The sequence below is a fragment of the Cannabis sativa genome, chromosome 5 (assembly GCF_029168945.1).
Source record: "Cannabis sativa cultivar Pink pepper isolate KNU-18-1 chromosome 5, ASM2916894v1, whole genome shotgun sequence".
NCBI lineage: Eukaryota > Viridiplantae > Streptophyta > Magnoliopsida > Rosales > Cannabaceae > Cannabis > Cannabis sativa.
In genome coordinates this window covers 36073777-36145865 of record NC_083605.1, presented here as the reverse complement: position 1 = coordinate 36145865, position 72089 = coordinate 36073777, and the positions used below count along the sequence as shown (strand labels likewise).

The 72089-nt window shown below is 34.1% G+C and overlaps 6 protein-coding genes and 1 pseudogene across 7 annotated transcripts in view; 4 read left to right on the top strand and 3 right to left on the bottom strand.

Annotated features, from left to right (window-relative positions):
* LOC133037888 (uncharacterized) overlaps window positions 1-1689 on the bottom strand; it is a 2581-nt gene extending 892 nt beyond the window's left edge. The window contains exons 1-2 of the mRNA XM_061115643.1: window positions 1613-1689; window positions 1-339 (exon numbers count right to left, since the gene is read on the bottom strand). The exon at window positions 1-339 is cut by the window's left edge and continues 317 nt beyond it. The gene's annotated coding sequence lies outside the window, so the exon portion shown is untranslated. The remainder of the gene's footprint in view (window positions 340-1612) is intronic.
* Window positions 1690-12348: 10659 nt separating this feature from the next.
* LOC115713660 (protein FAR-RED IMPAIRED RESPONSE 1-like) lies at window positions 12349-18380 on the top strand (annotated as a pseudogene).
* Window positions 18381-24605: 6225 nt separating this feature from the next.
* On the top strand, window positions 24606-25691 carry LOC133038305 (uncharacterized). The gene has a single exon (XM_061116405.1). It carries the CDS (start codon window positions 24606-24608, stop codon window positions 25689-25691), a length of 1086 nt encoding a protein of 361 aa, XP_060972388.1.
* A 3652-nt stretch (window positions 25692-29343) lies between these two features.
* Window positions 29344-32283, bottom strand: LOC115696388 (uncharacterized). The gene is made up of 4 exons (XM_061115642.1): window positions 32206-32283; window positions 30765-30926; window positions 30271-30641; window positions 29344-30178 (listed from the first exon to the last, which is right to left on the bottom strand). The coding sequence occupies exons 3-4, from the start codon at window positions 30631-30633 to the stop codon at window positions 29702-29704; spliced, it is 840 nt and encodes a 279-aa protein (XP_060971625.1). The 5' UTR covers window positions 30634-30641; window positions 30765-30926; window positions 32206-32283; the 3' UTR covers window positions 29344-29701.
* A 9022-nt stretch (window positions 32284-41305) lies between these two features.
* Window positions 41306-42436, top strand: LOC133038303 (uncharacterized). The gene has a single exon (XM_061116404.1). It carries the CDS (start codon window positions 41306-41308, stop codon window positions 42434-42436), a length of 1131 nt encoding a protein of 376 aa, XP_060972387.1.
* Window positions 42437-42633: 197 nt separating this feature from the next.
* Window positions 42634-44680, top strand: LOC133038302 (uncharacterized). Its single transcript, XM_061116403.1, has 4 exons — window positions 42634-42841; window positions 43284-43630; window positions 43702-44245; window positions 44301-44680. Exons 1-4 carry the CDS (start codon window positions 42634-42636, stop codon window positions 44678-44680), a joined length of 1479 nt encoding a protein of 492 aa, XP_060972386.1.
* A 1317-nt stretch (window positions 44681-45997) lies between these two features.
* Window positions 45998-48914, bottom strand: LOC133037887 (uncharacterized). Of its 2 annotated transcripts, none has more exons than XM_061115639.1 (3): window positions 48855-48914; window positions 46925-47580; window positions 45998-46832 (listed from the first exon to the last, which is right to left on the bottom strand). In XM_061115639.1, exons 2-3 carry the CDS (start codon window positions 47285-47287, stop codon window positions 46356-46358), a joined length of 840 nt encoding a protein of 279 aa, XP_060971622.1. In that variant the 5' UTR covers window positions 47288-47580; window positions 48855-48914; the 3' UTR covers window positions 45998-46355. The 2 variants fall into 2 exon arrangements, with proteins under 2 accessions (XP_060971622.1, XP_060971623.1); XM_061115640.1 differs by lacking the exon at window positions 48855-48914 and having other exon boundaries at window positions 46925-47295; window positions 47419-47791.
* Window positions 48915-72089: the final 23175 nt, after the last annotated feature.

Below are 72089 nucleotides of genomic sequence, written 5' to 3'. Positions count from 1 at the left end.
TAGCACCGTCACCAGCCAGAGGAAGAGTGAAAGAAGATTGGGCCATGAATTGATCTGCAAAATCTCGTCCGTCTGATGTCAATTCAGGTAGAAATAAAGGTTCGCATCCCAAAATCTCCAAACTTCTTTGGAGTATAGTAACTTGAGACTTAGCACGATTCTTAGGATGAGATATACCTTCGGGTTGACGGGGAACGTGATCCCACAAAGTGCTGTCTCGAAGAGAAGAATCAGACAATAGAACGTTCCAATAGCGCTCCTCCTCCGCAATTCGAAGAACTTGATCAACTCTCCCTGGCGCCTGCCCACACACCCAACTAAATGGAAGGCCAATCCTACCTACAAAGAAGACAAATCAACCAGTTAGGCATGCATCAATAAACCATAACAAATAAGGGCGTAATTCAACACCAAAACTATGACACTCACTAGCAGGAGACCACGAATGGGGAATCCCACGATCAACCGATAATCCTAGAGCATCAAAAGGAACAAAGAAAAAATCCTCCTTCCATCGCTTAGCTTCTTTAATGCCAAGAATAAAATGGTCACTACCGTTTCTAACGGTAAGTTGGTACCTACCTTTATCATGTGGATGCTCTTTCAAGTAGACGTACAAGACTTCAGCAACCGTAAATGTAATGTTATGCCTTTCGGTCAACACTTCTATGGCCATAAGAACACGCCAAGCATTTGGCATTAGCTGACTGGGAGAGATACCATGATAGGAGCATAGTTCAGACATCAATCTAGGGAGAGGAAATCTGAAACCATACTTAAATGGAAGCTTGTACAAACATGTCCAACCCGGTATCTTCCAAGCCCTGTTCCCCGCTAGCCGGAGCATACAAACTAATGTGTATGGGAATATTATAACGACGACGAATTTTTGGCAAGTCATTCAAGGTTATTACTGACCTAGGATTAACACCCGAAAGTATATCGCCCGACTCAGTATCACTCCTAGGGCGATCAGTATCTACTCCAACCCCAGACGCATAGCAATAGACATCTGTATCCTCACACCCGTCATCCAACACATAACCTACCACCCCAGTAGGAATATTCGAAGGATCATCAGACGAACTGGTCGTCTTATTAGACGAAGTGGCACAACTACCATGGTTGCTCATAGACATAGCAAAAAACCCACCTAGAACAAAGATACTGGACTAAGAGCGAGTTCACCAAAAATATAATCATATACAAAGCAAAACACCGGCTAGACAGAATAAAAAGATATGTATATATACATATATCAAAGCTCAAGTGGCAAAAAAAAAAATAACTAGACATAAAAATGGACGCCATAATAATGCTCACCAACTGGACATACGTGTTCTAAATAGACCACCAGTTATGGTCATTTAATTAACTAAAGGAAGACAATATTCCAGCTAGCCCATACCATTATTCAAATCACACTTACTACTATGTAAAGACAAACAGTAAAAATGTAGATTTTTACTACCCATGAAGATCAAACACAAACACAAATATACAACAAGTAAAATATATTTACTCATCTACATCACAAAAATAAATATGAACATGTACAAGAACATGAAGAACATAACAAGAACATTCAAGGGAGAAGGTTTAGAAAACTTACCTCTTGAAAGCCTCCTTCTAAAACTCCAAGTCTCACTTCACCAAGAGCTCCAACAAATGTGAGCAAGAGTGAAAGTAACTCTCTATATTTATAACCAAAGAGGAGCATTGGATGAGTGACAAGTGTCTCCCATCCCATCTGATCATCACATAAAAAATATATATATTGGAGTATATACGGACATCACAAATACTACTCATATATGCATATGTCTATCTCCCTTGTAAACTGTAGAGGTATCATCAAATAAGACGGACAAGTTGTCTACTCATCTGTGAAATAGACATATGATACACAAGAGTAATATATCATGGAGATAGACATGATAATAATCTACTACAATGATAATATAGGTTTGGTACTTTTCAGTGGACAAGTATGCAATAAGGAGTACTATATACATATGCCTATCTCACAAAGCTGTCAATCTATCAATCTCGTAAAACAAGAACCATCAATATACGTTAGCACATATATATATATTACCATTAATATATGTCACCGCATGTCAATCTTGACATCTCACAAAGCTATAACCATCAATATATGTCAGTACATATATATGTATATTACTATCAATATATGTCAGCACATATATATATATATATATTACCATCAATATATGTCAACACATTTCTATCTCATAAAGCTATGAATTGGCTATCTCACATTGGTATTAATAAGTACCAGTTAGGCGTGTATCAAAAGAGCTCGTGGGTACCGCTGATCCTCACTTAATGTCCATCTCCTCACAACACTTAATGTATGTCTGTCTACCCCCTTCTATTATTTATATATATGTCTACCTCCTCCCATTATCTACATACATGCCTATATATTATGTCCGTCTACCACCTTCTATTATTTATGTATATGTCTACTTCCTCCCATTATCTACATACATGCCTATATATTATGTCCGTCTACCTCCTTCCATTATTTATATACACGTCTATCTCCTCCCATTATCTACATACATGCCTATATATTATGTCTGTCTACCTCCTTCCATTATTTATATACATGTCTTTCTCCTCCCACTATCTACATACATGTCTATATATTATGTCTGTCTACCTCCTTCCATTATTTATATACATGTCTTTCTCCTCCCATTATCTACATACATGCCTATATATTATGTCTGTCTACCTCCTTCCATAATTTATATATATGTCTATCTCCTCCCATTATCTACATACATGCCTATATATTATGTCTGTCTACCTCCTCTCATTCATATATATATATATATATATATCCATCTCCCTACAATATATATGCATATAAATGTCTATTTACTTACACCTCATACACATGTACGTCTATCTACTCTCATCTCATATTTTGAGATAGACAGCCAAATATTTTTTATTTGACCCAACAAGACGACTTGGTCTAGTTAAGAATCTCTTTGAAGAACTAATTGATCACACAAAAATTATTGGCCAAGGTAGCCACATACACGCATGCGACAAGGACTACCCAACCACCATGCTCGAACCGTTCAGACTATTTTCTTGTCTCAAACAGCAAGACAAGCGTACAACGCTTACTTAGACAAAACTCTTGGCCAACACCTAATTCGGTATTAATAACTCTCCAGCTAAAATAAATTCTAGCTAGAGAGTGAGGGACAAACTGTAGAGGTAAAAATTTGCTTAATATTTATGATATTTTTGAGAAGTCCAATATGCAAGTCAGACGAGCCCATCAATAATGGATCCAACAATATTGGGCCCAATAAGACGATCGACGGACTCGCTAGGCCTTGAAATAGACTAACGAGTGAGCCTATGGGCCACAAGCCGGATCGTCCCGCAACCGGGTTTGAGCACCGCCGATCAGCCAAACGGGTGAAATCAAGTTAATATGGAACCAGTCAAGAAGACGGTTACTACTCCCTAATAATTAGGGAAGTAACCAATTTGAGCGAGTCCAACGGGTGACGTGGACAGAGGGCAACAGCACTGAGAACACACGATAAAAGGAACCATACGATAGACGCTGGAGAGAACACATTCGATACTCACACTACTCACTCACTAAAGCAGACAGTCGTTTTTTCTAAGCTTTTCTCTTAAGCCTCACCATCGGAGTTACTCTTTTAGTCCGTCTGTCCGCTTGTCCACTCATCCGTCCGGCTACCATTTATATTACATTTATTTTCCATTATTATAATTTTTTACTATAATCGTACTGACTTGAGCGTCGGAGTCCCTTTGGCTGACACCCCACCGGTGCTCCCAATTGAACTTTTGTCTCTCTCTTTGTTCTTGACGGAGTTCTTTGGTGCCCAAATTCCGTATTGTAGATTTCACCCTCTACATTATCTAATTCATAAAGTCTGAGATTATTATGTGTCAAGTACTTTTATTTATACTATCCTATTAATTGCTTTTGATACAATAATGATGTTTTTCTTGTAAACAGTAGTAAAATGCCTTATAAGAATTTGATTTTTTTAAGATTCAATTGTCATGACTTGATCTGTGATACTAAAATTATCAAAACAACTTGATTTAATGTATACTTGCCTTACAAAAATAAATGTATGTAAATTTGTAATCAGTGTTGCTGAGTTGAAGTGTAGCCAGGAGCAAGATTCAAGACTTGAGACTGAGAAGGAAGATACAGAATATCAACCCATGTTCAATATTAAGAAGGATGACATGAAAAAATTGCCTTTTGATTTACCAACAAATCTTCATAGATAATCAATGCTTCTTTTTGTTGCATTTAGGGTAATCATTTTATCATGGCACCAAATGTTTTTGCTCTGCAGCTTGTATGTTTTTCTACTAGCCTTATCTTATACAAGACTCAAGATATGAAGTTTACTTGTTTTGCATGTTCATATTAGGGTAGATTTTTATTTGATTTTTTTTTTGCTAAGTTGTGACTTGTATGCAGTCTTTCTCTCCCCCAACTCTTAGTACCCGAGGCAAGTCTTCTCTATAGTCGCTATTTGAATCTCAATGAGTTCTTTGTAGAAGATATTCTTTGGGTCGATGATGCTGAAGCTCTACACAATGCAACAAGCCACATTGAAGGATGTAAAGTTGTTGGTATTGATTATGAATGGAAACCGAATTATGTAAAAGGCAGCGAACCCAACAAGGTAACTATGTCAATTTTGTGCAATTCATGTTGTATCTCTTATTGCCTTTTGATTTACCAACAAATCTTCATAGATAATTAATGCTTCTTTTTGTTGCATTTAGGGAAATTATTATCTTTATATTCTACCTTTTGTATAGCCAAAGTGAGGACCAAGTAAAACTATCCTATTGTTCCTATGTTTTGTTCATATAATAAACTATTTTTCTTTATCTTATTTCAGGTTTCTATTATGCAAATTGCTTCTTATTTCAGGTCTTGCAAAAGAAAATTAAAACCCAACTATTAAGAGTATCCTTATTTTTCTTTTTTACAACTTTTACATGTGTTATCTTCACCTATCAACAATTTAATTTACAAATTAAATTTTAGTATTTTTTTTATTCAACTCAAATTTAAATTCTGTATGCTTTATTTTTTGAACATTGATTTTTGGTTTAGTTTTGGATTAACTTAAGATCAAATTGCAATTAGATTATCAAAATTTCTTAAACTTTCATATATTGTATTTAGTATTTACTTTTAATTATTAACAACATTATTTACATTAATTGAATATACATATTAATGATCTCAATTACAATAATTAATAATATTTTTTTAATTATTTATTGTATTATTTTTAAATAAAACAAGACACACCTAACATAAAACTTATATACAAGGCACGTAGCATTCTACTAGTATATATATATATATTTATTTATAATTTTGAAGTTTGTAAAAAAAAAAAATAACTACTGCCACTTTTTTTACATTTTATTTGTGGACATTCAAAAAAACTAGTTTTTGTTGTCAAGAAGTTAAGCAATAATATTTCCAATTTTTATTATTATGAGATCATTTATATTTTTCATTATGGATTGTTTGGGTCAAAAGTTATTGTTATTATTTTTCTGATCTCTTGATCTTCTTTTTTCTTTTTTTGGAGTTTTGCTGTCAATTTTGTATAAAATTTTGCTGCCTTGATTCTCTTGATTTCAAATTAAAGTATTTTATTGTATGATAAAATGTCTAACTAATTTATTTTTGTAGGTTAATTATATTATGTTGATTTATTGATAAATGGATGTATGTAATTGGTCAAAAGTTTGTTTATTATTGTCTTGTTCAGTTTAATTCTTAGACAATGATGTAGATACTACTAAACAAAACAAGTACCTGATTTTCATTTACTTACTTTATTTTTTCCTTTGGATATAGAGTAAATTAACAATGACCTCTATATATGGTACTCTTCTAGGTTAAGCATGTGGAAATTGCAGTGCAATAATGACAGATTGTGATATGAAATTATGTGATGAGCTTCTTGCATTCTTGATAAGGAAAGTCACATATATTTATACAATATTTGTGTACTTATTTTTTCTCAATGCTTAATGATAGTTTTGGTGGGACTTTTATCATGATCATTTTTGTTTTGACTATTCAATTTGGTGTGATGTTTCTATTACAGTTGAAGAATTATGGTGCAGGAAATGGTTCATGAGTTCAAAAAATATTCAGAGAGAAAGACTCAATAGACATACTAAATTAATTGAATTTTTTTACTGCTGAAACATTTTCTAAGCATGTTAGAACGACTATTTGAATGTAAAAATAAAAATTGAACAAATCAGCATATTTTATCACTTGTTAAATAAAATTGAATATATATGACTAAGAATACGTGCAATGCGCACGTAACTTTCGCCTAGTATGATATAAGTGTATGAATAAGAAAATATAAGATATTTATGTCACACATATTTTTATAATATATGGGGTAAATATGCATAAGTACTAAAAGTTTTAAGTTTGTAAGCGGCATAAACTTAATATTTATTTTTAGCGGTATAAGTACCTAAAGTTTGTAAAACTATAATTTTTCTCTAATTTTGTCAGTACTGACTCTGTTATTATTTTAAATAGGGCACACATAAGACCCGAATTCGAAATCATTGGGTCTAAATAGAAACATATAGTATCAGTTACTTCGAAATATTTTTTTTAATAAATTCAAAACGAAATCTGTACTTACGAAACTAGAAGAAAATTACAGTTTTAGAAAAATTGGGTATCTATGTCGCTAAAAATAAACATTGAGTTTATGCTGCTTGCAAACTTAAACTTTTGGGTACTTATGCCGCTATTAACCCTATATTATACTTATATTATATTATTAATCAAAAATAATATTTTATTTAATTACATGGTTATAATAAGAATTTAAAAATTGACCTAAATTAGATTTTGAGTAAGATTGATAAATCTTAGCTATATTCAAAATTAATTAGTCTATTATTTTAATTAAATAAATAATTAACTTAAAACTGAGAGCTTATATAAAAAAAAAATAAATGAACAAATATAGAATGTAGTTACATGTCTATTTAAAGAAAATAAGATTTGGGTCGGGTTGAGTACTTAGTGATATGTAAATCAAAAATTCAAAAGTTAAAGCCATTTATTCAGTTGTGTTTCCAATGTAAGAAAAATTCTAAATTTTTATATACTTATGTAATCATTTTAGAAATATATTTTAAGTTGCTAATTAATATAATGTAAAATAAGTTCCAATAGTAATTTTTACTACACTAGAAATCATAGTCGAGGTTACATATTCATAATACCACATAAAGCGTAGATAATTCTTGATCGAAATAATCCTCATCCTCATCATCATGCTCATCCTCCTTCTGGTCAACATGATTCAACACTTGATCATCATTATCATCACCATGCTCTTCCTCCTCCTTCTCATGATCATGATCAAGCACTTGATCATTATTACTTGTGGACGAAGATGGTGGCTGATGTACTTCAGGATCAACCTGACCGGGGAGAGAGGCGGTAACAGGTCTTCTGTTAAGTACTTGTTCCCATGCGTGAGCAATACGTAGATCAAGCAAACCGTTGTTAGGGATCATGATCCTGTTATCCACGGTCAAGGTCATAGAGACATCACGACGGTGACGAGAGCGGTGTATGTGAAGGAGAATACTGATGAGGGTGAGGGGCAACGAGACCATGGTGACCATGGTGTCGAAGCTTACCGCCATCTTTAACTGGGACATGTTAGGAAGGTTGGGGTTGCTCCAGTACATGTTAACCAAGGGGAAGGGGATCAGTTCGCCTGAAAACATGGAGGTAATGAGTGTGTTGATGGAAGGTGAGGTCTCTTGGAATAGGTGATCAATTTGGTGTTGGAATCGGTGAGTGGAGTTGTATGAGATGAAGGTGTCGCTGTGATCGGTATCTGAATAGTACATTTGGATCACTTTCAACTCCACCTTCATTAATGGTGATGGTGATGGATTATTTTCTTCAAAACCACTATTAAATTTTGCGTAAATAAAAACTTGAGAGAATGGTTGATTATCCATATTTACTACGTGTGTGTTATCTCTCGTAATATAGGTTTCTTAAATATTCGTTCTTAATTAGTGTATCCCTACCTATATATATATATATAGGGCAGATGATAGAATAATATTAATTCTAATTTCATTAGGAATATGATTATTCCAATTGATCCATATTATAATCGGAATATGTTTTATTAAAAAAAAGATATTATTTATTATATAAAATATAATTTTCAAACTTTTTTTAATGAGGTTGAGTAATTATCATATTAATTCCTAACCAAATTAGAATTATATATGACCAATTTAATAATGAATATATTCGTATAGATAAATAATCTTTATAATTAAGTACTCACACTACCCACCCATAGCTAGTCATAGCAGTTCTCGATCGGACGTAGGTACGTATAAGACTATAATCAATTAAAGTATGGGTACTAAACTAAACTCTAAAGTTTTGGTATACATGGAAATAACTGTGGAGGCAGACCCAGATGTGTATGATTATAATGATGATTTACTCACGATAGAGTTCAACACCATCCAGAAGTACCATTACCATAATAATCATCACACTGTCGTTAACCACAATTCCACTGTCCATTTTGTATACCCCATAGATGAATTATATGAATCAACAGAGGAGTCATTACTGGCACTAGTTTGCAAAATGTTCTCAACTGTGGAAATCCCATTCACCTTGGATAACATGTATTTTAAAAAACAAGATCAGCGCTGTCGACCCATGATAAAACGTGTTTGGTTTGACAAGATGGCGAGGATGGTCTCTGAGTCCATCAACAGTGTGGTTCAGACCAAGTTGAAGTACGGTGATGGACAGAGTCTCACTCTACGACTGGCTGTGGAGAAACTTGTCCATATCCCTAAGCTTCGTTTGGAAAATAAAAATCATGATCATCAGCAACATTTATTGGTTCAGAGCTCTTATTTGGAGCAACTCCACCGACGTATAAAGATGCTGAGTTCTATGAACAATGTTGGCGATGATCATAATAATGATGTCGTTCCTACTGTTGCGGATGATGTTGATACTAATGACGATGATTTGTTTAATAACGACTTAAAGACTTTTGCTGGAATCGACCTTGGCTTTCTAGAAGACTAATCATGATTTCTTCTTTATTTATTAAAACAACTTGGAAACTAATGGGGTTGTATTTTATCTAATAATAATTAAATTATAAAATTATTTAATATAATTTTAATTAATTAATCAAAACTATTTATAAACTTAATAAAATCAAATACACGGTATTTAATTATTAACCATTAAATTTGATCAAAGGAATGATATTTACTAATTAATTTTTTAAAATTAATATTTTTTATTTCAACTGATGATATAGAAGTCATCTTATATTTCAAATCTCATCTCATTCTTTGTATTCTTTTTTATTCCCGAATGAATGAAACTATTAAAAAAAATATTAATTTATAAATTAAACTGTTAAAAAAAGAGTTGACTGTAATTGTTGTTACCCTTACTTTTTCCAATTATAAATTTTTGATTGGCTCATGGAAATTTGGTGGAAATATATTAAACAACCAGCCTTTGGAAAAGCCTTTACGATTTGGGAATTCTTGTTTGGGATTCTTGTTATGGGGAGAGAAGTTTGTAGATAATATATCCAGTAATCAATTTTCTAATAGAGATATTGGTTATGACATCAGTGAAACAATTAGTTAAAACTTTGTAGTTTTAAAAGTTTAATGCAGAATTTATCATTGACAAGATCATAATTGTTTGCATTATCATTTTCTGGGTATCTCTCGTTCCTTGAATATGTTAGTGCATGAAGTTCTTTCAAATAAGGGAAAAAAATCCCCTCTCCTCAACTGTCTCTATCCTATCCCACCAATTAATTACAGTCACCTCATTAATTTAATTTAATTATTCAATAAAAAATTATGTTAATCTTAACAGTTAAACTAACAGAATTGGTATTCTCTCTCCACATTAATTGCTAACTTTTTTCTTTTCAAAAATATCAAAAGTTTTTTATTAATTAACCTCCCACGTTATAAAAATTCAAGTATATATATAAACCTACATTTTATAATATTAATTTATTAAATATCTTTCATAATCAAATATATTTTTTTGGTTTCTTCTTCAAAACATTCTTTCATTTTCTTTTGCAATTTTGGGGAGAAAATAAAAAAGGTAAGTATAATATGCTATAGATATTATAGATTGTATTGATATTTAGTAATTTCTACTAATTAAATAAAATATTCTATCAAAATAATTTTTTTATTATTTTTACTGTATAATAACAATACGATTTATCTTCTTCATTTGTTTTTCTATGCATTGAGTAATATAATTGGATTAGACATAGTTAAGGGCAGGAGCGGAGGGATGTTCTGTTGAACAGGGGCCATGGCTCCCTCATCTTTCTATGAAATATATACATATATACAATATGTTATAGCTCCCTGGTGTATATATGTATACTAGCAAAAATCTACGTGCAAGACACATATACTAAATTTTATGTCAGTTTTTTTCTATTTTAGTTGAAAGTGATACAATTAAAAAATTATAGAAAAAATATTATTAGTTATTAGGTGAGATTATTATTATATGTATCTAAATATTATAGTTTATTAAACAAAATCAGAGAGCAATATCATACAAAGAGGAATTATACAAGACAAACATTCTCAGTTTGTTAGAGCAAAAAAAGAACTTTCACCACATCAAAATAACATAAATTCATTTTGCATATATTAGTGGATGGACATATCTTTCTCTACAAAAGAAGATAGCTAAAAATATATAACTCAACAATACACAAACACATAGACACAGACACACACATATATAAAATTTATTTTTTTCTAACAATGCAACAGAGAGTAGAGTACAAAGACAAATACTACCTGAAATATCCAACAATGAGTTAAGAAGAGGAGAGCCTCAATATTCCAAGAGTGAAACTGAGAAACCAAGGATTAGAAGTAAAACTAAAACTATTACACATATTAAAACGACACTAATACATTGTTAAGCTATGAGAGGTCAAACTAGGAAACCATAAGTTTGTGCTAAAACCTATACCATACATTGATCACCAACATAAGAAAGCTTTGAACCCATTTTACAAAAGAAAAGAATCACATTCAAATATAAAAACATGAAAATTATATATAGTCTTTACAGGAAAGACAACATAAAGTAGCAGGAATCTTGAAGAATTGAAAAAAAAAAAAAATCATTAATCTATATAGTCAATCTCAATCTGGTCTAATCACCATTACTGAATATTAATACAAAAATTCATATTCTTATTGGTGCGATATCGTTAGTTTTCTCGGAGACATATGCATTGATTCTCGGCAAGTCACTATTGAAAAACAAAAAGATCTCTACCACACCTAATTTTTCCCATCATCAATCAACAAATTAATATCTAATTAATAATTTGAGGAGTGCTAGGGACACTCTCTCTTGCACTCTCTCTTGCACTCTCTCTTGCACTCTCTTTATAGTTAAATGACAAATGTCAAATTTTTAAATTAACTTATTTGTACCTATTAATTAACCATAATATTACTATCTTATTACAATTATGCCATCTTAATTAAATTAATACAATAATTATTATTCCACTAATTTGATTTTATATACAGATGAAAAGTTGCCTTTTAATCTTCTCATCTTCATAGATATTTTTTGGTATAAAAAACAAAGAATTCTTCTTCAATGAAATAAAATAGGTAATTACTACTCATTTCATCTTTTTTTTTTTCAATATATGTATTACCTCTTAAATATTATCTAATGCTAAGTTGCTAACTTCTTTTTATTATTTTACAGTTTAAGCTCAGTAAAAAAAGAAAGAAATCGTACAAAGTAGCAGAAGTAATTCAACTCCTCATGGAAAAAGTATGTTTTATTTATGTTAGTTGATTTGTAGAACTCTTCTCCTTTTTTTTTTTTTTTTATGTTTATTATATATAAATATATAAAAATACAATGTCATGAGTTTTAATATTTGAGTTTTTTTTTGTTTATTTTCTTTTGTTTGTTTCTAGCATATATATGTCAGATTATTAATTTAGAATACTTTATTTATAGATAAATGATTGGTATAGTTATATGTTCTTGTTGAATGGTTTATTTAGGATGCAATGAATTTAGAAAAAAATTCAGATATAAATTTGGATGAATGCAACAATGAAAATGTGGAAGGTTCACTCAATAAAAGTATGGATGAAGAAAAAACATATCTAGAACCTTGCAATGGTATGGAATTCAACTCACACGAAGAAGCATATGAATTTTATTTGAAATATGCTAAGATTATAGGATTTGGCATCTTAAGAAGATCTAGTCGTCGATCAAAGATTTCTAATGAGTTTATAGATGTTAAGTTTGTTTGTACAAGATCGGGGTCAAAACGAGAAAGTATTTCATGTAATCCACGTCCTTGCTTGAAGATAGATTGTAAAGCAACATTGCATCTTAAAAGGAGATTAGAAGGAAAGTGGTATGTTTATAATTTTATCAAAGAACATAATCATGAAGTTTATCCAGCTCAAGCTCATTATTTCCCATGTCATAGAAGCATCAAACCTTCAAACAAGGAGACCATTAACACTCTACATGCAGTTGGGGTAAGCACAACTAAAATTTTTGCTGCTATGGCAAAATCAAATAATGGATATGAAAACATGATGTTTGGAGAAAGACATAAGAAATCATTTGGACAAGGAAAAACGCTTGGCACTAGCTTCCGGGGATGCTAGTGCGATGCAAGAGCTTTTCATGCATATGCAAGAAGAAGATTCTAATTTCTTTTATGCAATTGACTTGGATGAAGAGCAACGCCTTAAAAATGTCTTAAAGTCGAGAAGATTATAAAGTTTTTGGAGATGTTATCTCATTTGACACTACATACATCACAAATAAATATAAAATGCCATTTGCTCCATTCATTGGTGTAAACAACCATTTTCAAACTTCATTGCTTGGTTGTGCATTACTTGCAGATGAGACTAAATCAACATTTGTTTGGCTAATGAAAACATGGCTTAGAGCTATGGGTGGGAAAGCTCCAATTTCTATATTGACAGATCAAGACAAAGCTATGAAAGCAGCCATTAGTGATGTTTTCCCAAATACAAGGCATCGCTTTTGTCTATGGCATATCTTAAGGAAGATTCCTGAAAAACTTGGTTCTGTGATAAAGACAAATGAACATTTTATGAGAGATTTCAACAGTTGTGTTTACAATTCATGGGTAGCTGGGGAATTTGAATATAAGTGGTCAACTATGATAGAGAAATTTGAACTCAACGAGAATGAGTGGCTTCAACTATTATTTGAAGATCGCAAATATTGGATACCCACTTACATGAGAAATTCCTTTTTCGCAGGTATGTCTACAACACGAAGGTCAGAAAGTATAAATTCTTTTTTTGATAAATATGTAGGTAAGAATACTTCTTTGAAAGAATTTGTTGAGCAATACAAAGTTGCTTTACAAGATAGACACGAAAAGGAAGTTCAGGCATGCTTTAATACACACCAAAAGAAACCAGCTTTGAAATCCCCATCGCCATTTGAGAAACAAATGTCAATGATATATACACATGAAGTTTTCAAAAAATTTCAAGTTGAGAATTTAGGAGTATCAGCGTGCTTCTCTCAAAAAGAAAAGGAAGATGGTCCTATCTCAAGCTTTATTGTTCAAGATTTTGAGAAGAAAATGAATTTCATGACTAGTTGGGATGAAAGAAAGCTGAATGTTAGTTGTCTATGCCGAATGTTTGAATACTATGGATTTCTTTGTAGGCATGCTATGTGTGTTCTTCAATCTTTTGGTATTTTCAATGTTCCACCACAGTATATATTGAAAAGATGGACTAAAGATGCAAAGATTTTATACTCAGCTAGTCATATTCCAAAAGTCCAATCCAAGAAACAATGGTATGATGAACTATATTGTAAAGCCATCAAACTAATTGAAGAAGGATCCTTATCTCAAAAGAGTTTTGATATTGCATGTTGTGCTTTGAATGATGCATTAAATAAGTGTGTCAAGGAGAATCATTCTATTAGTGAGAGTATTGCACTCTGTGATGGTCAAAAAGAAAGATCAATACATGATCCTGAAGTGTCAAAAACAAAAGGTGCACCGAAACGAATAAAGAGCGGACTTGAAAACTCACGCAAAAGAAAATCCAATGACAAGTCCAAAAAGGTACATCTTTTTATTAATCTATTATTTCTTATTAATTAATTTTTTAGATATAATGAAACTAATTGGTGATAAAATAATTTTATTTTATAAATAGGGACATGCAATTTCAAAGGATAAAAGTACTACTTGTACAGACACTCTACATCTAAACTTGGAAGAAATGGTATTAAATAATATTAACTTGTGTATTAATTAATAATTTTTAAATTTATTTTAGTAATTTTAATTATGTAACTTATTTAATTATATTTGTGCTTATGTTAACTATTTTTATTTTTGTAGCAACTTAAGCAAGATAGTAGGGAATATATTTTTCTCAATGATGATGAATGTATAAATGGAACGGTAAATATTTTATATATAATTTTATTAATTTTAATAAAAAATTATTCTTATTATATAAAAGTTAACATGTATATATTTTCAGGGAGAAAATGACGTATTAAAACATATTTCTACTCAATACTCACAATGTACAAGTTTTGGATCGTATATGAAAGATGGTATACATTTGAATATCTTATTATATATAATAAATAATAGTATGATGAATTTTATATATCTTTTCTAAAAGTGCTCTTTTGTCACAGGTATTGAATCATTTATGCACACTAACAAAGAACTACCTTCAAATAGAATGCAAGAATGATTACGAAGCACTTCTATATCACTACATGATATTTATGTCTTATGTATTTATCTTTTGATAATTTTATAATGTTATTTTGAATGAATTTAAATTGGCAAATAAATGTATGAATGTTATTTTGACTCCTAATTTTTTTAGTTTTGACTTCTATTTTATTCACTATACAAATTTATGTTGTGCTCATTATTTACAATCCCCATTATTCATTTTTAACAAGATTAATTCAGCTACAAATATATAATTAGTATATTAATTTTATTAAGATGGCATAATTGTAATAAGATAGTAAGATTATGGTTAATTAATAGGCACAAATAAATCAATCTAAAAATTTGACATTTGTCATTCAATTATGGAGAGAGTGCAAGAGAGAGTGCAAAAGAGAGTTTTCTTAGCACTCCTCTAATAATTTTGTGGACTCCACCCATTTTTATTATTAATCTTTTTTTTTTTTTTTACTAAATTTAACCGAGTCTTCACATAAATATTTTAAATAATTTGTTGCATAATTACGATATTGGTTAGAGCTTAGAAGGATCTTAAATTTGTCCACGCATATCAAAACTTCATTTAATTATATGAACTCGGTGATATTAAAATCATACCACTTAATTTACCAGTTATTTGTTAAGAAATTAAGTGATGATTATTATGCTTTGATGAAATATATTATATGTTTCAGGTGAAATTGAATATTGGAGAACAAGGCAACACAAGTAAAGAAATAATTGACCAGTAAAGAAAAAAATGATCATCAGGTGATTTGCATTTATAAGAAATTAAGTAATGATTATTATACTTTGATCATAATATATTATATAATTCAGGTGATAATTTTGCATAAATTTATAACTTATTTAGATAAATATGTTAAATTAAAGCCATATATATATATCTATTCTATATAAAGTGTGCCTATATAACTGAATTCTTGGTTTATGAGAAATTCATGTGTCACTTTTTATTTTTATTTAATAAAATAATAAAATATTATTTATATATAATAAAATAAAAATAAAACAAATCATATTAATATTTGAACTGATATTTGATACGAGTCACAACCCATTTAAAGTGAGGGAAACTAATTTTTTTTTTTATATATATAAAACAAGAGGGCAAAAATAAAGTTAAAAAGAAAACAACGGGGATTTGATACGGAGAGTGAAGCTTCTGAGTCCTCTGTTTGAGGAATTGAGGGACAACGATAAAGCCCTGGCCAAAGAAGAATTGAAACCACCGAAGCTCGACCTTTCTCTATTCTACGCCACCACACGAAGCCGTTCCTTAGCCTCCACCGTCACCTCCATTAGCAAGGTAAGATTTTAAATTTGATTTTAAGTTTTAGGTTCAATTCTTGATAAGTTTGAAGTCGATACGATTGAGCAGTTGATTGGTTCAATTCTTGATTCAGAATTGATCTGTTGTCGATTGGTCCTATTGAACATCAGAATGGTCTCGATGCTTAGAGCTTCACCGTTCTAGGTGAAATGTGATTAGTTTAAAGTCCATTCAATTGACCAGTTGATTGGTCTGATTCTTAATTCAGAATTGGGTTTTGATTGATTGGATTGTCGATTGGTCCTATTGAGTATCGGAGCCTCGTCGAGTAAGTATCCATTCATACTACGATTATTTCTATGGCCAAATTTTACACAATGTTGTTTTACAAATTTCTTTGTTAAAATAAATAATACAATCTGTATATATTTCAATTGAAATGGAAAATATCTACATCAGGGCTGCCATAGATGAATATTTCAGTTGGGGTAGCACAAGGATTGTAATATCTACATCAGGGTTGCCAAAGATGAATATTTCATAGAGATATTGAGGCCTCTAACATACTACTCACCCAAGATTACGAGGCTGAGGTACTTTCATTTCATTATCTCACCCATTCAAATCCAATCCAAAGCACAACCCTCTAAGTAAATTCATTTGTTTTTTTAAATTGATTTTGTTGTTGTATAGTAATAATTAATGCAGATTTTTTATTTTGGACTTCTAAATGTCTTACTGGAAAAATAGACTCACCATATTGTTTTCCCAATTGAAGGCACATTCGGGTTTGCAAACACTTTTTATTACTACCCTTTCTTTCTTCAATTAATTTGTTTTGTTCTATAAATTATTTAGTTTATGGATTTGTTCTTTTTTCAAATGGTTTTAAATATTTGGCACCAGGATACTTCATGCATGGAATTAAAGATGAGAAGTAAATGTCTTTGCTTATGGAGTTTTACTGCTCGAGCTCATAACTGGTCGTCAAGCAGTAGATTCAAGCCAACAAAGTTTTGTGATCTATGTAAGAATTTATGACTCTTATTATCTAATTCATAAAGTCTGAGATTATTATGTGTCAAGTACTTTTATTTATACTATCCTATTAATTGCTTTTGATACAATAATGATGTTTTTCTTATAAACAGTAGTAAAATGCCTTATAAGAATTTGATTTTTTTAAGATTCAATTGTCATGACTTGATCTGTGATACTAAAATTATCAAAACAACTTGATTTAATGTATACTTGCCTTACAAAAATAAATGTATGTAAATTTGTAATCAGTGTTGCTGAGTTGAAGTGTAGCCTGGAGCAAGATTCAAGACTTGAGACTGAGAAGGAAGATACAGAATATCAACCCATGTTCAATGTTAAGAAGGATGACATGAAAAAATTGCCTTTTGATTTACCAACAAATCTTCATAGATAATCAATGCTTCTTTTTTGTTGCATTTAGGGTAATCATTTTATCATGGCACCAAATGTTTTTGCTCTGCAGCTTGTATGTTTTTCTACTAGCCTTATCTTATACAAGACTCAAGATATGAAGTTTACTTGTTTTGCATGTTCATATTAGGGTAGATTTTTATTTGATTTTTTTTTTTTTTTGCTAAGTTGTGACTTGTATGCAGTCTTTCTCTCCCCCAACTCTTAGTACCCGAGGCAAGTCTTCTCTATAGTCGCTATTTGAATCTCAATGAGTTCTTTGTAGAAGATATTCTTTGGGTCGATGATGCTGAAGCTCTACACAATGCAACAAGCCACATTGAAGGATGTAAAGTTGTTGGTATTGATTATGAATGGAAACCGAATTATGTAAAAGGCAGCGAACCCAACAAGGTAACTATGTCAATTTTGTGCAATTCATGTTGTATCTCTTATTGCCTTTTGATTTACCAACAAATCTTCATAGATAATCAATGTTTCTTTTTGTTGCATTTAGGGAAATTATTTTATCTTTATATTCTACCTTTTGTATAGCCAAAGTGAGGACCAAGTAAAACTATCCTATTGTTCCTATGTTTTGTTCATATAATAAACTGTTTTTCTTTATCTTATTTCAGGTTTCTATTATGCGAATTGCTTCTTATTTCAGGTCTTGCAAAAGAAAATTAAAACCCAACTATTAAGAGTATCCTTATTTTTCTTTTTTACAACTTTTACATGTGTTATCTTCACCTATCAACAATTTAATTTACAAATTAAATTTTAGTATCTTTTTTATTCAACTCAAATTTAAATTGTGTATGCTTTATTTTTTGAACATTGATTTTTGGTTTAGTACAGTTTTGGATTAACTTAAGATCAAATTGCAATTAGATTATCAAAATTGCTTAAACTTTCATATATTGTATTTAGTATTTACTTTTAATTATTAACAACATTATTTACATTAATTGAATATACATATTAATGATCTCAATTACAATAATTAATAATATTTTTTTAATTATTTATTGTATTATTTTTAAATAAAACAAGACACACCTAGCATAAAACTTATATACGTGCCTTGCACGTAGCATTCTACTAGTATATATATATATCTAATTTTGAAGTTTGTAAAAAAAAAATAACTACTGCCACTTTTTTTACATTTTATTTGTGGACATTCAAAAAAACTAGTTTTTGTTGTCAAGAAGTTAAGCAATAATATTTCCAATTTTTATTATTATGAGATCATTTATATTTTTCATTATGGATTGTTTGGGTCAAAAGTTATTGTTATTATTTTTCTGATCTCTTGATCTTCTTTTTATTTTTTTTTTGGACTTTTGCTGTCAATTTTGTATAAAATTTTGCTGCCTTGATTCTCTTGATTTCAAATTAAAGTATTTTATTGTATGATAAAATGTCTAACTAATTTACTTTTGTAGGTTAATTATATTATGTTGATTTATTGATAAATGGATGTATGTAATTGGTCAAAAGTTTGTTTATTATTGTCTTGTTCAGTTTAATTCTTAGACAATGATGTAGATACTACTAAACAAAACAAGTACCTGATTTTCATTTACTTACTTTATTTTTTCCTTGGGATATAGAGTAAATTAACAATGACCTCTATATATGGTACTCTTCTAGGTTAAGCATGTGGAAATTGCAGTGCAATAATGATAGATTGTGATACGAAATTATGTGATGAGCTTCTTGCATTCTTGATAAGGAAAGTCACATATATTTATACAATATTTGTGTACTTATTTTTTCTCAATGCTTAATGATAGTTTTGGTGGGACTTTTATCATGATCATTTTTGTTTTGACTATTCAATTTGGTGTGATGTTTCTATTACAGTTGAAGAATTATGGTGCAGGAGATGGTTCATGAGTTCAAAAAATATTCAGAGAGAAAGGCTCAATAGACATACTAAATTAATTGAATTTTTTTACTGCTGAAACATTTTCTAAGCATGTTAGAACGACTATTTGAATGTAAAAATAAAAATTGAACAAATCAGCATATTTTATCACTTGTTAAATAAAATTGAATATATATGACTAAGAATACGTGCAATGCGCACGTAACTTTCGCCTAGTATGATATAAGTGTATGAATAAGAAAATATAAGATATTTATGTCACACATATTTTTATAATATATGGGGTAAATATGCATAAGTACTAAAAGTTTTAAGTTTGTAAGCGGCATAAACTTAATATTTATTTTTAGCGGTATAAATACCTAAAGTTTGTAAAACTATAATTTTTCTCTAATTTTGTCAGTACTGACTCTGTTATTATTTTAAATAGGGCACACATAAGACCCGAATTCGAAATCATTGGGTCTAAATAGAAACATATAGTATCAGTTACTTCGAAATATTTTTTTTAATAAATTCAAAACGAAATCTGTACTTACGAAACTAGAAGAAAATTACAGTTTTAGAAAAATTGGGTATCTATGTCGCTAAAAATAAACATTGAGTTTATGCTGCTTGCAAACTTAAACTTTTGGGTACTTATGCCGCTATTAACCCTATATTATACTTATATTATATTATTAATCAAAAATAATATTTTATTTAATTACATGGTTATAATAAGAATTTAAAAAGTGACCTAAATTAGATTTTGAGTAAGATTGATAAATCTTAGCTATATTCAAAATTAATTAGTCTATTATTTTAATTAAATAAATAATTAACTTAAAACTGAGAGCTTATATAAAAAAAAAAAAAAATGAACAAATATAGAATGTAATTACATGTCTATTTAAAGAAAATAAGATTTGGGTCGGGTTGAGTACTTAGTGATATGTAAATAAAAAATTCAAAAGTTAAAGCCATTTATTCAGTTGTGTTTCCAATGTAAGAAAAATTCTAAATTTTTATATACTTATGTAATCATTTTAGAAATATATTTTAAGTCGCTAATTAATATAATGTAAAATAAGTTCCAATAGTAATTTGTACTACACTAGAAATCATAGTCGAGGTTACATATTCATAATACCACATATAGCGTAGATAATTCTTGATCGAACTAATCCTCATCCTCATCATCATGCTCATCCTCCTTCTGGTCAACATGATTCAACACTTGATCATCATTATCATCACCATGCTCTTCCTCCTCCTTCTCATGATCATGATCAAGCACTTGATCATTATTACTTGTGGACGAAGATGGTGGCTGATGTACTTCAGGATCAACCTGACCGGGGAGAGAGGCAGTAAAAGGTCTTCTGTTAAGTACTTGTTCCCATGCGTGAGCAATACGTAGATCAAGCAAACCGTTGTTAGGGATCATGATCCTGTTATCCACGGTCAAGGTCATAGAGACATCACGACGGTGACGAGAGCGGTGTATGTGAAGGAGAATACTGATGAGGGTGAGGGGCAACGAGACCATGGTGACCATGGTGTCAAAGCTTACCGCCATCTTTAACTGGGACATGTTAGGAAGGTTGGGGTTGCTCCAGTACATGTTAACCAAGGGGAAGGGGATCAGTTCGCCTGAAAACATGGAGGTAATGAGTGTGTTGATGGAAGGTGAGGTCTTTTGGAATAGGTGATCAATTTGGTGTTGGAATCGGTGAGTGGAGTTGTATGAGATGAAGGTGTCGCTGTGATCGGTATCTGAATAGTACATTTGGATCACTTTCAACTCCACCTTCATTAATGGTGATGGTGATGGATTATTTTCTTCAAAACCACTATTAAATTTTGCGTAAATAAAAACTTGAGAGAATGGTTGATTATCCATATTTACTATGTGTGTTATCTCTCGTAATATAGGTTTCTTAAATATTCGTTCTTAATTAGTGTATCCCTACCTATATATATATAGGGCAGATGATAGAATAATATTAATTCTAATTTTATTAGGAATATGATTATTCCAATTGATCCATATTATAATCGGAATATGTTTGATTAAAAAAAAAGATATTATTTATTATATAAAATATAATTTTCAAACTTTTTTTAATGAGGTTGAGTAATTATCATATTAATTCCTAACCAAATTAGAATTATATATGAGCAATTTAATAATCTATATATTCGTATAGATAAATAATCTTTATAATTAAGTACTCACACTACCCACCCATAGCTAGTCATAGCAGTTCTCGATCGGACGTAGGTACGTATAAGACTATAATCAATTAAAGTATGGGTACTAAACTAAACTCTAAAGTTTTGGTATACATGGAAATAACTGTGGAGGCAGACCCAGATGTGTATGATTATAATGATGATTTACTCACGATAGAGTTCAACACCATCCAGAAGTACCATTACCATAATAATCATCACACTGTCGTTAACCACAATTCCACTGTCCATTTTGTATACCCCATAGATGAATTATATGAATCAACAGAGGAGTCATTACTGGCACTAGTTTGCAAAATGTTCTCAACTGTGGAAATCCCATTCACCTTGGATAACATGTATTTTAAAAAACAAGATCAGCGCTGTCGACCCATGATAAAACGTGTTTGGTTTGACAAGATGGCGAGGATGGTCTCTGAGTCCATCAACAGTGTGGTTCAGACCAAGTTGAAGTACGGTGATGGACAGAGTCTCACTCTACGACTGGCTGTGGAGAAACTTGTCCATATCCCTAAGCTTCGTTTGGAAAATAAAAATCATGATCATCAGCAACATTTATTGGTTCAGAGCTCTTATTTGGAGCAACTCCACCGACGTATAAAGATGCTGAGTTCTATGAACAATGTTGGCGATGATCATAATAATGATGTCGTTGCTACTGTTGCGGATGATGTTGATACTAATGACGATGATTTGTTTAATAACGACTTAAAGACTTTTGCTGGAATCGACCTTGGCTTTCTAGAAGACTAATCATGATTTCTTCTTTATTTATTAAAACAACTTGGAAACTAATGGGGTTGTATTTTAATATCTACATCAGGGTTGCCAAAGATGAATATTTCATAGAGATATTGAGGCCTCTAACATACTACTCACCCAAGATTACGAGGCTCAGGTACTTTCATTTCATTATCTCACCCATTCAAATCCAATCCAATGCAAAACCCTCTAAGTAAATTCATTTGTTTTTTTAAATTGATTTTGTTGTTGTATAGTAATAATTAATGCAGATTTTTTATTTTGGACTTCTAAATGTCTTACTGGAAAAATAGACTCACCATATTGTTTTCCCAATTGAAGGCACATTCGGGTTTGCAAACACTTTTTATTACTACCCTTTCTTTCTTCAATTAATTTGTTTTGTTCTATAAATTATTTAGTTTATGGATTTGTTCTTTTTTCAAATGGTTTTAAATATTTGGCACCAGGATACTTCATGCATGGAATTAAAGATGAGAAGTAAATGTCTTTGCTTATGGAGTTTTACTGCTCGAGCTCATAACTGGTCGTCAAGCAGTAGATTCAACCCAACAAAGTTTTGTGATCTATGTAAGAATTTATGACTCTTATTATCTGTAGAGGTAAAAATTTGCTTAATATTTATCATATTTTTGAGAAGTCCAATATGCAAGTCAGACGAGCCCATCAATAATGGATCCAACAATATTGGGCCCAATAAGACAGTCAGACGGACTCGCTAGGCCTTGAAATAGACTTACGAGTGAGCCTATGGGCCACAAGCCGGATCGTCCCGCAACCGGGTTTGAGCCGGCCGATCGGCCAAACGGGTGAAATCAAGTTAATATGGAACCGATCGAAGACGGTTACTTACTCCCTAATAATTAGGGAAGTAACCAATTTGAACGAGTCCAACGGGTGACGTGGACGGAGGGCAACGACGCGAGAACACACGATAAAAGGAACCATATGATAGACGCCGGAGAGAACACATTCGATACTCACACTACTCAACGACTCAAGCGGACGGTCGTTTTTTCTAAGCTTTTCTCTTAAGCCTCACCATCGGAGTTACTCTTTTAGTCCGTCTGTCCGCTTGTCCACTCATCCGTCCGGCTACCATTTATATTACATTTATTTTCCATTATTATAATTTTTTACTATAATCGTACTGACTTGAGCGTCGGAGTCCCTTTGGCTGACACCCCACCGGTGCTCCCAATTGAACTTTTGTCTCTCTCTTTGTTCTTGACAGGGTGCTGGTGCCCAAATTCCGTATTGTAGATTTCACCCTCTACAATTTGGCGCCGTCTGTGGGAACCTAGCAATCGTTCATTCGACAAAGACTCCAAAGGTTCACCTTGAACACCATGGCCGACGTAACTGAGACTCCAGACCTAGCTTCCCAGATCGCTATCCTCACTGCCGAGGCAGCCAAGGAGCGAGAGCAAGCAGCCAAAGATCGAGAGCAAGCGGCTAAAGACCGTGAGCAACTAGAAAAGCTGCAAGCTGAAAACGCAGACCTGTTGGTGAGGATGGAGACCTTGTCATCCCAGAACATGACCGACCCTCCGCCACCTCCATCCCGCTTTCGAGTTCCAATCAATCCGATGCACTCCTTGGGGAACCTCACTCCCAACTCCTCTATTGGCGGATCGAGTCAGATGGATCCGCCAGCCTTGGTAAGGAACCAACAAACTCCAACCATTGTCACTAATACACCAAACTCTTCTATTAATGCAGGTGGACAGGTAACCTTAACGACACCAGAAGCCCAGACAATTTCAGACAATGGGCAGACGGCTCGAGGGTTAACCTCCCCTCCTCCGGTGATGGTAGACAGCCCACCACCTTGGAGCAACAGGTTACAACAACTGAGGCAGCCCGCCAGACGGTTAGCGCATCCCCAATTGCAGATCCGGGTTTGGCCCGCAAGCTAGAGGAGATGGAAGCCCTCATTCAGCGTATCCCTGGAATGCCTGCTCCTATCAAGAAGAGTGCCGCAAGCTGCTACGCCGACTAACCATTTGTCGATGAGATAGCTTTAGTGGAGATGCCTAAGAAATTTAGCTTCCCCAACATGAAGATGTTCGACGGGACATCTGACCCAGACGACCACATCGCCCAATATCGACAAAGGATGTTCACCGTGGCCATTCCACGTGACATGAGGGAAGCATGCATGTGTAAGGGGTTTGGTTCGAGTCTAATCGGACCAGCCCTCCAGTGGTATACTAATTTGCCTAATAATTCTATCAAAACTTTTGCACAACTCACTGATACTTTTGTTGAGCAGTTTGCCAGTAGCAGGAAATTAGAGAAGCAATCAGAAGACCTTTACGTCATCGTCCAACGACGTGGGGAAGCACTGAGAGATTACGTGGGGCGCTTCAATAAAGAAAAAGTGTCTATCACCAATTGTAACCAACACACAGCCATCTCAGCTTTCCGCAAAGGACTTCGCTACGACTCAGATTTATACAAAGAACTCACCAAGTACCCATGTAAGACTATGGAAGACGTCCTCGCCAAGGCATGGGCCCAAATCAAGTGGGAAGAAGATGAAGTCAACTACTACAGATCCTCTCCAAGAAAAGAGACTCGCAGAGATTCTAGAGTAGACAGACGGCACAACGACAAACGGTCTGAGCCATACCCGACTTCTAACAAGTCAGAGAACCGAAGAAGGGATTACAACCGGCCCACTGACACATATCCTCGAAGTGGACCGAAGATGCCCGAGTACAACTTGTCCATCTCACCTGCTGAGGCTGTTCAAGTACTTAAGGGGCTTGGAAGCAAAGTAAAGTGGCCTGAGAAGATGAGGACTCCAGCTGAGCAGAGGGACAGAAGCAAGTGGTGTGACTTCCACAACGACCATGGCCACCGGACTGAAGAGTGCATTGCCTTAAGATTAGAAGTAATCAACTTGCTAAAACGGGGCCACTTAGTCGACCACCTCACCGACAAAGGAAAGAAGACTTACCAGGGTCAGAGGGACACGATAGACAACCAGAGGGACATAACACCGCCCAGGCCACCTGTTCATGAGAGAACAGTCAACGTAATAACAGGTGGCTCAAAAGTAAGTGGAGTCACCCAGTCAGCTGCAAAGAAACATGCACGTCAGGCTAACTAGACCAAAGGGGAGACCAGCAGAGGGGAGCAGAAAGATTCAAGAGAATGCTACCGAACCACCATGAAGGCAAAACCAGCACAGTCATAGCAATTACAGCAGCGAGAGCTACCCAACTCCCAATCTGACCAACCTAATGTGGAGGAGCTAGACGAAGTCCAAATCCATCCAGACTTCCCAGACCACAAAGTCCAAATCGGAGCCCAGCTGGACCCCGACATGAGATCTAAACTTATTGAATTTTTGATTGCTAACCATGATCAATTTGCTTGGTCCCATGCGGATATGACCGGTATTAACCCTGAGATTATTGTCCACAGGTTACAGGTAGATCCAAATTACCCACCCAGGAGACAAAAGAGAAGAAAGTTTGCCCCTGAGAGAAACCAAGCAATAAATGAAGAAGTCCAGAAGTTAATCGAGAACGGGTTTATAAGAGAAGTCCAGTACCCAGACTGGCTGGCAAACGTAGTGATTGTGAAAAAGAAAAATGGCAAGTGGAGGGTCTGCATATATTTTACAGACCTCAACAAGGCGTGCCCAAAAGACTCATTTCCATTACCACATATTGACATGATGGTAGACGCCACAGCAGGACACGAACTCCTTAGCTTCATGGATGCTTCCTCAGGATATAACCAGATCCTTATGCATCCAGAAGACCAGGAGAAGACAGCTTTCATGACCAACCTAGGAATCTTTTGTTACAAGGTGATGCCGTTCGGACTGAAGAATGCAGGAGCAACCTACCAACGCCTCGTGAACAAGATGTTTGCTGACCACCTGGGAAAGACCATAGAAGTCTACATCGACGACATGCTAGTGAAATCACTAGTTGCAGAAGAGCACATCAATCATTTAAAACAATATTTTGAAATACTTAGAAAATATAACATGAAGTTAAATCCTACTAAGTGTTCTTTTGGTGTAACTGCAGGCAAGTTCTTAGGCTACTTGGTGACACAACGAGGGATCGAAACCAACCCAGCTCAGATTGATTCAATCCTAAGGATCCCCTCACCAACATGCATCAAAGATGTCCAAAAACTAACAGGCCGAATCGCTGCGCTAGGCCGATTCATCTCAAAGTCTTCCGAGCGATGCCACTCTTTCTTCAACACACTTAGAAAATCAAAGACATTCGAATGGACAGCCGAGTGTGAAGAAGCGTTGGACAAATTAAAGCAATACCTGACTAGCCCTCCACTATTATCAAAGCCAAAAGATAACGAAAACCTCTTTGTGTACCTAGCTGTCTCTGAGGCGGCAGTCAGCGCAGTCTTAGTAAGAGAGGATAAAGGTAAACAACTTCCAATTTATTATGTCTCTAAATCCTTACTTGATGCAGAAACTAGGTACAGTCAGCTGGAGAAGTTAGCATTGGCACTCATTCACGCAGCCAGAAAGTTGCGTCCATACTTCCAATGCCACCCAATCACAGTACTCACCACCTTTCCCCTCAAGACCATACTACATAAACCAGAGTTGTCTGGAAGATTGACCAAGTGGGCAAGGAGCTCAGCGAATATGACATCTCCTACAAGCCACGAACCGCATTAAAATCTCAGGTATTAGCTGATTTCATTGCAGACTTTACACCTAACTCTCAAGTGCAAGCGGAAAAAGAACTTTGCCACCTTACAGAGGGACAGGCAAATGGCACATGGGAATTACATGTAGACGGTTCAAGCAATGTAAGAGGAAGCAGATTAGGACTTGTTCTAACCTCACCCCAAGGCGAGAAGATCGAGCAAGCAATCAGATGTGGGTTTAAAGCTACAAACAATGAGGCAGAGTATGAGGCTATGATTGCTGGACTCGGACTGGCCAAAGAAATGGGAGCCAAAAGAATCAACGTCTTTAGCGATTCACAACTTGTAGTCAACCAAATGCAAGGTAGCTATCAGGCCCGAGATAGCAAAATGACAGCTTATCTTGAGAAAACAAAAGAGTTGCAATCGACCTTCGACGAGTTCACAGTCAGTCAGGTGCCTAGGGAAAATAATAGTCACGCAGACGCCTTAGCCAACCTTGGGTCTTCCATCCAGACAACCAGCCCCAAAACAGTCCCAATGGTGTACCTCCAATGGCCTGCTGTCTGGAAGAAAGAAGAAGAAGAAGAAGTAAATGACGTCGCCAACGAAAAGACATGGATGACGCCCATCATCGAGTACTTAGAAAAAGATGTGCTACCAGAAGATAAGAATGAAGCCCGAAGAGTCAAGGCTCAGGCAGCCAGATTCTCAATAATACGAGGTAAGCTCTATAAACGATCCTATTCTGGTCCATATTTGAGATGTGTTAACCCTGCAGAAGCAAAATATATACTAGCTGAGCTTCACGAGGGCGAATGTGGCAACCATTCGGGAGGCAGAAGCTTAGCACACCGGGCCCTCACACAAGGCTACTATTGGCCTACTATGAGAGCCGACTCATCTGAATATACAAGACGGTGTGACAAATGCCAACGTTTTGCACAAGTATCCCATCAGCCTCCTGAACGTCTCACATCGATCACATCCCCATGGCCCTTTATGAAGTGGGGAATGGACATAGTTGGCAAATTGCCAACTGCACCTGGAGAGAAGGTATATATACTTGCAGTGACCGACTACTTCAGCAAGTGGATAGAAGCGGAATCGTTCCACCAAGTTTGAGACAAAGAAGTTAAGGGGTTTATTTGGAGAAATGTTATCTGTAGATATGGAATTCCGAAAGAAATTGTGACAGACAATGGCTCACAGTTCATCAGCCTCGACTTTCAAAACTTTTGCAAATTCTGGAACATTAAGTTAAGCTTCTCAACACCTAGATACCCTCAAGCCAATGGACAAGCAGAATCGTCTAATAAGACCATCATGAACACAATCAAAAAACGGCTAGAGAATGCAAAGGGTAGATGGGCCGATGAATTGCCAGGAGTACTATGGTCCTACCGCACAACAGCCAGAACATCCACAGGAGAAACACTTTTCTCTCTAGCCTATGGAATGGAAGCGGTCATACCAACAGAAAGTGAAGTCCCAACAGCTAGACATGAACTGACTACAGAAATGCAAAATTGGGAAGACATGTGCCACGAACTAGACACAGTCGACGAGAGAAGAGAAAGGGCATCTATAAGAATGGCAGCCTACCAACAGTGTCTAGCAAAGCATTACAACAAGAATGCCCGTACTCGGTCATTCAAGGTGGGAGACTGGGTGCTTCGTCGAGTTTTTCAAAACACCAAGGAAGCGGGAGCAGGTAAGCTAGCCCCAACATGGGAAGGGCCCTACCTGATCACTAAGGTAGTCGGCAATGGAGCTTACAAAATCCAAACGGACAAAGGACGAGACATCAACAACAGTTGGAATGCTATTCATTCACCTAAAGCAGTATCACACTTAAACCCCAAACTATTGTTCTGTTCTCTTTGCATTTGTTTTCTTTATCGGTCTTACGAGACCCACTCTTCTCAACGCACTATTGCTAACAAATATTCATGCAGGGAGACAGAACTACATTTGGGCTTGATCCCTGGAAAGGGTATGTAGGCAGCTCTACGGAGTGCAGCCCCCTATCATAACCATTTTTTTTTCCATTTTAGGATAATGTGTCATTCAAGCTATTTGACATACAACATCCATTTGATAGTTTCATTTGACAACCCACCGAACGAAAATAAATTCAAGACAATATTCTACTGAAGTAGAAGCACAACGCATACAACGAACCACATAGTCCAAACATCATTCTGAACTACTAAGTCTAAATCTAACTCAGCTGACCTACATTTAGACTAAGGGGAAAATAGGGTACCAGACCCATACAAGTCAGCCAAACCAGTTACTACAACAAATACATAGCGCATACAACAAACATCATTCCAAAATACTAAGTCTAAGTCCAATTTGGCTGACCTACATTTAGACTAAGGGGAAAATGGGGCACCAGACCCATGCAAGTCAGCCAACCAGACAAAAGTTCATATTACAACATTAAAAACATAAAACACTTGACATATAGTTAACTCAAGAAAGATGTGAGTCATCCACCGGGAGATCGTTCGTAGTCATCTCTTCAAACGAGTTAGCCAGTTGGCTAGTTCGAGCGTCTTCCTCGGCCCTCATCCGCAGCAATTCTTCATAGTCAGCAATGTACTGGGGTATGTCCCAAGACTCGGCCTTGTTGTCTCGATACTCCATCGCCATCTTTCCACGACACTGGATCTCAGCCTCCAGTCCAATTTCTGCTAACCGACCTTCCAACATGTCCACACGAGCTTGGGCAGTAGCAAGATCAGCCAAGGCAGACTTCAAACGATTAGAATCTTGCTCCTTAGCATCAAGTTGAGTTCGTAACTCTTCTCTGACACGGTCAAGCTCTTTCTTGCAGCTCTTTAGCTCCTTAATCTCCCCGCGCAAAGTATCACGCTCAGTCCTCATGTCCTTCATTTGCTCCTTCATGTTCTTAATCTTATCCAAGGCGTACATAAGTCCTTGCATACCCTGTCATGCAATATAAAGTACCATAATAGTCAGACACAATAATATCGCGAGTTTGTCCACACATAAATTGTAACATGGGAATGCATGCATACCTGAAAGGAGCGAGAGATGGACAACTCCATGGAAGCTATTTCTCCGATGTTCTCAAAACGAGCTCGATCCTCTGGAAATAATAGCTTACTGGCCTCACCAAGGTGTAGGCCAAACTCAGAATGTGCAGCCGCTGAAGATGGAAAAGAAAGATCAACTGTATTACTCAACCAATCGGTCGACTCAACCGGAGACGGTCTCTTGTTATTCTTCTTCTGAGCCCTCGCAGAAGGACAAGAAGGAGCAGCAGTAGTAACAGCCTCCTTCTCAACACTAGGAGTCGTCCTAGTCTTCTGTTTGCGTGAGCGTAAACGTTCCATAGCACCGTCACCAGCCAGAGGAAGAGTGAAAGAAGATTGGGCCATGAATCGATCTGCAAAATCTCGTCCGTCTGATGTCAATTCAGGTAGAAATAAAGGTTCGCATCCCAAAATCTCCAAACTTCTTTGGAGTATAGTAACTTGAGACTTAGCACGATTCTTAGGATGAGATATACCTTCGGGTTGACGGGGAACGTGATCCCACAAAGTGCTGTCTCGAAGAGAAGAATCAGACAATAGAACGTTCCAATAGCGCTCCTCCTCCGCAATTCGAAGAACTTGATCAACTCTCCCTGGCGCCTGCCCACACACCCAACTAAATGGAAGGCCAATCCTACCTACAAAGAAGACAAATCAACCAGTTAGGCATGCATCAATAAACCATAACAAATAAGGGCGTAATTCAACACCAAAACTATGACACTCACTAGCAGGAGACCACGAATGGGGAATCCCACGATCAACCGATAATCCTAGAGCATCAAAAGGAACAAAGAAAAAATCCTCCTTCCATCGCTTAGCTTCTTTAATGCCAAGAATCAAATGGTCACTACCGTTTCTAACGGTAAGTTGGTACCTACCTTTATCATGTGGATGCTCTTTCAAGTAGTAGACGTACAAGACTTCAGCAACCGTAAATGTAATGTTATGCCTTTCGGTCAACACTTCTATGGCCATAAGAACACGCCAAGCATTTGGCATTAGCTGACTGGGAGAGATACCATGATAGGAGCATAGTTCAGACATCAATCTAGGGAGAGGAAATCTGAAACCATACTTAAATGGAAGCTTGTACAAACATGTCCAACCCGGTATCTTCCAGTCAGCCCGTTCCCCGCTAGCCGGAGCATACAAACTAATGTGTATGGGAATATTATAACGACGACGAATTTTCGGCAAGTCATTCAAGGTTATTACTGACCTAAGATTAACACCCGAAAGTATATCGCCCGACTCAGTATCACTCCTAGGGCGATCAGTATCTACTCCAACCCCAGACGCATAGCAATAGACATCTGTATCCTCACACCCGTCATCCAACACATAACCTACCACCCCAGTAGGAATATTCGAAGGATCATCAGACGAACTGGTCGTCTTATTAGACGAAGTGGCACAACTACCATGGTTGCTCATAGACATAGCAAAAACCCCACCTAGAACAAAGATACTGGACTAAGAGCGAGTTCACCAAAAATATAATCATATACAAAGCAAAACACCGGCTAGACAGAATAAAAAGATATGTATATATACATATATCAAAGCTCAAGTGGCAAAAAAAAAATAACTAGACATAAAAATAGACGCCATAATAATGCTCACCAACTGGGCATACGTGTTCTAAATAGACCACCAGTTATGGTCATTTAATTAACTAAAGGAAGACAATATTCCAGCTAGCCAGACAGTCATTATTCAAATCACACTTACTACTATGTAAAGACAAACAGTAAAAATGTAGATTTTTACTACCCATGAAGATCAAACACAAACACAAATATACAACAAGTAAAATATATTTACTCATCTACATCACAAAAATAAATATGAACATGTACAAGAACATGAAGAACATAACAAGAACATTCAAGGGAGAAGGTTTAGAAAACTTACCTCTTGAAAGCCTCCTTCTAAAACTCCAAGTCTCACTTCACCAAGAGCTCCAACAAATGTGAGCAAGAGTGAAAGTAACTCTCTATATTTATAACCAAAGAGGAGCATTGGATGAGTGACAAGTGTCTCCCATCCCATCTGATCATCACATAAAAAATATATATATTGGAGTATATACGGACATCACAAATATTACTGATATATGCATATGTCTATCTCCCTTGTAAACTGTAGAGGTATCATCAAATAAGACGGACAAGTTGTCTACTCATCTGTGAAATAGACATATGATACACAAGAGTAATATATCATGGAGATAGACATGATAATAATCTACTACAATGATAATATAGGTTTAGTACTTTTCAGTGGACAAGTATGCAATAAGGAGTACTATATACATATGCCTATCTCACAAAGCTGTCAATCTATCAATCTCGTAAAACAAGAACCATCAATATATGTTAGCACATATATATATTACCATTAATATATGTCACCGCATGTCAATCTTGACATCTCACAAAGCTATAACCATCAATATATGTCAGTACATATATATGTATATTACTATCAATATATGTCAGCACATATATATTATCATCAATATATGTCAACACATTTCTATCTCATAAAGCTATGAATTGGCTATCTCACATTGGTATTAATAAGTACCAGTTAGGCGTGTATCAAAAGAGCTCGTGGGTACCGCTGATCCTCACTTAATGTCCATCTCCTCACAACACTTAATGTATGTCTGTCTACCCCCTTCTATTATTTATATATATGTCTACCTCCTCCCATTATCTACATACATGCCTATATATTATGTCCGTCTACCCCCTTCTATTATTTATATATATGTCTACCTCCTCCCATTATCTACATACATGCCTATATATTATGTCCGTCTACATCCTTCCATTATTTATATACACGTTTATCTCCTCCCATTATCTACATACATGCCTATATATTATGTCTGTCTACCTCCTTCCATTATTTATATACATGTCTTTCTCCTCCCACTATCTACATACATGCCTATATATTATGTCTGTCTACCTCCTTCCATTATTTATATACATGTCTTTCTCCTCCCATTATCTACATACATGCCTATATATTATGTCTGTCTACCTCCTTCCATAATTTATATATATGTCTATCTCCTCCCATTATCTACATACATGCCTATATATTATGTCTGTCTACCTCCTCTCATTCATATATATATATATATATATATCCATCTCCCTACAATATATATGCATATAAATGTCTATTTACTTACACCTCATACACATGTACGTCTATCTACTCTCATCTCATATTTTGAGATAGACAGCCAAATATTTTTTATTTGACCCAACAAGACGACTTGGTCTAGTTAAGAATCTCTTTGAAGAACTAATTGATCACACAAAAATTATTGGCCAAGGTAGCCACATACACGCATGCGACAAGGACTACCCAACCACCATGCTCGAACCGTTCAGACTACTTTCTTGTCTCAAACAGCAAGACAAGCGTACAACGCTTACTTAGACAAAACTCTTGGCCAACACCTAATTCGGTATTAATAACTCTCCAACTAAAATAAATTCTAGCTAGAGAGTGAGGGACAAACTGTAGAGGTAATCATTGCCTTTTGATTTACCAACAAATCTTCATAGATAATCAATGCTTCTTTTTTGTTGCATTTAGGGTAATCATTTTATCATGGCACCAAATGTTTTTGCTCTGCAGCTTGTATGTTTTTCTACTAGCCTTATCTTATACAAGACTCAAGATATGAAGTTTACTTGTTTTGCATGTTCATATTAGGGTAGATTTTTATTTGATTTTTTTTTTCCTAAGTTGTGACTTGTATGCAGTCTTTCTCTCCCCCAACTCTTAGTACCCGAGGCAAGTCTTCTCTATAGTCGCTATTTGAATCTCAATGAGTTCTTTGTAGAAGATATTCTTTGGGTCGATGATGCTGAAGCTCTACACAATGCAACAAGCCACATTGAAGGATGTAAAGTTGTTGGTATTGATTATGAATGGAAACCGAATTATGTAAAAGGCAGCGAACCCAACAAGGTAACTATGTCAATTTTGTGCAATTCATGTTGTATCTCTTATTGCCTTTTGATTTACCAACAAATCTTCATAGATAATCAATGCTTCTTTTTGTTGCATTTAGGGAAATTATTTTATCTTTATATTCTACCTTTTGTATAGCCAAAGTGAGGACCAAGTAAAACTATCCTATTGTTCCTATGTTATGTTCATATAATAAACTATTTTTCTTTATCTTATTTCAGGTTTCTATTATGCAAATTGCTTCTTATTTCAGGTCTTGCAAAAGAAAATTAAAACCCAACTATTAAGAGTATCCTTATTTTTCTTTTTTACAACTTTTACATGTGTTATCTTCACCTATCAACAATTTAATTTACAAATTAAATTTTAGTATTTTTTTATTCAACTCAAATTTAAATTCTGTATGCTTTATTTTTTGAACATTGATTTTTGGTTTAGTTTTGGATTAACTTAAGATCAAATTGCAATTAGATTATCAAAATTTCTTAAACTTTCATATATTGTATTTAGTATTTACTTTTAATTATTAACAACATTATTTACATTAATTGAATATACATATTAATGATCTCAATTACAATAATTAATAATATTTTTTTAATTATTTATTGTATTATTTTTAAATAAAACAAGACACACCTAACATAAAACTTATATATGTGCCTTGCACGTAGCATTTTACTAGTATATATATATATATATATATATTTCTAATTTTGAAGTTTGTAAAAAAAAAAATAACTACTGCCACTTTTTTTACATTTTATTTGTGGACATTCAAAAAAACTAGTTTTTGTTGTCAAGAAGTTAAGCAATAATATTTCCAATTTTTATTATTATGAGATCATTTATATTTTTCATTATGGATTGTTTGGGTCAAAAGTTATTGTTATTATTTTTCTGATCTCTTGATCTTCTTTTTTCTTTTTTTGGAGTTTTGCTGTCAATTTTGTATAAAATTTTGCTGCCTTGATTCTCTTGATTTCAAATTAAAGTATTTTATTGTATGATAAAATGTCTAACTAATTTATTTTTGTAGGTTAATTATATTATGTTGATTTATTGATAAATGAATGTATGTAATTGGTCAAAAGTTTGTTTATTATTGTCTTGTTCAGTTTAATTCTTAGATAATGATGTAGATACTACTAAACAAAACAAGTACCTGATTTTTATTTACTTACTTTATTTTTTCCTTTGGATATAGAGTAAATTAACAATGACCTCTATATATGGTACTCTTCTAGGTTAAGCATGTGGAAATTGTAGTGCAATAATGACAGATTGTGATATGAAATTATGTGATGAGCTTCTTGCATTCTTGATAAGGAAAGTCACATATATTTATACAATATTTGTGTACTTATTTTTTCTCAATGCTTAATGATAGTTTTGGTGGGACTTTTATCATGATCATTTTTGTTTTGACTATTCAATTTGGTGTGATGTTTCTATTACAGTTGAAGAATTATGGTGCAGGAAATGGTTCATGAGTTCAAAAAATATTCAGAGAGAAAGGCTCAATAGACATACTAAATTAATTGAACTTTTTTACTGCTGAAACATTTTCTAAGCATGTTAGAACGACTATTTGAATGTAAAAATAAAAATTGAACAAATCAGCATATTTTATCACTTGTTAAATAAAATTGAATATATATGACTAAGAATACGTGCAATGCGCACGTAACTTTCGCCTAGTATGATATAAGTGTATGAATAAGAAAATATAAGATATTTATGTCACACATATTTTTATAATATATGGGGTAAATATGCATAAGTACTAAAAGTTTTAAGTTTGTAAGCGGCATAAACTTAATATTTATTTTTAGCGGTATAAGTACCTAAAGTTTGTAAAACTATAATTTTTTTCTAATTTTGTCAGTACTGACTCTGTTATTATTTTAAATAGGGCACACATAAGACCCGAATTCGAAATCATTGGGTCTAAATAGAAACATATAGTATCAGTTACTTCGAAATATTTTTTTTAATAAATTCAAAACGAAATCTGTACTTACGAAACTAGAAGAAAATTACAGTTTTAGAAAAATTGGGTATCTATGTCGCTAAAAATAAACATTGAGTTTATGCTGCTTGCAAACTTAAACTTTTGGGTACTTATGCCGCTATTAACCCTATATTATACTTATATTATATTATTAATCAAAAATAATATTTTATTTAATTACATGCTTATAATAAGAATTTAAAAATTGACCTAAATTAGATTTTGAGTAAGATTGATAAATCTTAGCTATATTCAAAATTAATTAGTCTATTATTTTAATTAAATAAATAATTAACTTAAAACTGAGAGCTTATATAAAAAAAAATGAACAAATATAGAATGTAGTTACATGTCTATTTAAAGAAAATAAGATTTGGGTCGGGTTGAGTACTTAGTGATATGTAAATAAAAAATTCAAAAGTTAAAGCCATTTATTCAGTTGTGTTTCCAATAGTTGTGTTTCCAATGTAAGAAAAATTCTAAATTTTTATATACTTATGTAATCATTTTAGAAATATATTTTAAGTCGCTAATTAATATAATGTAAAATAAGTTCCAATAGTAATTTGTACTACACTAGAAATCATAGTCGAGGTTACATATTCATAATACCACATATAGCGTAGATAATTCTTGATCGAAATAATCCTCATCCTCATCATCATGCTCATCCTCCTTCTGGTCAACATGATTCAACACTTGATCATCATTATCATCACCATGCTCTTCCTCCTCCTTCTCATGATCATGATCAAGCAATTGATCATTATTACTTGTGGACGAAGATGGTGGCTGATGTACTTCAGGATCAGCCTGACTGGGGAAAGAGGCGGTAACAGGTCTTCTGTTAAGTACTTGTTCCCATGCGTGAGCAATACGTAGATCAAGCAAACCGTTGTTAGGGATCATGATCCTGTTATCCACGGTCAAGGTCATAGAGACATCACGACGGTGACGAGAGCGGTGTATGTGAAGGAGAATACTGATGAGGGTGAGGGGCAACGAGACCATGGTGACCATGGTGTCGAAGCTTACCGCCATCTTTAACTGGGACATGTTAGGAAGGTTGGGGTTGCTCCAGTACATGTTAACCAAGGGGAAGGGGATCAGTTCGCCTGAAAACATGGAGGTAATGAGTGTGTTGATGGAAGGTGAGGTCTCTTGGAATAGGTGATCAATTTGGTGTTGGAATCGGTGAGTGGAGTTGTATGAGATGAAGGTGTCGCTGTGATCGGTATCTGAATAGTACATTTGGATCACTTTCAACTCCACCTTCATTAATGGTGATGGTGATGGATTATTTTCTTCAAAACCACTATTAAATTTTGCGTAAATAAAAACTTGAGAGAATGGTTGATTATCCATATTTACTACGTGTGTGTTATCTCTCGTAATATAGGTTTCTTAAATATTCGTTCTTAATTAGTGTATCCCTACCTATATATATATAGGGCAGATGATAGAATAATATTAATTCTAATTTTATTAGGAATATGATTATTCCAATTGATCCATATTATAATCGGAATATGTTTGATTAAAAAAAAGATATTATTTATTATATAAAATATAATTTTCAAACTTTTTTTAATGAGGTTGAGTAATTATCATATTAATTCCTAACCAAATTAGAATTATATATGAGCAATTTAATAATCTATATATTCGTATAGATAAATAATCTTTATAATTAAGTACTCACACTACCCACCCATAGCTAGTCATAGCAGTTCTCGATCGGACGTAGGTACGTATAAGACTATAATCAATTAAAGTATGGGTACTAAACTAAACTCTAAAGTTTTGGTATACATGGAAATAACTGTGGAGGCAGACCCAGATGTGTATGATTATAATGATGATTTACTCACGATAGAGTTCAACACCATCCAGAAGTACCATTACCATAATAATCATCACACTGTCGTTAACCACAATTCCACTGTCCATTTTGTATACCCCATAGATGAATTATATGAATCAACAGAGGAGTCATTACTGGCACTAGTTTGCAAAATGTTCTCAACTGTGGAAATCCCATTCACCTTGGATAACATGTATTTTAAAAAACAAGATCAGCGCTGTCGACCCATGATAAAACGTGTTTGGTTTGACAAGATGGCGAGGATGGTCTCTGAGTCCATCAACAGTGTGGTTCAGACCAAGTTGAAGTACGGTGATGGACAGAGTCTCACTCTACGACTGGCTGTGGAGAAACTTGTCCATATCCCTAAGCTTCGTTTGGAAAATAAAAATCATGATCATCAGCAACATTTATTGGTTCAGAGCTCTTATTTGGAGCAACTCCACCGACGTATAAAGATGCTGAGTTCTATGAACAATGTTGGCGATGATCATAATAATGATGTCGTTGCTACTGTTGCGGATGATGTTGATACTAATGACGATGATTTGTTTAATAACGAGTTAAAGACTTTTGCTGGAATCGACCTTGGCTTTCTAGAAGACTAATCATGATTTCTTCTTTATTTATTAAAACAACTTGGAAACTAATGGGGTTGTATTTTAATATCTACATCAGGGTTGCCAAAGATGAATATTTCATAGAGATATTGAGGCCTCTAACATACTACTCACCCAAGATTACGAGGCTCAGGTACTTTCATTTCATTATCTCACCCATTCAAATCCAATCCAATGCAAAACCCTCTAAGTAAATTCATTTGTTTTTTTAAATTGATTTTGTTGTTGTATAGTAATAATTAATGCAGATTTTTTATTTTGGACTTCTAAATGTCTTACTGGAAAAATAGACTCACCATATTGTTTTCCCAATTGAAGGCACATTCGGGTTTGCAAACACTTTTTATTACTACCCTTTCTTTCTTCAATTAATTTGTTTTGTTCTATAAATTATTTAGTTTATGGATTTGTTCTTTTTTCAAATGGTTTTAAATATTTGGCACCAGGATACTTCATGCATGGAATTAAAGATGAGAAGTAAATGTCTTTGCTTATGGAGTTTTACTGCTCGAGCTCATAACTGGTCGTCAAGCAGTAGATTCAACCCAACAAAGTTTTGTGATCTATGTAAGAATTTATGACTCTTATTATCTGTAGAGGTAAAAATTTGCTTAATATTTATCATATTTTTGAGAAGTCCAATATGCAAGTCAGACGAGCCCATCAATAATGGATCCAACAATATTGGGCCCAATAAGACAGTCAGACGGACTCGCTAGGCCTTGAAATAGACTAACGAGTGAGCCTATGGGCCACAAGCCGGATCGTCCCGCAACCGGGTTTGAGCCCGGCCAGTCAGCCAAACGGGTGAAATCAAGTTAATATGGAACCAGTCAAGAAGACGGTTACTACTCCCTAATAATTAGGGAAGTAACCAATTTGAACGAGTCCAACGGGTGACGTGGACAGAGGGCAACAGCACTGAGAACACACGATAAAAGGAACCATACGATAGACGCTGGAGAGAACACATTCGATACTCACACTACTCACTGACTCAAGCAGACAGTCGTTTTTTCTAAGCTTTTCTCTTAAGCCTCACCATCGGAGTTACTCTTTTAGTCCGTCTGTCCGCTTGTCCACTCATCCGTCCGGCTACCATTTATATTACATTTATTTTCCATTATTATAATTTTTTACTATAATCGTACTGACTTGAGCGTCGGAGTCCCTTTGGCTGACACCCCACCGGTGCTCCCAATTGAACTTTTGTCTCTCTCTTTGTTCTTGACAGGTTGCTGGTGCCCAAATTCCGTATTGTAGATTTCACCCTCTACAATTTGGCGCCGTCTGTGGGAACCTAGCAATCGTTCATTCGACAAAGACTCCAAAGGTTCACCTTGAACACCATGGCCGACGTAACTGAGACTCCAGACCTAGCTTCCCAGATCGCTATCCTCACTGCCGAGGCAGCCAAGGAGCGAGAGCAAGCAGCCAAAGATCGAGAGCAAGCGGCTAAAGACCGTGAGCAACTAGAAAAGCTGCAAGCTGAAAACGCAGACCTGTTGGTGAGGATGGAGACCTTGTCATCCCAGAACATGACCGACCCTCCGCCACCTCCATCCCGCTTTCGAGTTCCAATCAGTCCGATGCAGTCCTTGGGGAGCCTCACTCCCAACTCCTCTATTGGCGGATCGAGTCAGATGGATCCGCCAGCCTTGGTAAGGAACCAACAAACTCCAACCATTGTCACTAATACACCAAACTCTTCTATTAATGCAGGTGGACAGGTAACCTTAACGACACCAGAAGCCCAGACAATTTCAGACAATGGGCAGACAGCTCAAGGGGTTAACCTCCCCTCCTCCGGTGATGGTAGACAGCCCACCACCTTGGAGCAACAGGTTACAACAACTGAGGCAGCCCGCCAGACGGTTAGCGCATCCCCAATTGCAGATCCGGGTTTGGCCCGCAAGCTAGCCGAGATGGAAGCCCTCATTCAGCGTATCCCTGGAATGCCTGCTCCTATCAAGAAGAGTGCCGCAAGCTGCTACGCCGACTCACCATTTGTCGATGAGATAGCTTTAGTGGAGATGCCTAAGAAATTTAGCTTCCCCAACATGAAGATGTTCGACGGGACATCTGACCCAGACGACCACATCGCCCAATATCGACAAAGGATGTTCACCGTTGCCATTCCACGTGACATGAGGGAAGCATGCATGTGTAAGGGGTTTGGTTCGAGTCTAATCGGACCAGCCCTCCAGTGGTATACTAATTTGCCTAATAATTCTATTAAAACTTTTGCACAACTCACTGATACTTTTGTTGAGCGGTTGCCGGTGCGGGGAAATTAGAGAAGCAATCAGAAGACCTTTACGTCATCGTCCAACGACGTGGGGAAGCACTGAGAGATTACGTGGGACGCTTCAATAAAGAAAAAGTGTCTATCACCAATTGTAACCAACACACAGCCATCTCAGCTTTCCGCAAAGGACTTCGCTACGACTCAGATTTATACAAAGAACTCACCAAGTACCCATGTAAGACTATGGAAGACGTCCTCGCCAAGGCATGGGCCAAATCAAGTGGGAAGAAGATGAAGTCAACTACTACAGATCCTCTCCAAGAAAAGAGACTCGCAGAGATTCTAGAGTAGACAGACGGCACAACGACAAACGGTCTGAGCCATACCCGACTTCTAACAAGTCAGAGAACCGAAGAAGGGATTACAACCGGCCCACTGACACATATCCTCGAAGTGGACCGAAGATGCCCGAGTACAACTTGTCCATCTCACCTGCTGAGGCTGTTCAAGTACTTAAGGGGCTTGGAAGCAAAGTAAAGTGGCCTGAGATGATGAGGACTCCAGCTGAGCAGAGGGACAGAAGCAAGTGGTGTGACTTCCACAACGACCATGGCCACCGGACTGAAGAGTGCATTGCCTTAAGATTAGAAGTAATCAACTTGCTAAAACGGGGCCACTTAGTCGACCACCTCACCGACAAAGGAAAGAAGACTTACCAGGGTCAGAGGGACACGATAGACAACCAGAGGGACATAACACCGCCCAGGCCACCTGTTCATGAGAGAACGGTCAACATAATAACAGGTGGCTCAAAAGTAAGTGGAGTCACCCAGTCAGCTGCAAAGAAACATGCACGTCAGGCTAACTGGACCAAAGGGGAGACCAGCAGAACATCTTCCTTACCGGAGCAAACCATCAGCTTCACGACATCAGAATCAACTAGGCTTCTTAACCCTCATCATGATGCTCTTGTTATTTCACTTTATATAGCTAACTATTTGACTAAACGTATACTTGTCGATAATGGCAGTTCAGCTAACATCCTTTTTTTGAGTGCTCTCAGGGAAATGGGAATTGACGAATCCAAAATTGTGAGGAAGACAACTGTCCTAATTGGATTTAGTGGTGAACAGAAAAATACCTCGGGAGAGATCGAGCTGCCTGTGTATGCTGAAGGAGTCAACTTGTGCACCAGGTTCCTGGCGATTGACTCCCCTTCTGCCTACAACGTCATCCTCGGCAGGCCATGGATCCATGAGATGGAAGCTGTACCTTCAACTTACCACCAAGCTTTAAGGTTTCCAACCAAATGGGGGCCGAAAGAAATTAGAGGGGAGCAGAAAGATTCAAGAGAATGCTACCGAACCACCATGAAGGCAAAACCAGCACAGTCATAGCAATTACAGCAGCGAGAGCTACCCAACTCCCAATCTGACCAACCTAATGTGGAGGAGCTAGACGAAGTCCAAATCCATCCAGACTTCCCAGACCACAAAGTCCAAATCGGAACCCGAATTTGGACCCCGACATGAGATCTAAACTTATTGAATTTTTGATTGCTAACCATGATCAATTTGCTTGGTCCCATGCGGATATGACCGGTATTAACCCTGAGATTATTGTCCACAGGTTACAGGTAGACCCAAATTACCCACCCAAGAGACAAAAGAGAAGAAAGTTTGCCCCTGAGAGAAACCAAGCAATAAATGAAGAAGTCCAGAAGTTAATCGAGAACGGGTTTATAAAAGAAGTCCAGTACCCAGACTGGCTGGCAAACGTAGTGATTGTGAAAAAGAAAAATGGCAAGTGGAGGGTTTGCATCGATTTTACAGACCTCAACAAGGCGTGCCCAAAAGACTCATTTCCATTACCACATATTGACATGCTGGTAGACGCCACGAGGACACGAACTCCTTAGCTTCATGGATGCTTTCTCGGGATATAACCGGATCCTTATGCATCCGGAAGACCAGAGAAGACAGCCTTTCATGACCAACCTAGGAATCTTTTGTTACAAGGTGATGCCGTTCGGACTGAAGAATGCAGGAGCAACCTACCAACGCCTCGTGAACAAGATGTTTGCTGACCACCTGGGAAAGACCATAGAAGTCTACATCGACGACATGCTAGTGAAATCACTAGTTGCAGAAGAGCACATCAATCATTTAAAACAATCTTTTGAAATACTTAGAAAATATAACATGAAGTTAAATCCTACTAAGTGTTCTTTTGGTGTAACTGCAGGCAAGTTCTTAGGCTACTTGGTGACACAACGAGGGATCGAAGCCAACCCAGCTCAGATTGATTCAATCCTAAGGATCCCCTCACCAACATGCATCAAAGATGTCCAAAAACTAACAGGCCGAATCACTGCGCTAGGCCGATTCATCTCAAAGTCTTCCGAGCGATGCCACTCTTTCTTCAACACACTTAGAAAATCAAAGACATTCGAATGGACAGCCGAGTGTGAAGAAGCGTTGGAAAAATTAAAGCAATACCTGACTAGCCCTCCACTATTATCAAAGCCAAAAGATAACGAAAACCTCTTTGTGTACCTAGGCGTCTACGAGGCGGCGATCGGCGCGATCTTAGTAAGAGAGGATAAAGGTAAACAACTTCCAATTTATTATGTCTCTAAATCCTTACTTGATGCGTAAACTAGGTACGATCGAATTTGGAGAAGTTAGCATTGGCACTCATTCACGCAGCCAGAAAGTTGCGTCCATACTTCCAATGCCACCCAATCACAGTACTCACCACCTTTCCCCTCAAGACCATACTACATAAACCAGAGTTGTCTGGAAGATTGACCAAGTGGGCAGTGGAGCTCAGCGAATATGACATCTCCTACAAGCCACGAACCGCATTAAAATCTCAGGTATTAGCTGATTTCATTGCAGACTTTACACCTAACTCTCAAGTGCAAGCGGAAAAAGAACTTTGCCACCTTACAGAGGGACAGGCAAATGGCACATGGGAATTACATGTAGACGGTTCAAGCAATGTAAGAGGAAGCGGATTAGGACTTGTTCTAACCTCACCCCAAGGCGAGAAGATCGAGCAAGCAATCAGATGTGGGTATAAAGCTACAAACAATGAGGCAGGGTATGAGGCTATGATTGCTGGAGTCGGACTGGCCAAAGAAATGGGAGCCAAAAGAATCAACGTCTTTAGCGATTCACAACTTGTAGTCAACCAAATGCAAGGTAGCTATCAGGCCCGAGATAGCAAAATGACAAATTTATCTTGAGAAAACAAAAGAGTTGCAATCGACCTTCGACGAGTTCACGATCGATCGGGTGCCTAGGGAAAATAATAGTCACGCGTACGCCTTAGCCAACCTTGGGTCTTCCATCCGTACAACCAGCCCCGAAACAGTCCCAATGGTGTACCTCCAATGGCCTGCTGTCTGGAAGAAAGAAGAAGAAGAAGAAGTAAATGACGTCGCCAACGAAAAGACATGGATGACGCCCATCATCGAGTACTTAGAAAAAGATGTGCTACCAGAAGATAAGAATGAAGCCCGAAGAGTCAAGGCTCAGGCAGCCAGATTCTCAATAATACGAGGTAAGCTCTATAAACGATCCTATTCTGGTCCATATTTGAGATGTGTTAACCTGCGTAAGCAAAATATATACTAGGCGAGCTTCACGAGGGCGAATGTGGCAACCATTCGGGAGGCGTGCTTAGCACACCGGGCCCTCACACAAGGCTACTATTGGCCTACTATGAGAGCCGACTCATCTGAATATACAAGACGGTGTGACAAATGCCAACGTTTTGCACAAGTATCCCATCAGCCTCCTGAACGTCTCACATCGATCACATCCCCATGGCCCTTTATGAAGTGGGGAATGGACATAGTTGGCAAATTGCCAACTGCACCTGGACAGAAGGTATATATGCTTGCAGTGACCGACTACTTCAGCAAGTGGATAGAAGCGGAATCGTTCCACCAAGTTCGAGACAAAGAAGTTAAGGGGTTTATTTGGAGAAATGTTATCTGTAGATATGGAATTCCGAAAGAAATTGTGACAGACAATGGCTCACAGTTCATCAGCCTCGACTTTCAAAACTTTTGCAAATTCTGGAACATTAAGTTAAGCTTCTCAACACCTAGATACCCTCAAGCCAATGGACAAGCAGAATCGTCTAATAAGACCATCATGAACACAATCAAAAAACGGCTAGAGAATGCAAAGGGTAGATGGGCCGATGAATTGCCAGGAGTACTATGGTCCTACCGCACAACAGCCAGAACATCCACAGGAGAAACACCTTTCTCTCTAGCCTATGGAATGGAAGCGGTCATACCAACAGAAAGTGAAGTCCCAACAGCTAGACATGAACTGACTACAGAAATGCAAAATTGGGAAGACATGTGCCACGAACTAGACACAGTCGACGAGAGAAGAGAAAGGGCATCTATAAGAATGGCAGCCTACCAACAGTGTCTAGCAAAGCATTACAACAAGAATGCCCGTACTCGGTCATTCAAGGTGGGAGACTGGGTGCTTCGTCGAGTTTTTCAAAACACCAAGGAAGCGGGAGCAGGTAAGCTAGCCCCAACATGGGAAGGGCCCTACCTGATCACTAAGGTAGTCGGCAATGGAGCTTACAAAATCCAAACGGACAAAGGACGAGACATCAACAACAGTTGGAATGCTATTCACCTAAAGCAGTATCACACTTAAACCCCAAACTATTGTTCTGTTCTCTTTGCATTTGTTTTCTTTATCGGTCTTACGAGACCCACTCTTCTCAACGCACTATTGCTAACAAATATTCATGCAGGGAGACAGAACTACATTTGGGCTTGATCCCTGGAAAGGGTATGTAGGCAGCTCTACGGAGTGCAGCCCCCTATCATAACCATTTTTTTTTCTTTTTAGGATAATGCGTCATTCAAGCTATTTGACATACAACATCCATTTGATAGTTTCATTTGACAACCCACCGAACGAAAATAAATTCAAGACAATATTCTACTGAAGTAGAAGCACAACGCATACAACGAACCACATAGTCCAAACATCATTCTGAACTACTAAGTCTAAATCTAACTCAGCTGACCTACATTTAGACTAAGGGGAAAATAGGGTACCAGACCCATACAAGTCAGCCAAACCAGTTACTACAACAAATACATAGCGCATACAACAAACATCATTCCAAAATACTAAGTCTAAGTCCAATTTGGCTGACCTACATTTAGACTAAGGGGAAAATGGGGCACCAGACCCATGCAAGTCAGCCAACCAGACAAAAGTTCATATTACAACATTAAAAACATAAAACACTTGACATATAGTTAACTCAAGAAAGATGTGAGTCATCCACCGGGAGATCGTTTGTAGTCATCTCTTCAAACAAGTTAGCCAGTTGGCTAGTTCGAGCGTCTTCCTCGGCCCTCATCCGCAGCAATTCTTCATAGTCAGCAATGTACTGGGGTATGTCCCAAGACTCGGCCTTGTTGTCTCGATACTCCATCGCCATCTTTCCACGACACTGGATCTCAGCCTCCAGTCCAATTTCGACTAACCGACCTTCCAACATGTCCACACGAGCTTGGGCAGTAGCAAGATCAGCCAAGGCAGACTTCAAACGATTAGAATCTTGCTCCTTAGCATCAAGTTGAGTTCGTAACTCTTCTCTGACACGGTCAAGCTCTTTCTTGCAGCTCTTTAGCTCCTTAATCTCCCCGCGCAAAGTATCACGCTCAGTCCTCATGTCCTTCATTTGCTCCTTCATGTTCTTAATCTTATCCAAGGCGTACATAAGTCCTTGCATACCCTGTCATGCAATATAAAGTACCATAATAGTCAGACACAATAATATCGCGAGTTTGTCCACACATAAATTGTAACATGGGAATGCATGCATACCTGAAAGGAGCGAGAGATGGACAACTCCATGGAAGCTATTTCTCCGATGTTCTCAAAACGAGCTCGATCCTCTGGAAATAATAGCTTACTGGCCTCACCAAGGTGTAGGCCAAACTCAGAATGTGCAGCCGCTGAAGATGGAAAAGAAAGATCAATTGTATTACTCAACCAATCGGTCGACTCAACCGGAGACGGTCTCTTGTTATTCTTCTTCTGAGCCCTCGCAGAAGGACAAGAAGGAGCAACAGTAGTAACAACCTCCTTCTCAACACTAGGAGTCGTCCTAGTCTTCTGTTTGCGTGAGCGTAAACGTTCCATAGCACCGTCACCAGCCAGAGGAAGAGTGAAAGAAGATTGGGCCATGAATCGATCTGCAAAATCTCGTCCGTCTGATGTCAATTCAGGTAGAAATAAAGGTTCGCATCCCAAAATCTCCAAACTTCTTTGGAGTATAGTAACTTGAGACTTAGCACGATTCTTAGGATGAGATATACCTTCGGGTTGACGGGGAACGTGATCCCACAAAGTGCTGTCTCGAAGAGAAGAATCAGACAATAGAACGTTCCAATAGCGCTCCTCCTCCGCAATTCGAAGAACTTGATCAACTCTCCCTGGCGCCTGCCCACACACCCAACTAAATGGAAGGCCAATCCTACCTACAAAGAAGACAAATCAACCAGTTAGGCATGCATCAATAAACCATAACAAATAAGGGCGTAATTCAACACCAAAACTATGACACTCACTAGCAGGAGACCACGAATGGGGAATCCCACGATCAACCGATAATCCTAGAGCATCAAAAGGAACAAAGAAAAAATCCTCCTTCCATCGCTTAGCTTCTTTAATGCCAAGAATCAAATGGTCACTACCGTTTCTAACGTTAAGTTGGTACCTACCTTTATCATGTGGATGCTCTTTCAAGTAGACGTACAAGACTTCAGCAACCGTAAATGTAATGTTATGCCTTTCGGTCAACACTTCTATGGCCATAAGAACACGCCAAGCATTTGGCATTAGCTGACTGGGAGAGATACCATGATAGGAGCATAGTTCAGACATCAATCTAGGGAGAGGAAATCTGAAACCATACTTAAATGGAAGCTTGTACAAACATGTCCAACCCGGTATCTTCCAGTCAGCCCGTTCCCCGCTAGCCGGAGCATACAAACTAATGTGTATGGGAATATTATAACGACGACGAATTTTCGGCAAGTCATTCAAGGTTATTACTGACCTAGGATTAACACCCGAAAGTATATCGCCCGACTCAGTATCACTCCTAGGGCGATCAGTATCTACTCCAACCCCAGACGCATAGCACTAGACATCTGTATCCTCACACCCGTCATCCAACACATAAACTACCACCCCAGTAGGAATATTCGAAGGATCATCAGACGAACTGGTCGTCTTATTAGACGAAGTGGCACAACTACCATGGTTGCTCATAGACATAGCAAAAAACCCACCTAGAACAAAGATACTGGACTAAGAGCGAGTTCACCAAAAATATAATCATATACAAAGCAAAACACCGGCTAGACAGAATAAAAAGATATGTATATATACATATATCAAAGCTCAAGTGGCAAAAAAAAATAACTAGACATAAAAATGGACGCCATAATAATGCTCACCAACTGGACATACGTGTTCTAAATAGACCACCAGTTATGGTCATTTAATTAACTAAAGGAAGACAATATTCCAGCTAGCCAGACAGTCATTATTCAAATCACACTTACTACTATGTAAAGACAAACAGTAAAAATGTAGATTTTTAATACCCATGAAGATCAAACACAAACACAAATATACAACAAGTAAATATATTTACTCATCTACATCACAAAAATAAATATGAACATGTACAAGAACATGAAGAACATAACAAGAACATTCAAGGGAGAAGGTTTAGAAAACTTACCTCTTGAAAGCCTCCTTCTAAAACTCCAAGTCTCACTTCACCAAGAGCTCCAACAAATGTGAGCAAGAGTGAAAGTAACTCTCTATATTTATAACCAAAGAAGAGCATTGGATGAGTGACAAGTGTCTCCCATCCCATCTAATCATCACATAAAAAATATATATATTGGAGTATATACGGACATCACAAATATTACTCATATATGCATATGTCTATCTCCCTTGTAAACTGTAGAGGTATCATCAAATAAGACGGACAAGTTGTCTACTCATCTGTGAAATAGACATATGATACACAAGAGTAATATATCATGGAGATAGACATGATAATAATCTACTACAATGATAATATAGGTTTGGTACTTTTCAGTGGACAAGTATGCAATAAGGAGTACTATATACATATGCCTATCTCACAAAGCTGTCAATCTATCAATCTCGTAAAACAAGAACCATCAATATATGTTAGCACATATATATATTACCATTAATATATGTCACCGCATGTCAATCTTGACATCTCACAAAGCTATAACCATCAATATATGTCAGTACATATATATGTATATTACTATCAATATATGTTAGCACATATATATATTACCATCAATATATGTCAACACATTTCTATCTCATAAAGCTATGAATTGGCTATCTCACATTGGTATTAATAAGTACCAGTTAGGCGTGTATCAAAAGAGCTCGTGGGTACCGCTGATCCTCACTTAATGTCCATCTCCTCACAACACTTAATGTATGTCTGTCTACCCCCTTCTATTATTTATATATATGTCTATCTCCTCCCATTATCTACATACATGCCTATATATTATGTCCGTCTACCCCCTTCTATTATTTATATATATGTCTACCTCCTCCCATTATCTACATACATGCCTACATATTATGTCCGTCTACCTCCTTCCATTATTTATATACACGTCTATCTCCTCCCATTATCTACATACATGCCTATATATTATGTCTGTCTACCTCCTTCTATTATTTATATACATGTCTTTCTCCTCCCACTATCTACATACATGCCTATATATTATGTCTGTCTACCTCCTTCCATTATTTATATACATGTCTTTCTCCTCCCATTATCTACATACATGCCTATATATTATGTCTGTCTACCTCCTTCCATAATTTATATATATGTCTATCTCCTCCCATTATCTACATACATGCCTATATATTATGTCTGTCTACCTCCTCTCATTCATATATATATATATATATATCCATCTCCCTACAATATATATGCATATAAATGTCTATTTACTTACACCTCATACACATGTACGTCTATCTACTCTCATCTCATATTTTGAGATAGACAGCCAAATATTTTTTATTTGACCCAACAAGACGACTTGGTCTAGTTAAGAATCTCTTTGAAGAACTAATTGATCACACAAAAATTATTGGCCAAGGTAGCCACATACACGCATGCGACAAGGACTACCCAACCACCATGCTCGAACCGTTCAGACTATTTTCTTGTCTCAAACAGCAAGACAAGCGTACAACGCTTACTTAGACAAAACTCTTAGCCAACACCTAATTCGGTATTAATAACTCTCCAGCTAAAATAAATTCTAGCTAGAGAGTGAGGGACAAACTGTAGAGGTAAAAATTTGCTTAATATTTATGATATTTTTGAGAAGTCCAATATGCAAGTCAGACGAGCCCATCAATAATGGATCCAACAATATTGGGCCCAATAAGACAGTCAGACGGACTCGCTAGGCCTTGAAATAGACTAACGAGTGAGCCTATGGGCCACAAGCCGGATCGTCCCGCAACCGGGTTTGAGCCCGGCCAGTCCGCCAAACGGGTGAAATCAAGTTAATATGGAACCGATAAGAAGACGGTTACTACTCCCTAATAATTAGGGAAGTAACCAATTTGAACGAGTCCAACGGTGACGTGGACAGAGGGCAACAGCACTGAGAACACACGATAAAAGGAACCATACGATAGACGCTGGAGAGAACACATTCGATACTCACACTACTCACTGACTCAAGCAGACAGTCGTTTTTTCTAAGCTTTTCTCTTAAGCCTCACCATCGGAGTTACTCTTTTAGTCCGTCTGTCCGCTTGTCCACTCATCCGTCCGGCTACCATTTATATTACATTTATTTTCCGTTATTATAATTTTTTACTATAATCGTACTGACTTGAGCGTCGGAGTCCCTTTGGCTGACACCCCACCGGTGCTCCCAATTGAACTTTTGTCTCTCTCTTTGTTCTTGACAGGTTGCTGGTGCCCAAATTCCGTATTGTAGATTTCACCCTCTACATTATCTAATTCATAAAGTCTGAGATTATTATGTGTCAAGTACTTTTATTTATACTATCCTATTAATTGCTTTTGATACAATAATGATGTTTTTCTTATAAACAGTAGTAAAATGCCTTATAAGAATTTGATTTTTTTAAGATTCAATTGTCATGACTTGATCTGTGATACTAAAATTATCAAAACAACTTGATTTAATGTATACTTGCCTTACAAAAATAAATGTATGTAAATTTGTAATCAGTGTTGCTGAGTTGAAGTGTAGCCGTGAGCAAGATTCAAGACTTGAGACTGAGAAGGAAGATACAGAATATCAACCCATGTTCAATATTAAGAAGGATGACATGAAAAAATTGCCTTTTGATTTACCAACAAATCTTCATAGATAATCAATGCTTCTTTTTTGTTGCATTTAGGGTAATCATTTTATCATGGCACCAAATGTTTTTGCTCTGCAGCTTGTATGTTTTTCTACTAGCCTTATCTTATACAAGACTCAAGATATGAAGTTTACTTGTTTTGCATGTTCATATTAGGGTAGATTTTTATTTGATTTTTTTTTTTTGCTAAGTTGTGACTTGTATGCAGTCTTTCTCTCCCCCAACTCTTAGTACCCGAGGCAAGTCTTCTCTATAGTCGCTATTTGAATCTCAATGAGTTCTTTGTAGAAGATATTCTTTGGGTCGATGATGCTGAAGCTCTACACGATGCAACAAGCCACATTGAAGGATGTAAAGTTGTTGGTATTGATTATGAATGGAAACCGAATTATGTAAAAGGCAGCGAACCCAACAAGGTAACTATGTCAATTTTGTGCAATTCATGTTGTATCTCTTATTGCCTTTTGATTTACCAACAAATCTTCATAGATAATCAATGCTTCTTTTTGTTGCATTTAGGGAAATTATTTTATCTTTATATTCTACCTTTTGTATAGCCAAAGTGAGGACCAAGTAAAACTATCCTATTGTTCCTATGTTTTGTTCATATAATAAACTATTTTTCTTTATCTTATTTCAGGTTTCTATTATGCAAATTGCTTCTTATTTCAGGTCTTGCAAAAGAAAATTAAAACCCAACTATTAAGAGTATCCTTATTTTTCTTTTTTACAACTTTTACATGTGTTATCTTCACCTATCAACAATTTAATTTACAAATTAAATTTTAGTATTTTTTTTATTCAACTCAAATTTAAATTCTGTATGCTTTATTTTTTGAACATTGATTTTTGGTTTAGTTTTGGATTAACTTAAGATCAAATTGCAATTAGATTATCAAAATTTCTTAAACTTTCATATATTGTATTTAGTATTTACTTTTAATTATTAACAACATTATTTACATTAATTGAATATACATATTAATGATCTCAATTACAATAATTAATAATATTTTTTTAATTATTTATTGTATTATTTTTAAATAAAACAAGACACACCTAACATAAAACTTATATACAAGGCACGTAGCATTCTACTAGTATATATATATATATATATATATATCTAATTTTGAAGTTTGTAAAAAAAAAAATAACTACTGCCACTTTTTTTACATTTTATTTGTGGACATTCAAAAAAAACTAGTTTTTGTTGTCAAGAAGTTAAGCAATAATATTTCCAATTTTTATTATTATGAGATCATTTATATTTTTCATTATGGATTGTTTGGGTCAAAAGTTATTGTTATTATTTTTCTGATCTCTTGATCTTCTTTTTTCTTTTTTTGGAGTTTTGCTGTCAATTTTGTATAAAATTTTGATTCTCTTGATTTCAAATTAAAGTATTTTATTGTATGATAAAATGTCTAACTAATTTATTTTTGTAGGTTAATTATATTATGTTGATTTATTGATAAATGGATGTATGTAATTGGTCAAAAGTTTGTTTATTATTGTCTTGTTCAGTTTAATTCTTAGACAATGATGTAGATACTACTAAACAAAACAAGTACCTGATTTTCATTTACTTACTTTATTTTTTCCTTTGGATATAGAGTAAATTAACAATGACCTCTATATATGGTACTCTTCTAGGTTAAGCATGTGGAAATTGCAGTGCAATAATGACAGATTGTGATATGAAATTATGTGATGAGCTTCTTGCATTCTTGATAAGGAAAGTCACATATATTTATACAATATTTGTGTACTTATTTTTTCTCAATGCTTAATGATAGTTTTGGTGGGACTTTTATCATGATCATTTTTGTTTTGACTATTCAATTTGGTGTGATGTTTCTATTACAGTTGAAGAATTATGGTGCAGGAAATGGTTCATGAGTTCAAAAAATATTCAGAGAGAAAGGCTCAATAGACATACTAAATTAATTGAATTTTTTTACTGCTGAAACATTTTCTAAGCATGTTAGAACGACTATTTGAATGTAAAAATAAAAATTGAACAAATCAGCATATTTTATCACTTGTTAAATAAAATTGAATATATATGACTAAGAATACGTGCAATGCGCACGTAACTTTCACCTAGTATGATATAAGTGTATGAATAAGAAAATAAAAGATATTTATGTCACACATATTTTTATAATATATGGGGTAAATATGCATAAGTACTAAAAGTTTTAAGTTTGTAAGCGGCATAAACTTAATATTTATTTTTAGCGGTATAAGTACCTAAAGTTTGTAAAACTATAATTTTTCTCTAATTTTGTCAGTACTGACTCTGTTATTATTTTAAATAGGGCACACATAAGACCCGAATTCGAAATCATTGGGTCTAAATAGAAACATATAGTATCAGTTACTTCGAAATATTTTTTTAATAAATTCAAAACGAAATCTGTACTTACGAAACTAGAAGAAAATTACAGTTTTAGAAAAATTGGGTATCTATGTCGCTAAAAATAAATATTGAGTTTATGCTGCTTGCAAACTTAAACTTTTGGGTACTTATGCCGCTATTAACCCTATATTATACTTATATTATATTATTAATCAAAAATAATATTTTATTTAATTACATGGTTATAATAAGAATTTAAAAATTGACCTAAATTAGATTTTGAGTAAGATTGATAAATCTTAGCTATATTCAAAATTAATTAGTCTATTATTTTAATTAAATAAATAATGGGAAATTTACATTTACAAACGTAAATTGTATTCTATTATTAATAATAACGTAGCAATCTCATTTAATATTTTTTGTACCGTTATTAATATTATTGTGCCATTTTTTAATTGATAAACTGACAACTACTTTTCTTTTCTTTTGTCTTTTATTTTTTATTTGAACGTAGGTTTTATAACTATATCAAATAATTATATAGAGAAAGTTAAAATAAAAGCAATATATTTTTTTTTCTCTTATTTCCAACTTTAAAATAAAATTTTAACCATATTGCTAGTTATTTAGCCTCAAAAATAATATCATTGCGAATTATTTTTCAATGTGATCATTTCAAGATATGGGAAGCATATGTTTTTTCACCTTTTCAAAATCAAAGTAACTATTTAGTTATTTACCATATCAATTATATACTCATTAGTTACATTTCTACAATATATAATTATAAAAATATAAATTTTTTAAACAATTAACCTATTGTTATTGCGTTAGTTTACTAATTAAAATATCTTGGTTACTAAAATATACTTTGTTATTCATATTCAAAGGTTATTATATGATAACTAATTAGTTTCTATAATAAATTAAGGTTATCAAAATGTATCTTAAATAATATTAGGATACTATGATGTAACTTTAAAATAGCTAATTATTTATTAATTTGGATGTCTAAATATTTTACTAATAAATTATGTGATTTATTTTACTTTATTGTAACACGTTAGTTTCTTCAGTAAGATTGAAGGTAACATAAATGTTACACAAAAGTAACATAAAAGTATATATCATAAATAATATAATATAAACTAATAATAACATATAGTTTTAAAAGTAACTAATCTAAAAATCAAAAGTTATCTATATGAGATATTTTTATTTTAAAATAGATCATTTAATAAAAAGTAACCAATTAGTATCTTATCGAAATAATAATCAATTGGTCCAAAAAAAATGTGTCTTGTCTGTAATGTTTTAAAAGTTATTTGTAACTTAATTCTTTATTTAATTAATCAAAATGCATATATAATTTACATTTAAAAAATATGAGTGGCTTAAACATGTATGATATTTTTTAAAAAATAAAATTTACTAAAATGGTAGTTTACTCCAAGACAACTTATTATATTTTCGAAAATAAACTTGAAGGTTACTCAAATATATTAATATAACCTAAATAATTAATTGATTATTAAGGAGTATACATATAAGTTTTAGAGCTAGCTAAAATGTATCTCAAATTATATAATATAAAAATAATATTTTTTTTTTATGAAAATTAACTTATTGGTTTCTTATCAACATCATAAGTAACCAAAATGTTACTTTTGAAACGCAAGAAAAAAAAAATCGGGATTAGTTTCATTTCAGGTATATTAGTTTGAAATTAAGGTAAGTAATTGAGATTTGTTAAGTTATTATTTTGTAATTAGATTACATTTTACGTATATTTTTTTTTAAAAAAAAATCCTTTCTTTTTTCATTTAGTTAATCAAAAAGTAACTAGATTTTTAAAACTATTTTTCTGACCATATCGTTGCTCACTTAAATTAAAAAAAATGTTATCGTGATCTACTCTTTAATGTGATTATTTTAAAATATGAGAACATATATTTTTTTTATTGTTTCAAAAATAAAAAAAAAATAAAAAAACTATTGAGGTAGCCATGATACCAATCTATACTGATTGGTTACTATTAAATTATATTATATATTAAAGAAAATTTAATTTGTAATTAGTTTCTACTCTTTCTACAATAAAATAAACTTGAAGGTTACTCAAATGTATTTTAAATAATAAAATATTATAATAGTACATAAAATTAACTAACTTATTATTAAGATATATACAAATAAGTTTTAGAAGAAATCATAAATGTATCTCAAATTATATACTATTTAGTTACCATTCTACAACTTTTATTTAGTTAACAAATCAAATTTATTTTTAAAATTCAAAATACTTATATAATAATAATAGTTTTAATTGAATATTACTATGAAGTATACGAAAAAAAAATTATTTCATATATATGCTTACTATTTTAAAAATGTATATAAAATAATTAGTAAATAAAAATAGTAGCTTATTATATTATATGACAAACTCATTAGTTTCGAAAATAAATTTTAAAGTTACCCAAATGTATTTTAAATAATAAGATAGCACAGTATAACTTAAAAATAGCTATTGATTATTAAGATGTTTACAAATAAGATTTTAGATGTAACAAAATTGTATCTAAAATTATATAATTTAGAAATAAAGTTTTTTTACGTAAAAGTAACTGATTAGTTTCTTATCAGCATCATAAGTAACTAAAAAGTTACTTTTGAAAACCCAGGAAAATAATAAAAAAAAACGGAATTTGGGATTAATTTCGTTTCAGGCATATTATTTTAGAATTAAGGTATTTTTTAATGACGTGGCAAGGTATTATTGTAATTGAGATTTATTAAGGTATTTTTGTAAATAATTTATATTTTAAGTATATTATTGAAAAGATCCCATAAATAATTAACTTAAAACTGAGAGTTTATATAAAAAAAAATAAATGAACAAATATAGAATATAGTTACATGTCTATTTAAAGAAAATAAGATTTGGGTCGGGTTGAGTACTTAGTGATATGTAAATAAAAAATTCAAAAGTTAAAGCCATTTAGTCAGTTGTGTTTCCAATGTAAGAAAAATTCTAAATTTTTATATACTTATGTAATCATTTTAGAAATATATTTTAAGTCGCTAATTAATATAATGTAAAATAAGTTCCAATAGTAATTTGTACTACACTAGAAATTATAGTCGAGGTTACATATTCATAATACCACATATAGCGTAGATAATTCTTGATCAAACTAATCCTCATCCTCATCATCATGTTCATCCTCCTTCTGGTCAACATGATTCAACACTTGATCATCATTATCATCACCATGCTCTTCTTCCTCCTTCTCATGATCATGATCAAGCACTTGATCATTATTACTTGTGGACGAAGATGGTGGCTGATGTACTTCAGGATCAGCCTGACTGGGGAAAGAGGCGGTAACAGGTCTTTTGTTAAGTACTTGTTCCCATGCGTGAGCAATACGTAGATCAAGCAAACCGTTGTTAGGGATCATGATCCTGTTATCCACGGTCAAGGTCATAGAGACATCACGACGGTGACGAGAGCGGTGTATGTGAAGGAGAATACTGATGAGGGTGAGGGGCAACGAGACCATGGTGACCATGGTGTCGAAGCTTACCGCCATCTTTAACTGGGACATGTTAGGAAGGTTGGGGTTGCTCCAGTACATGTTAACCAAGGGGAAGGGGATCAGTTCGCCTGAAAACATGGAGGTAATGAGTGTGTTGATGGAAGGTGAGGTCTCTTGGAATAGGTGATCAATTTGGTGTTGGAATCGGTGAGTGGAGTTGTATGAGATGAAGGTATCGCTGTGATCGGTATCTGAATAGTACATTTGGATCACTTTCAACTCCACCTTCATTAATGGTGATGGTGATGGATTATTTTCTTCAAAACCACTATTAAATTTTGCGTAAATAAAAACTTGAGAGAATGGTTGATTATCCATATTTACTACGTGTGTGTTATCTCTCGTAATATAGGTTTCTTAAATATTCGTTCTTAATTAGTGTATCCCTACCTATATATATATATATATATATATATATATATATATATATAGGGCAGATGATAGAATAATATTAATTCTAATTTCATTAGGAATATGATTATTCCAATTGATCCATATTATAATCGGAATATGTTTTATTAAAAAAAAGATATTATTTATTATATAAAATATAATTTTCAAACTTTTTTTAATGAGGTTGAGTAATTATCATATTAATTCCTAACCAAATTAGAATTATATATGAGCAATTTAATAATCTATATATTCGTATAGATAAATAATCTTTATAATTAAGTACTCACACTACCCACCCATAGCTAGTCATAGCAGTTCTCGATCGGACGTAGGTACGTATAAGACTATAATCAATTAAAGTATGGGTACTAAACTAAACTCTAAAGTTTTGGTATACATGGAAATAACTGTGGAGGCAGACCCAGATGTGTATGATTATAATGATGATTTACTCACGATAGAGTTCAACACCATCCAGAAGTACCATTACCATAATAATCATCACACTGTCGTTAACCACAATTCCACTGTCCATTTTGTATACCCCATAGATGAATTATATGAATCAACAGAGGAGTCATTACTGGCACTAGTTTGCAAAATGTTCTCAACTGTGGAAATCCCATTCACCTTGGATATATAATTTTAATTAATTAATCAAAAATATTTATAAACTTAATAAAATCAAATACACGGTATTTAATTATTAACCATTAAATTTGATCAAAGGAATGATATTTACTAATTATTTTTTTGAAATTAATATTTTTTATTTTAACCTGATGATATAGAAGTCATCTTATATTTCAAATCTCATCTCATTCTTTGTATTCTTTTTTATTCCCGAATGAATGAAACTATTAAAAAAAATATTAATTTAAAAGGTGCCTTTGGTAACACTTTTGTTTTTAATCACAAAATGAAAGTAAAATTTTATTTTTAAAAAATTAATTTTTGAAAAATAAAAATGCGTTCTGTAACCACTTTTGTTTTTCAATTTTAAAAACAGAAAACAAAAGTGTGTTCTGTAAAGTTCATTTTTATTTTTATTTTTTGATTTTATTTAAGTCGGGTCTAGGTCCGGGGTCGGATTCAGGTTCAAGTCAAAAGCCGGGTTTAGCGCCAAGGCCGTAGGGAGGTGATTTGGGTCCGGGTCTTGTCGTAATCTAAAAGATTGATTCGAAAAAAAAAAAAAAAAAAAAAAAAAAAAAAAAAACTGTTTAAAAAAATATTGAAAGTGATTTTTTTGTTTTTAAAATTTTGATTTTTAATTATAAAATTAAAAAGTAAAAACAGTTTTATAGAACATGTTTTTGAAAAATATTTTCACTTTTCTACTTTTAAAAACAGAAAACTGATTAAAAAAGTGTTACCAAACGCCACCTAAATTAAACTGTTAAAAAAAGAGTTGACTGTAATTGTTGTTACCCTTACTTTTTCCAATTATAAATTTTTGATTGGCTCATGGAAATTTAGTGGAAATATATTAAACAACCTGCCTTTGGAAAAGCCTTTACGAGGAAAAATTCAGAACCATTTGGGAATTCTTGTTTGGGATTCTTGTTATGGGGAGAGAAGTTTGTAGATAATATATCCAGTAATCAATCTATCTATATCTATATCTATATATAATATAAAGGAAAGCATCAACAATTTGTTGGCACACTCTATATGAGTTTTCTCTTCTATTCTTAATTTTCTCATATTTGTCATTTTTTTTATTTTTTCAATTATTTTTTAAGTTAAAAATCTATATATAAAATATCTACATTAATAACACATCTATTATCTATTATTATTACTAATAATTAATAATGAAGTAACTTATAATATATATATTTTTTAATCTATTTTTACTCTATTTTTAGTGCTTCGTATTTTGTTTTTTCTTTTTAATTATTTTAAAAATCAATTTATTTATTTATCTATCTATATCAATATATATATATATAAAGATATCAATATATATAAAGGAGAGTTTTAAAGGAATTGAATTGGCAACTTCTATGTCATTTTTTTCTAATTTCTCTTCTCTCAATTTTCTAAATTTATTCCTATTATTTTAAAGATTTAATTATATATTTAGTCTATTATTTTATTAATTATATATTAATAAAATTAATAATAAAAAAACATTTCCACTACCGTTATATCATTCTCATTCCAACTCTTTATTATCTCAAAAAAAAAACTTTTCCTCTACCGTTATATTATTCTCATTCCAATTTTTTATATTTTTTATCAATAATTAATAATAATAATTATCTCAAACAAAAAGAAAACTCTTTCAGTATGATAACTCCCTCATTCCTACTATTCATATTAATGAATTATATTAACTTGAAAAAAAAGTACAACCTTTCCATATACCACTTTCATTCCTACGTTTGTATTAATTATTAATAATTAACATTAATAATTTTTTTTTTAAAAAAAATATCAATTTTCCAGCAAAAAAAACCTTCCCATACAATAAGAATGTATAGCCCGCTCCTTCCCAGTGTTTATTGATGAATTATTATACAGCCCTTCCGATACTATCACTCTCATTCATGTATATATATATATATATATATATATATATATTGTAAAGTAATTGAAGACAGAGAAAAGAATTTCTGTATATTGATTTATGAAGCCAATGGCTTGAGTATATATACAAGAGAAGAAAGCAAGCAACAGAAAAATAAGAATGCAACAGAAAGTTTGTTACAGGAAACAACAAACAACAGAAAGTTAGTTAGAGCCACTAACTAACTCTTTTTCTCTTTACAGCCCCCCTCAAATGAAGTGTCCTCTGAGCAAGAGACACTGAGTTTGCTTCTTAAGATTGGAAATCGACTGCTTGAGATGGGCTTTGTGAGACAATCAGCAAGCTGATGTTCAGCTGGGACATGTTGAACTTGGATGGCCTTGCTGAGAACTTTGTCACGAACAAAATATAGATCAATTTCTATATGTTTTGTTCTGGCGTGAAGAATGGGATTAGCAGCCAGCATAACAGAACTGATGTTGTCACACCAGATCATAGGTGAAGATACAGTAGGAACATGAAGTTCAGACAATAGAGACTGTATCCAAGTGATTTCGGATACCACAGCAGCAAGGCTTCTAAACTCTGCTTCTGTGGATGATCTTGAGATGGTGGGTTGCTTCTTTGACTGCCAAGAGATAATATTTTCACCAAGGAAGACACAAAAACCTGTTGTTGATCTTCTATCATCAGGATCAGCTGCCCAGTCCGCATCACAGTAGGCTTCAAGGTGAAAATTTGAGACTTTTTGAAGATGAAGACCATAATCAAGAGTACCTGCCAAGTACCTTAGAATCCTCTTAACAGCCACCCAATGAGATTGAAGAGGATTATGCATAAACTGGCATACTTTGTTGACACTAAAAGCAATGTCAGGTCTAGTGATTGTTGCATATTGTAGTGCTCCCACAATGGACCTATAATGAGTAGGATCAAGCACAGGATCACTGTCATAGTTAGACAGTTTGAGTCCACTATTCATAGGAGTACTATGTGTTTTAGCACCTTGCATTTCAGCTTTACACAACAAATCTTGTATATATTTCTTTTGAGATAAAATCATGCCTGTACCTGTTGACAAAGCTTTTATGCCAAGAAAGTAATTTAAAGTGCCAAGATCTTTAAGAGAAAAGGACTGATGCAGCTTAGTTATCAAAGAGGAAACTTGGGTTGAACTTGAACCTGTTATCAAAATATCATCCACATAGACCAGAACATACAAACAGCAAGATGAATCTATTTTGACAAACAAAGAATGGTCAGTTTTTGCAGAAGCAAAGCCGAGAGCTAGTAAAACAGAAGATAATTTGTCAAACCAAGCTCTTGGGGCTTGCTTAAGGCCATAGATAGCCTTTTGAAGTTTGCAAACTTTGTTAGGAGCAGTAGGATCAATAAACCCAGGTGGCTGCATCATATAGATTTCTTCATGCAAATCACCATTTAGAAATGCATTATTAACATCTAATTGCCTTACAATCCATCCTTTTGTAAGAGCAATAGTTAACACAATTCTAATAGTGACAGGTTTAATAACTGGACTAAAGGTTTCATTGAAATCATACCCTTCTTGTTGATGATAACCTTTGGCCACTAGTCTTGCTTTGTATTGAATGACATTGCCTTCTTCATCTTCTTTTATTCTGTAGACCCATTTGCAGCCTATAGGTTCTCTTCCGTCAGGTAGATTGACAAGAATCCAAGTTTTATTTTTGAGTAATGCAACCCGTTCCACATCCATGGCTTTAAGCCATTTTTCATTCTGCATAGCTGCACGAACTGTCTTAGGATAAAGAGAGGCCATTAGAACTCTTGGTTTTCTAATGCCAGACTTGCCTCTAGTACACATAGCATGGTCATTTTGGACCGTTGGAGTTGTGTGAGAACCGGTCACAGTAGCAGTAGGTAGTGTGGTGGTGTCAACTGTAGCAGTAGGCTGTGTGGTATGTGTAGGTTGCTGACATGATACAGCAGGGTTAGGCTGTATAAAACCGTGCTGAGAAGGGGAAACAAGGACAGTAGGTAGCGTGTCTTGTTGTGCAAAAGGTACAACAGTTGGTACAGTAGGTGAAATGGTAAAGTTGGTATGAGGTGAATGAACATGGGAAAGAGGAGTAGGGGACGGTGTAGCTGGTACTGTAGGATTACTTTGTATATTATTTTGGGTAATGAGAGGTACAGCAGTAGGTAATGGTGTAGGATGAAGAGTGCTTTTAGATGAATATGCAGCATAGGAAAATGGGAATATGTGCTCATCAAATAAAACATCACGTGATACATATAACCTACCCTCTTTTGATAAACACTTGTACCCTTTATGGGACAAGCTATACCCAAGAAAAACACAAGGAGTGGACCTATAATTGAGTTTAACTCTATTATAAGGTCTAAGATTAGGATAACACAAGCATCCAAAGACTCTTAGCATTGAGTAATCAGGTTTGACATGAAAAAGTGTTTCCAAAGGTGTGCTAAGTTTTAATTTGGGAGTAGGCATTCGGTTTATAAGAAAGACAGCAGTACGATATGCTTCATCCCAATATTTTAGAGGTAAGGATGCTTGAGCTAACAAGGTTAAACCACTTTCCACTATGTGCCTGTGTTTGCGTTCAGCAACACCATTTTGTTCATGTGTGTGAGGACATGACAGTTTGTGAATAATCCCATGTTCATTTAAAAGTTTGGTAAAAGCTTGATACTCCCCACCCCAATCAGATTGTAGCTTTTTAATTTTGTATCCAAGTTGTAACTCAACTTGAGCTTTGAAAGTAACAAAGGTTGGTAAGGCCTCACACTTAGTTCTTAACATGTAAATCCAAGTATGCCTTGAATAGGCATCAATAAAACTGATATAATATTTATAGCCACTAGAAGAGACTATAGGAGCAGGACCCCACAAATCTGAATGCAATAGTTGTAAAGGTTCATTATATTCAGTAGTGGAATTAGAAAAAGGGAATTTATGAAGTTTTCCTAAACAGCATGAAGCACACAGATCAGAAAAGTGAGCATCAGTTTTATTACTTAATGTGATATTACATGAAGATAAGGCACTTTGAACAATCTTAGCACTAGGATGACCTAATCTATTGTGCCATAGAGAGAATTGAGAGTTTCTTAGAGGTATGACAGTATTATTACATTGATCTTTATGGTTGGAAAAAGTTGATGTGGAAGACTCAGATTGGGAAAGAATGCTGCTTTTGGTAGTGGCAAGACTTTGAAGTTGGAGAGAGTCAAACTTGTAGAGACCTTGATCAAGCTTCCCAACCAACAAGGTCTTCAGAGTGACCTGATCTTTGACACAACAGTGAGAAGGATGAAACTCAAAATAGACATTGTTATCTTTGGCAAACTGAGACACACTAAGAAGGTTTTTGGTTATGTGAGGAACATGTAGGAGATTGTTTAATACAAGCTGATGGGAATGAAAGGGAGAAAGAATGAAAGTCTTACCAATGTTTTGGATGTTAAGTCCAGAGCCATCTCCCATATGAATCTGTTGATCCCCAGTATATTCAATGGTGTAACTCAGATTGTGGGCATTGGGAGTGAGATGGTGAGTGGCTCCAGAGTCGGGATACCAACTGTTATCTTGCACAACTTCAGGGGAGGCATATAGATGAGAACATTCAGCAAGATTAGCACTACCATTGAAACTTTGAAAAGTCTCAGGACCTGTGAACGATTTATCAAACCTGTAGAAACACTTTTGGACCGTGTGACCCATCTTGTGGTACAATTGGCATTGAACCTTTTGGCCCCAAGCTGAATACTGACCACGGTTTTGGACACTACCACCTCTGTGGGATTGCATTTGGCCACGACCAATAGGAAGCCCTCGAGACTGACCAAAGTTCATTTGATTACTGAATCCAGGGGGGGATTATTGAAAGAAAATGAACCAGGAGGACCCCTGTACATGGAAGAGTGATATGGAGTGTTAGAAGTTGGATAGTAAGGAGTAGAGAAAGTACCTCTGCCTCCTGTGAAAGGTTTTGTATGAGCCAGATTTGCTTCTGGTTTAGCAATGTCTAGATCTTCAGAATCTTTCTCTAATCGCACTTCTTGAGCCATGAGGAGTGCTTCAATTTCTGCAACCGAGTAGGTGTCCAATCGAGTATTAACAGAGGTTACAAAGACATTGTATTCACTTGAAAGACCATTAAAAATGGCTTCAATGTGATCTTGAGTTGACATGGGATGGCCAATGGAGGCAAGAAGATCGACAAGAGTCTTGATTTTTAGCAAGAAATCATTGAGAGAACCCTTCATCTTCAAGTTTCTGAGTTGAGTTTTGTACTTGCCAACATTAGCTCTGTTTAAGGCAGTGTAGTAGGTACGAAGTGTGTCCCAAATTTGAGCAGCCGATTCACACCCAACCATGCGTGTGAGTATCTTTTCAGACATTGATGATAGAAGCCAAGAGACTAGTATACTGTCTTGTTGATCCCAAGATTCAAATTCTGCAGAGAGACGATTTTGTTGCCGATCTTCATTAGTGAGGAATTTTCGAGGAGTTTTTGTTGGATCAAGATGATGCTGGAGTCGACTTCCTTTGATTGCAGCAAACACCTGATGTCGCCAAGGGAGATAGTTGTGTTCATCTAGCCGAACTGAAAGTGAATGAGAGAATGTGACAAGAGACGATCTGGGAAGATTAGAACCAGTACTTGGAGACGAACCTCCATTGTTAGCCATGAACGAAGGCTCAAGATTGCAGAAAAACAGAACGAAAGAAGAAGAAAGAAAAGAATCAGCTCTGATACCATGTAAAGTAATTGAAGACAGAGAAAAGAATTTCTGTATATTGATTTATGAAGCCAATGGCTTGAGTATATATACAAGAGAAGAAAGCAAGCAACAGAAAAATAAAATGCAGCAGAAAGTTTGTTACAAGAAACAACCAATAACAGAAAGTTAGTTAGAACCACTAACTAACTCTTCTTCTCTTTACATATATGTCTATATCAATATTACAATAGCATATATACACCATATATATATATATATATATATATTCATTTCTCTTCTAACTTATTTAATCTGATTCTTATATATTCAATCATTCAGGTTCGCTTCTTTATCTCATTTTTTGTATTTATATAGGAGTGTGTAGATTTTTAAAGTAGTTTTAGTGTTGGTCCACTAAATTCAGTATTGATCGACTAAATTGAAATCATAAGTGTTACTAACCATTATTAATGGGCTCAAAATTATAAATTATAAGTGAGTTGATATTGTGTTTATTTCATGCTGTAACCAATATTGAGATATTTTTGTAGGAGATACTGCATATAATTTTGGAAGGAAAATGGTTTTGGATGTGATAATTTCTGGTAAGGACATAATTTCTTGCTAATTTTGTTTTAATTTTATCATGATTGGATTATGAGACGAACATGTTTCTATTCTTTATTTTTTTATTAAAACAAAGGATTAACTAATTTAATATTCTTTCTTCAAAAAAAGAAAAAACTAATTTAATATTCTATTAACTAAAAATGGTTAGACAATTTTAAATAATTATTAACAATGACTAGCTATTAATAAACAAAAAACTCTATTTTTATAAATTTGTTCAAAACTGAATTCACTGTTATGATATTAATTAAAAAACGTTAAGCTAAAGTTAAATTGACTATATAGTTATTATTACCTATTATTAAACAATAAATTATATTATATTTATAATTAATTTATTATTATAAATATGTTTTACTGTTTTTTAATTAATTAATATTTATATAATTTTAAAAAAATACAAGCAAAAATAATAACTATTAAGGTCTAAATTTGTATATATTTATATATAAAAAAAAATTCTTATCCATTTAACAATACTCTTTTTTTTCTTTTAAGTATATTTATACAAGTATGTTTTCCTTTGAAAAAAAAAAATAAGAATGTCACTTTTTAGATTAATTTATAATTTAGTATATTTTTTTTTATAAATATTTATTATAATATTAGTTGAGTTGATAAAATCTATATATTTATATAAAATATGAAAGCCTAAATAAATCTAAGTAACACTCTATTTTAGCTTTAAAAAATTTGTGAGAGTTTCATATATATTTTTGTTTATTTGAAAAAAAAAAATTCATATGTTATGAACCCGATCACATTATTGTTGTCTTTTGATATATTTTTTGTGATGATCATGACATAAAAATAAAAAATAAAAATAGTTAGTGGTATGAATTATTTCTCAAATGTTTTCTATATAAGAATTATCAAAACAATAAGATAAATTCAAAATAAATGATAATTAATCTATGAAACAATTAAGGTAATTGATAATTTAAAACATATGTATATATATAAATATAATGTGAGTTACAAAATATTATAGGGTGATTTTACAATGCATTCCCTTAAAAGGGATGTATTGATGCTCCCTTAACTTGTTTCGGCATCAAGAAAAAATTTTTAGTCTAATTTTTTTTCATATTCATCTACGTTATAACTATTTAAGATATCTTACAAAATTTTAAAAAATTCGGAATAATTTACAATATAGAAAATAATGTTCAAACAGTCTATTTTACACACGTATAAAATAAAATAGTCACGCGTGCAACACATTGTTTGAACATATTTTTGGCGTGTTAAACTTTTCCAAATTTCTTAAAATTTTGCAGGATGTCTTAAATAACTATAACGTACATGACCATGAGAAAAAATTTGACTAAAAATTATTTTCATGCTAAAACGCATCAATATATCCATTTTAAGGGGGTGTATTGTAGAATTTTCCAATATTATATTATATGAAAAATGAAAAATTATTAAATTTAAATTTTTTTTCACTCATGTTACAAAATTTTTAAATATTAAATTAATAAATAAATATATTTTTGTATGTAAATATTTATAGTTTACTTCAATTATTTCAAAACCGCGTGAAGCGCGGTTTTGTTTTCTAGTTTTCTAATAGAGATATTGGTTATGACATCAGTGAAACAATTAGTTAAAACTTTGTAGTTTTAAAAGTTTAATGCAGAATTTATCATTGACAAGATCATAATTGTTTGCATTATCATTTTCTGGGTATCTCTCGTTCCTTGAATATGTTAGTGCATGAAGTTCTTTCAAATAAGGGAAAAAAAAAAATCACCTCTCCTCAACTGTCTCTATCCTGTCCCACCAATTAATTACAGTCACCTCATTAATTTAATTTAATTATTCAATAAAAAATTATGTTAATCTTAACAGTTAAACTAACAGAATTGGTACTCTCTCTCCAAATTAATTGCTAACTTTTTCTTTTCAAAAATATCAAAAGTTTTTTATTAATTAACCTCCCACGTTATAAAAATTCAAGTATATATATAAACCTACATTTTATAATATTAATTTATTAAATATCTTTCATAATCAAAGATATTTTTTTGGTTCCTTCTTCAAAACATTCTTTCATTTTCTTTTGCGATTTTGGGGAGAAAATAAAAAAGGTAAGTATAATATGTTATAGATATTATAGATTGTATTGATATTTATTAATTTCTACTAATAAAATAAAATATTCTATCAAAATATTTTTTTTGTTATTTTTACTGTATAATAACAATACAATTTATCTTCTTTGTTTTTTTTATGCACTAAGTAATATAATTGGATTAGACATAGTTAAGGGCAGGAGCGGAGGGATGTTCTGTTGTACAGGAGCCATGGCTCCCTCATCTTTCTATGAAATATATACATATATACAATATGCTATAGCTCGCTGGTGTATATATATATATGTTATCAAATTTATTTTGACTTTTTAATTTAACTTTTCTATCTAATCTTACTTGAGTTGGAGTAGCAAGCCCTTCACTTTGTGCAATTTCTATAAATATAATATAATATTATATTAAAAGAAAATGGCAAATCAATTCTTATTTTTATTTTTACTTTTTCATTTTAACGAAAAGATAAATTACTTAATTAATGTTTAAAAGTAATATAAGAATTAAAAAGAGTAATAAAAATTATATATTTTATTTTCTCATTTATTAAAGAACTAAGACACTAAATTATTTTAATTTTGTTTTTGTTCCTAGCATTAGTCACAATTAAACTATACTGGGTAAAACCCACAATATCACTTATCGAGTTTTATGATATTTTAAAATTTGTGAGCTAAATTTCGTGACATATCAATAATGTTTGGTGAGTTTTAAAAAAAATTGAATTCAAGAAGTTTCTTAAGATAGTTTAATGTGACTCATTTATTAAGTTGATAATTTTAATACACATGTAATATTTATCATAGTTTTAGAATACCACTCAGTGTATCGTAGTTTTATTGTAGTTTTAGAACAGTTGATATCAAGATTTTTAATCTTGAAATTTAAAATGCTATTATTATGATACTATGTAGTATTGAATATATTTTGGGATATAAATTACAACAATGATATTGATTTACACCTATTTGATAGTTGAAAAAATGTAAAATTTTATATAGATCTAAATAAGTTAAAATTTTAGTGAGAACTAAAGAGGGTAATGTTGGCCCGCTTAATACTTATTTTTGGCTCCGCCCCTGGTTAAGGATATATAACTCCTCTAGATATTGTGTATGTTATGCATGAAACTGTTATTTTTTTTTTTTTACTCTATTCTTCTTAAACATTTTTTTCTTACTCTATTCTTCTTAAACATATTTTTTAGATTACCTTTCACTTTCACTTTTATCTTTTTACTTATAAAAATGAATGAAATGAGGTTGAATAGATGAACGAAATGGAGTTGAAAATGGGGTTGTATTTAGAAGTTTAGTTTCTTTTTAAGACATTTTTGTTTTTGTTAGAATTTTTAAAGCTCTTGAACTACTTGAATTGCACTATATATTGTGGGAATGTTGTTCAAATTTTGTTTTTCTTTTAGCAAGAGTTCAAACTCTGATTTCTTTTTATATTTCATCCATAGCATCTTTGAAGCATATAGATAAGTATATATATATATATATTCTATAAAAAAATATGTATGTTTTCTTTATTTGATATAGAGTTAACAAAATATGTTCTATGTTTATATACATTATCTTCTATTAATGATATATATATTTAACATATGATTTTTTTTCTTTCTAATTTAGAGATAATGAATATTGATGCAAACGAAGTGGAAGAAAATATTAAAAATCAAGAGAATAAAGATCAAGAAGCTACAACCGACCATGCCATAAAAATTAAACAGATTCATTCTAACATTCCTGATGAAGAGATACCAAAGGTTAGTATAAAACTTGAAACTGAAGAACTAGCTTACAATTTTTATAATGTTTATGCTTATAAAGTTAGTTTTGGCATTCGAAGAAGCAAAAGTCATAAGGATAATGAAGATGTAAAAATAAAAAATAGAACATTTTGTTGCTCATGTGAAAGGCTTTCACGAAAAAGATAGACAATATGATAATGTAAAATGTCATCGTGCTACAACAAGGTTTGGTTGTTTGGCAAGGATGAAGATAAAACTTCATCAATTCGGAAAATATCACGTTGTTGAATTCAATGCAGAGCATACACATGTGACTTCAAGCCCTAGTAAGAGCCACTTACATAGGTCTCAAAGAAGAATAACTCCTGCTCAAGCATCTGAAATTGAATTGGCAGAGAATTCAAGAATTGCTCCTAAAGCCAGTATGGAACTAATGATGAGGCGAGCCGGTAGACATGAAAATCTTGGATTTATTTTGGAAGATTGTCGGAATTATATACGCACCAAAAGAACAATTCAAATGCGCGTAGGAGATACATGTGGTGTTCTTGAATATCTTCAAAAGATGAAGTCAAAAGATTCTAATTTCTTTTATGCAATGGAAGCAGACACAGATGATTTATTAACAAATATATTTTGGGTAGATGCACGAATGAAGAAATCATATCACAACTTTGGTGATGTTGTTAGTTTTGACACAACCTACCGAAAAAAATCATGATTGTCGACCTTTAGCTATGTTTGTTGGGGTAAATAATCATAAACAAACGACTGTATTTGGGGCTGCATTGTTATATGATGAAACTGCTGAGACGTTAATTTATGTGGTTATTTGATACTTTTATAGAAGCAATGTCTGGAAAAAAACCAAAAACTTACCGATCAAGATGCAGCAATGGCAAAAGTATTAAGATCCCTATGGCCAGAAACTTGTCATCGCTTATGTATTTGGCATATGTATCAAAATACAGCAAAACACTTGACACTACAACATTTATGGTTATTAGAGGCGGAGGATTCTGCTGGTAATAATCCCCAAGTCCGCTGGTAAAAGTTAATAGCAGCGGGGTCTGCCGGTAATAATTCGCCGGTAATGCTTGGTCGCTAAAAATGGGTATTAGCAGCAGACTGACACTTCCACCGCTAATAATAGTGTCAGACACATAAACTGACATTATTAGTAGCGACGGACCAATCCGCCTCTAATATTTTTTTGTTTTTTTCATTACATGTTAATATTAATAAAAATTAAAATTAAAAATATTACTATAATTTAAATTATATTTACTAATCAATAACACTCAATACTACATAAAAATAATTATTATTGAACTTTCACATATACAAACATTTAAATAACAAATATATAACAAAATAAATAATTATACATTGTAACATTTTAGCAAACATAATATCCATCTTCGACAACAAATCTGCTATTTTATTAAAAACAATGTTCATCTCCAACAATAACTGCACAATTAAATTTATTGCCGCCAACAATCGATCTATTTCTTTGGTATCTGTTAGTAAAGGTAGTTAGAGTTAGTTACTTTCAGTTACAATGTTAGTTATTGAGCTGTCGGTTTAGGGAAGAGTTGCTACTCTTACACAGCTCACAATAACAGAATTCTATTATATTGTATAATGCTTGTTCTGTATAAATAAAGGATTCAAGAGCCTGTAACTTCTTACAGCTCATTTCATCAATCTCAACTTGGTATCAGTGCACTTGTTTTTTTTTTCTTTCTTTGTTAGATTCAAGTTCTTGAAGCAGTCTACAATGGCGTCTTCCTCTGCAGCTGGTCTTAGGCCTGAAGGCTCCTCCACTTCCGCTATCAACACCACTACTCAAATCCCTGTCGTTCAAGTCATTCCTCATCACATTGTGCCTCTGAATCTTTTGCTCGATCGAATCAACTTTTTCTATTGGCGCTCACAAGTTTTATCGACTGTTCGTGCACATCAACTTGAAGGTTTTATCAATGGAGATCGACCTCGACCACCAGCAACCATTGTCGATCCCTCTGATGGCACAAGATTTCTTCCAAATCCTGACTTAGGAAATTGGATTCGTCTTGATCAGTTCCTCCTGAGCTGGCTGTTCAATTCGATTTCAGAAAGTATGCTTGGACATGTCGCACGATGTGCATCTACTGCAGAATTATGGGAAGTACTTCGACAACTTTTCTCAAACACTTCTCGTGCAAGAATTCTTCAACTCCGTGGTCTGCTTCAATCTACAAAGAAAGGATCCACACCAATTGATGAGTATATCCTCAAAATGAGGTGTCTCGGAGATGCGTTAATGGCGGCTGGACACACAATCTCTGACGACAAACTAATCTTGTACATTCTTGGAGGGCTAGGCGGTGAGTATGATCCTGCAATTGTCAATCTCACCTCCAAAGAAACTGTTACAATTCAAGAGGT

Excerpts from the sequence above, each read along its gene's own strand:
- LOC133038305 (XM_061116405.1), top strand. The coding sequence starts at position 24,606 with ATGCCTAAGAAATTTAGCTTCCCCAACATGAAGATGTTCGACGGGACA.
- LOC115696388 (XM_061115642.1), bottom strand. The coding sequence starts at position 30,633 with ATGGCCCAATCTTCTTTCACTCTTCCTCTGGCTGGTGACGGTGCTATG. Across the intron at positions 30,179-30,270 it reads CCATCTCTCGCTCCTTTCAG|GGTATGCAAGGACTTATGTA; the intron begins GTATGCATGCAT and ends ATTGCATGACAG.
- LOC133038303 (XM_061116404.1), top strand. The coding sequence starts at position 41,306 with ATGGGCCAAATCAAGTGGGAAGAAGATGAAGTCAACTACTACAGATCC.
- LOC133038302 (XM_061116403.1), top strand. The coding sequence starts at position 42,634 with ATGACCGGTATTAACCCTGAGATTATTGTCCACAGGTTACAGGTAGAC. Across the intron at positions 43,631-43,701 it reads CGGCGATCGGCGCGATCTTA|GTACGATCGAATTTGGAGAA; the intron begins GTAAGAGAGGAT and ends TGCGTAAACTAG. Across the intron at positions 44,246-44,300 it reads TGTAGTCAACCAAATGCAAG|AGTTGCAATCGACCTTCGAC; the intron begins GTAGCTATCAGG and ends AGAAAACAAAAG.
- LOC133037887 (XM_061115639.1), bottom strand. The coding sequence starts at position 47,287 with ATGGCCCAATCTTCTTTCACTCTTCCTCTGGCTGGTGACGGTGCTATG. Across the intron at positions 46,833-46,924 it reads CCATCTCTCGCTCCTTTCAG|GGTATGCAAGGACTTATGTA; the intron begins GTATGCATGCAT and ends ATTGCATGACAG.